Source organism: Lemur catta, chromosome 12, assembly GCF_020740605.2.
Source record: "Lemur catta isolate mLemCat1 chromosome 12, mLemCat1.pri, whole genome shotgun sequence".
Classification (NCBI taxonomy): domain Eukaryota; kingdom Metazoa; phylum Chordata; class Mammalia; order Primates; family Lemuridae; genus Lemur; species Lemur catta.
Genome location: NC_059139.1, coordinates 59,087,615 through 59,159,703, shown reverse-complemented (window position 1 = coordinate 59,159,703; position 72,089 = coordinate 59,087,615). Strand labels below are relative to the sequence as shown.

General features: G+C 37.7%; 1 long non-coding RNA gene across 1 annotated transcript; it reads right to left on the bottom strand.

Moving 5' to 3' along the window:
- Positions 1-50,418: 50,418 nt before the first annotated feature.
- On the bottom strand, positions 50,419-51,408 carry LOC123648397. Its single transcript, XR_006738610.1, has 3 exons — positions 51,394-51,408; positions 51,243-51,287; positions 50,419-50,459 (listed from the first exon to the last, which is right to left on the bottom strand). It is a non-coding gene; the product is annotated as an uncharacterized LOC123648397 (long non-coding RNA).
- Positions 51,409-72,089: the final 20,681 nt, after the last annotated feature.

Sequence of the window (72,089 nt, the reverse complement as noted above, 5' to 3'; positions counted from 1 at the left end):
GACTGAAAAACTAATGATGAACAGTATGGATTGTTCTTGTCCCCTTTCCCCTGTCCTCATCCCCAAATTTTCGCTAACTTCCAAGATCAACAATTAGGAACTGGGTACGTGGAAGATGGACCATCAAAACAATATTCTAACTGGAACTTGGGACTCTTAGCTACACTGATAATGACCCATAGGGTTCCTATAGGGTAACCACCCAACCATGATATGATCGATAAACCACTCAGTGTGTATTTATCAAAAACCACTGGATTGACATGCCTTTCTCACATTGCAAGCAAAACCTGCAAATAGGGACACAGCTGGTAAGTAGCTTGGTCACTGGAATTTCCATTCTGAAAAAAATAAATTCTCACTCATTTTCACTCCTTGCCTCCAACCAAATAGTTTTGGATTTTACCCTTAGACTATGACATCTTACTTCTAAAAACTAAAATGTAAATGTTTGGGTGACATTATTCATCCACTCATTTAAAAATGCATTTGAACTCATATTTATAGCATCATGCAAATATAAATATCATGAACCAAGAATAAACACTGTGCCTTAAAGCGTTTCATTCCAAGAGTCTGTGGAAACCTTTAGAAGTGGGCAATAGAAATATCACACTGCCTGATTTAATTTATGATCTACCCTTAAAGGAGTGGGCAGACCAGAAAATCTGTGTGTTTCTTCAGAGGTCAACTTCATCTAGGAACAGGACAAGGTGTAAAACTGAAAGTAAATTCTCAAAGTAATGTGTTTAACAGTGGAATGTGAATTAGTGCAATTTGGATTATTTTCCCCTCTGTTCACAGAGCCTTCAGAACTACCAAAAAAATTGTAATAGAATTACCTCCAAAAATAAAGGTGGTCTTCAATTAACGGCATTTCAGAATTTTGAGTCCCGTGATTCCAAGGCATTATATGGGTTGCAAATCCCAACAGTTTTACCATAATAGACTACGGGCCCAGTAGAGGTTGAACTAAGCTTCTAAAAGTTTAGACCCTGATGTGTTCAGCACTTCTGCCAAACTTAAAAAGAAGCATGTTCCTTGAGAGATTAATGTTGACTTTAACAACAACAATAACAAAACAACAAAAAAACACTGTAGCTGAATACAATTGAGCAAAACATTCAAAATATAGTATACTTTTTATAAAGCAGAGGAGTTAATATGTCTGGCTCATTTATCACTGGTTTTACTAAGTTTTTTTTTTTTTAATCTGACAAACAGTATGAGTATTTTCATAGTGAAAGAAAGTAGTTGGTAACTGTTTAAAGAGACTTACCTGTTGAAGGCTTATCTATCAATCTGCAAATAAATATAGTAAAAGGTCCAAAAAGTATATTCTTGCACCACTTAATCAGATTTATTTAAAATGAATTCCTTTAGATTCCCTATCAGTATTTTTAGCATTCCATATCGAAATGGCTTTTTAAAAATTAATTTTCTATTGGGTGAATTTCTTTAAATTCATAATTTTACTAAAGATAGAATTCTAGAATTTACTCTTCTAAATGTTTTTGGCAGTGTAAGTGAGGTGGTAGAATATGAATAGAAATATAGACTACTATATTTAGTAAATATCTTTGAAAATGTTACTTCTTTTTCAGAATAAACTTTCTTATTAAAGGGTCATTACATGAAATTGTAGGGGAGGAATTACAGTTGTATAGAGGGAGGAGTTGTAAAAGTTACAGAAGTTAGTAATAGGTATAGCTTTACTGGCCTAAAATGACTGCCTAGTTTTGAGAAACAATTAACTTGTATTTGATTTGAATGGAGTATCAGGGATGAGAAACAAATAAACCCATTTGGCTAGTAGGACAGACAGCAGTATAAATTAATATACCCAGAGACTGAGTAATGAAAACTATTTCTTCCATGACAGCACTTTTTTCCAAAGGATTTCAGAGTGCTTATAATGACCATCTTTACTTGGAAACCCCTTTATCTAGATGGCAGGAACTTAGCCCGAATAAGTATAACATTTATGGATCTTAATTTCTGTCAAATTATTAATATTTTAATATAGAATCATCATTTGTTGGTAAACAACAAAAGATAAGAAAGAAAGAAGTAAAATAAAATGTGTAATCATCATATAATCTCAAATAAGCAAATTTACTCTGGGAATTTTTTGAAATTTCCTAATTACTGCTATCAAATCCAAGAATAAAATATTCTTGAAACTTATTAAAGGCCATGCAAGTCATTCAGCCCAATAGACCAAGTATGAGAAAGATTAAGAATGCCCCATATTTTCCCCCTAACAAGTAAATATTTTAACATGGCTCTAAAACCTTCCCTGACTGATAAATATAGATAAGAATTGAGCTCCAAGTATTTTAATAACTTTATAAATATATTGAGGCTGGGGATATATTTACTACTCTATATTTGAGCCGGTCTCTCACATATTCCAATCACGGTTGTGACATTGGATGTATAGCAACACTCTCTAGTCTCAGCTGGAAGTATAAAAATGCAAGTGTTGGATTATATAGTCTCTAAATGCACTATACCACTTTGGTCTCAGATTATGTGCTCCTAGTCTTCCCACTATTTATAGAAGTAGTTCTCAAACTTGGCTGTACATTAAATCACCTGCTATACTGTTAGTTTCCATTTTCCGCCTCCCTCGCATTCTTCACCCTTCTCTACTCTGCTCTGTGCCCCCAGAGGGTGACTTCTACACACTGCACTCTCTGGGCTTCCCCTAGGCTTAGGCCAATGGGAGCTATGGACAAAAGACAAGTGGGAGGGAGGAGAGAGGTCAGAGTATTTATTTTTTTTCCTGAATTATTTCCTGTTTGGGAATCACATCTCTGGCAGTAGTTTTGTCCCACTGTGACTATAGCTCCTGCCAGGAGGCCTAATGGGCTCCAAATGTTACTAATTTCTGTCCACCTTCTCCTTAACAGTAGGTCTGTTGCATTAACCTTGCTCATGCTTTTGCATTTAGTCCCTTAAAGAAAGTTTTCGTTTGAATCACTTGCTAGTACTAAAAAATCTAAAGAGATTTTTAAAAAAAAATACCAGTGCTCAGATCTCACTCCCAATCAGTAGAACTAAAACCTTGGGTGTGAAGCCCTAAAAGCTCCTCCTGCTAAATTATAAAGTCCAAACACTTTATATTATCATTCAAGGCTAGGTGCAATCCAATACCACCCAATCATTTCAGCCAAACAGATATTGCAGGGACAAAAGTCTCTCACAACAAAATCCAGCTACTTAATTTTTTGGCCAATAGGTTAATTTAAAGAAACATGAACTATAAACACGTATCAATAAAAATTTGCCAGTCAGGTATTTGTCTCTTATGATTTGATCCATTACTAAGCGGTCACACATTTGACTGTTTCATATTCTCTCACTTGTGTTGATCACTATTGGTTTAAGTGCCAACACCCAGAGAAATGGGCCAGTAAGTCAGTGGCCAGATTGAAAGGAAGACTTGCCAGCGTTCTTCACCTACACGGGGCCTGGTGGGGTCTGCGGTGAACGCATGGGGGTTAATGGCTCCAGCTATAAACAGAGCTAGGCTTCTAGGCTTTTTCAAGTCTTGATTGTCTGGCAGATAACTTCTTCTCTGTGTCTGTCCTAAAGACCTGTTTTGACTTCTCTGATCTCAGCTGGGAACCTACTGTTAACTGCTATTGGGAAGCGGTTTTAAATCAGCAGGTCAACCAAAAGCTTTTGAAGAAAGAGCTATTTATTCAATAGCTAGAACACCAACCCCCAGCAACCAGAGCAGCATAAATTTCATATCTGGGGCTGTTCATTAAAACAGGCATTTACTGGATGTGGTCTTTAGTTGACTCAGTAGCATCACGGGTAAAATGAAATGATAAATGTGCATCTGTGGCCATTGTATAATTTATTTATTCCAAACCTATATAGGAACCTGCTTCAGGATTGAATGTTTGATTGCAATTTGTTCTGGCACCATTGTCTCTAACAGTGTTTGGTTTTGGGTGGGGGCAAAAGAATATGACGGCGATGACAGCTGTGAGTAATTTACCTGGAGCCCACCAATTAATATAACCTTTGGCTTTTATCACTCACAAATAGAACAAATCTTGGCTGAAGAGTTATTTTATTTTCATTTCAAAGCCTGAAAAGAGAAGTGAATGTATGTCAGTTTTAGTTGTAGTATTTTACCAGAATTAAATTATTCTATTTAATGGGATATTTTTCTAGGAAGGTCAGTTCTTGCATAGAGGAAAACAAGATGGTAATGTTTGATTAAATAGGCCTAAAATTCTTTGCCTTAGCCAATTTGGTCAAGTGTAAGAATGTAAAACACTTCTCAGGAAAAGAATTGTTTTGATTCATAAAAATCTTTCCTCCAACAGGAAACTTGTAGTTTTATATTTATTACAACATGACTTGTACTTTTTGATTTATGGAGACATAATTGACTTTTTATCATTAGTACCCAATGGTAAGTTGGCCAGTGATGCAGAAGTGACTAAAACATTCTTTGATGGCTGGTTTTTCTGGTTTTAGCCAGATGTGAAGAAAACTACATTCTCTAGCCAATCAGTTCCAAGGTCCAAACTATTTAGTGTTTATGTAAGGTTGTGTCCCGTGGAAAGAGACTTCTTCATGCTAGACCTACTGTTTAATACACATGAAGATTACAAAACCATGTAAATGAGCAGCGAAAAACTAAAAAAGCCCTTCTCAGTCAGTCAGAATGTATACTACAATCAAGAAACTAGAGCTGCCTTAGAATGAAACAAAATCTCGGCAGGTATTGTGGGTCTTGGAAGGGATTGCGTGACTATGTCATTGAAAACCATATAATTTTTTTTTTTCACTCTTTGAATCCTTTAACAAAAAAAATAACTTTTGGCAAAAAAAAAAAAAAAGTATGTCTTCTAAACACTAAAAAATTCTCTCAGAGGTCTTTCCAAGATGTTTTGGATGGCTCTCTGCCTCTCGCTCTCTGGCAGCCCGCTCTTCCATCAGTGTTTGCTGAAGGTCAATAAACCCCGTGCAGGCGGGTGCTGTGGAGTGCATGTGTGAGAAAACCTGCTGTTGTTGCGGTAAATGCAGTGTCCACAAATTCATTAGGAATGCATTTGTTCCTGGAAGTGCTCGCTATTCCGGTAACTGGCTGCCGCCAATGTTTTTAACCATATTCTCTACTTTTATGCAGACGTTACAGGGCAGAAAACCAGTCTTCTGTTCTCACTGCCTGCATCAATTTGTAGTTTGTTACTTGATCGGCTCATTTTACCTTTCGTCTGGTGTAAAAGGGCAGTCTGGGACACTGTAGTTATGTCTGGGGCCTCCTTATTAGACTTTATGATGAAAGGGGCTCTCTGCGTTCAGGGAAACTCTGAATCTACTTATTTGGCTCTAAAGAAAATAACAGGCATCAGGAAGAGCTGCAAAATTATAGGCAGTGTGAAAACTGGAGGAAAATAACTTCTACCTTCTAGATTTTCTCATACACAAAACAATAGAAAAACATTATATTTTGGGATTCTACTAAAACGTTAATAAGCATTTTATTGAGGATCCTCTGTTTCTTTTTCTCTTTGAGAAAATGAGAAAAATGTCCCCATTTTTTTCTGAGCAACACTTTTTGTAAGCCAGCCCTTCTGAATGTCAATAATACTAATATACTTGGAATTTATAAGGAGACATTGTAAAAGGCAAAATGAAGCTCTCTGCTAAAACAGCCAGGATTTAAGAGCATAGGCACCAAGCAAAACACTGCTACTTTTAACCTGATCTGACCACCAAGCTGAGAGGAGAAAACACTACACAAAAATGGAATCACTGCCTTTTTCTCTGAAGACAACTCTGGTCTGGTTTTCTTGAAGGAATGTCACCTTAAGGGGGTGACAGCATTGAGCTTCCTGTGATAACAGTAGCTGACACATATGGCTTCAGCTTACTTGTAACTGGCATGTTAGAACTTGTGAGAAGTGTGAGGCCCTTCCATCACGAATGGAACACATCTGTCCAGGAAATACACTTCACTGTGCCAAAATGCTTTTAGTGTATCTGCCCCCTGAGTGCCCTATCAAGCTACAATTCCCTGTCAGCAAGTACCTTGTAATTCCTTTCCTTTTATGTTGATGAAAGTCTTGATCTATTATGCCAATATTGCATACTTTCCAGTCTCCCAGAAACTATTACTCAGTAATGTGCATAGGAGATCACGCTCTGTTCTTTAGACAACCAACCTCAGCAAAGAGCATCAGCCCTTGCAGAAAAAAGTAGCTAGATAGTCAGACTTTTGATATGGCTCGAGTTCTACTTTGAGGGAGCAGGCAGTGGGCAGAAAAGGCCAATGGTGAGAGTAGACACTCAGAAAATAATGCACTACCTTTAGCAGGAGCCAAAGGAGTCAAGCTGGGATTTGACTTGCTTCATTCTCCAGCCTCACGGGTTCTGATCAGATCCAATGAGTTAGGGTTAGGATGAGTCATACCTGGAAGTCCCCCTAGTTCTACTTATAGTGGCAGTAGTGACAGAGCCTCAGAATGAAGCCTGGGAGCCTCCTGTCCAATTCTTGAGAAAATCACAGGAGCCCAGGTGGTCTCTCTGTTTGAAGTTACTCGGGCGTTCTGAAGTGTATCATATTTACAGTCTTTCTGAAGAGCAAACTGAATTCTTTTTTCTTTTTCTTTTTTTTTTTTTTTTTTTTGAGACAGAGTCTCACTCTGTTGCCCAGACTAGAGTGCCGTGGCGTCAGCCTAGCTCACAGCAACCTCAAACTCCTGGGCTCAAGTGATCCTCCTGCCTCAGCCTCCCAAGTAGCTGGGACTACAGGCATTTGCCACCATGCCTGGCTGATTTTTTTCTATATGTTTTTAGTTGTCCAGCTAATTTCTTTCTTTCTTTTTTTTTTTTTTTTTTTTTTTGTTAGTAGAGACGAGGTCTCTCTCTTACTCGGGCTGGTCTCGAACTCCTAAGCTCAAACAGTCCTCCCGCCTCGGCCTCCTGAATTCTTAAGTTCAGGAATGTTTCGTTTAGCACAATCAGTGAAGATTCACAGGAAAGGGACTCAGGTTAGAGTAACTCTAAGCTGCACTTGTGTTTACTCAGACCATAGAGTCAGACAAAATGAAGTAAATTCAGGAGTTTAGAAAGTTGAAAATCACTTGGTTCCTTTTGCTGGTTTCTAGATGAATCGAAATGTCATTAGCAATTTATTTAGAATATATGAATGCTTACCTCATGCCAGTCACTGTGTAAGGTGCTGAGGTTACAGAACAAGTAATAACAAACACACCTGATACTGCTTAATCTGTGCCAGGCAATAAGAATATTAACTCAATCCATCCTCACAGAAACCTAAAGAGGAAAGTATTACTATTATGCTAGATTTTCAGGTGAAGAATCTGATTCAGAGAGATTAAATAACTTGCTCCAAATGATAGAGCTCATAGGTGGCAGGGCAGTGACTCAAGCCAGGCAGCCTGGCTCCTAGTCCATAGCCCTAACCAGTGTGCTCTCACATTCCACCATCGTGAAACACAAACAGAGACGCTGTTGGCGAAGTGATTACTACGGTCACAGGCCATTGATGACAAAGCCAAGAAGACAGTCCATCCACTTCTGAATCCCTGACCACTTGTGGACAGGCCTCTGAGACTCTCCCAAGTGAGAGCTGAGAAATGTCCACCAGGCCTTCTACAGCCCAGGCTGTGCTGGACAAAATCCATGGCTTTGAATGTGGCTTGTTTAAGGTTAATTAGTTAATCATTTTTTCTTAAACTATTCATTGAAAACAAAATAAAGCCTCATATCCCAAATTCCCCAAATTGACATCTCTGCTCCTATATTTTGTATTCAAAACCTACCCCAATGGAAGATGATATCTTTGAAGGCAGCACTAATGTTTCATCAGCATAGCTTTTCTTTGCTGATGAGAAACCTGATTTACTATAAAAGTCCTCAACAGTTGCAAGAGTTTCAAGTCATGGTCCTCAGTGAATGTTTCTCAATGAATAATACAGGATTTGCAATAGACCTTTTAGCCTCCATATCCCAGGCATCTTGAGAGCAGGATAATAAATCTCAAGGCATAGGTATAATTCCGATTTTCAACTCCATATTCATATGATTGTTTAATATTTATTGACAAGCACTATTTGTTGGAGGCCCAAGTTGGCCAAACATTTAAAGTAATTTCCTCCAGCAGAAACTCCAGTTTATAAAAATAACTTGGCAAATAATTTGTAAGTGATGTTCTTAAGTAATCAGCATGCCTTCTAAGGAAATGTTGAAGCTGGTATGCTATTTTAGAGAAGGAGCATACAAAAGTTTCCAATACAATTTATCATGAGACAAAGTCGTAGGTGGAAAAATTCTGAATATTATTCTTCGGGTAGATATAAGAGATAGAAAAGCACTCCATTTAAAACATGTCACTGCAGGAGTGACTTAATTATCCATTTTGGCTTCTGAATTCTGTGTTCAAGCTTTGTAACCTTTTGGTTAAAAAAGAAAAACAACTGCCATTTACTTTATAGGTTTGGGGCTGTTTTTAATGGCTGTTTTAAAAGAAAGCCAAATGAAAAATTGTCACCATTTGTATCACAAAGAAAGATATGGTCCATTTTCTTTTTGATATGACTCCAATTCTTTCATCGATTTTATTCAATATGTATAAATAGATATTTATCTAGACACACAGTAATATAATCTGTAGCTATATTGATCAACTATTATATCCAAGGTACTATTTCAAGCATTGCAAGGTGAATAAAGCATAATTCCACAACTTAAGAAATTTATAGTTTAGTTAGAATATGAGATGTATAAGAGTAACTTTTATAAAAATGTAGGTAATAATTAACAGTTGATATGGTCAACTGTATATTTGAAGAGTTCAAAACAAGGAGTGGCCACATCTCTGTTGAGACACTGAAGTGCTTCATGGAGAGAGTGCTTCTGGGTGATGCATGGATAGCACTAGGCTTGGAAGGAGGTACCTGGATGGAGGAGAACAGACCAAGGCAGGTACACGAGAAAGAAGCAACCCAAAAACCAATAATTAATCATGTCATCAGTAGGAAAAACAGTGAAGAGATACCAATTTAACAGGAGTGCAGAGTGCCTTAAAAGGTCAAGGTGGAAAAGCAAAATGAGGAGTTAGTTTGTGTTTCATCTCATCAGGTAAAAGACCTTTTGAAGAGGGTAATGTGTCATCAGAATTGTCATTTATGCAAGTATGCCAGGTAGTGACTTGAAAAATAAGCCAGAGGAAACCCCAGAGATACCAATCAGGCTTCATGTGTATGGTAAACCAGACTAGGGTGATGAACCCACAGGTGCTAGAAGGACAACAGAAGGAATGGGAGGGAAGAGAGAGGATTTGAGAGTCACTGTTAATAAAGAATTTGTAGAATCTGTTATCTGATTAGATTTGAAACCTGGTTTCAGAAGTTTGAGTTCTTAAAACTGAGTTTTTCAAGCCTCAATGAGTAGGAGGAGCATCCCAAGGAAAAGAATTGATGCTAAAAAAAAAAAAAAAAAGATGAGCCTAACATTAAGCATCAGATAGTTTAATATGTATGAGGCTGTTGAGAGAACCTTTCAAACTCCCAAAGCATATTCACAAAAGTAGATTTGCAGGTTGAAATCATGAAAGCGGATGCATTTTCTATGACCAGAACCATTACTAAAAATATCCTCCAAGTTTTTTGTTCCAGATGAAAGTGCTACTTGGGTAAATATGAGCTTTCAAGTTGAAGGTGCTACTATTGTTACTTAGATGTGTTCTTCTTACGTGAGAGTGATATTTCCTGTGGTGTGAGTGTTCCCCTGATAACGCCAGCATGTTCTGATGGCCCCTCGCACAGACTGGAGAAAACAGTCTTATAGCTAAGGCTGACAAGGCTCGTGCTTTCCAAGTTAAGGTCAGAGAGAGATTACAGCATTTTGTTGTGCCACTCTCTCCAACAGCCTCAGTGGAGCCGACCACCACGGCCACTTACTGCTGTCACTTCTGAGTGATTGACAGTTACATTGCTCAGTTCTGTAGTCAGAGTCCAGTTTGGTGTAGTGGAAAAATGCAGGTGATTTTGTATCCTACAGACTTGGACTCTAATTCCGTTTTAGTCACGGTGGTTACAAATTCATTTACCCTAAGGTAAAAGGATAATTTTTACTTTAGAAATCTAGGCTTTACCAATTCTACCAGAGATAGTGATTATACTGTGCACTTTTAAACTGAATTTTTGTTTGTTTTTTTAAAAATTGTTTAATGAACAAAATTTTTTAATGAAAAAATAAAACTGGCATATATTTATGATGTAAAAACACGATGTTTTGATATATTTATACATTGTGGAATAGTTAAATCAAGCTATTTAACATATGTATTATCTCACATACTTTTTTATGGTGAGAACACTTAAAATCTCTCTTAGAAATTTTAAAATATACAATATATTGTTATTAACTATAGACACAATAGTGCAATAGATCCCTGGAACTGATTCCTCCTGTCTAACTGGAATTTTATTTGCTTTGACTGACATCTTCCCATCGCCTACCTCCACCCCCCAGCCTCTGGTAACTACCATTTTGCTCTCTATTTGTATGAAATCTTGTCATTTGCAACAGCATAGATGGAACTGGAGGACATTATGTTAAATGAAATAAGCCAGGCACAGAAAGACAAATATTGCATGATTCTACTTACATATGGAGCACAAAAAAGTTAAACTGAATTTTTGACAACTACTAAAATGGACATTCAGGGAGTTATTTAAAGTCAGAAGTAGAGCTATGTCCTAAATTCCTTTCCCTCTTGTTATCCATGTTAATTATTAATAACAGCTCATTTTCCCAACATACACACTTTGGTAATGTATTTCATGATTCCATTGATTGATTCAAAAATATATTTAGGTACCTATTGTGTTCCAAGCAATACAGCAGGCTGTGAGGATTCACAAGTAATATAAAGACACCTATATCCTCAAATGATTTATTGTCTTAGGGACAGGAACAGGAGCACACACCTTTTTCAAGAATATATTTTTCCCACCAATTTGAGAAGATATCTTATTTACTAGGTGCTCAATGAAACCTTAAGACAATATGGGTTACTTGTAACATAAACTCACAAATGAATTTTCTAAATATTACTTATCTGAACATTTTTGACAGCCTTTAGCAAAACCTTTAATGCTTCATTTATTTGCTCTCAGAAATCCCCACAAAATTGAGGCACCAGTTCTTAGACAGTTGTTTCTGGAGTTTTCATGTTCCCACTAAAACACAGAGAGAAAAAAACGGTAACAGAAGTAAGAGTCAAAACTGACGAGATATTATGTGCCTGAAGCAGATTTTTACTTTCTACGTGCAGTGAATAGCGTGGTCACAATCTCTTATTATTTCATTCTACTGCAAACACAGGGCTCCTTCGCAATTGAAATTGTTATGATAAGGGCTCAAGCTAGCTCAGGCAAAAGAGTGGTCATTATCTCCTCTATGAAACAAAAAATAAAATGGATCCGGACTTCTGCTCTTACAAAGAATCCGCTTTCTGGACCTTGTTTCTCTGGCACTTTTGTCCATACCTGGAGACCCTGAAGTTATTGCACCCAAAATGTGTATTTTTAATCTTTAATTATTTATCTTTAATTGATTATCTTCTAATTAATGGGTTTAATTTAAAGTAATTATAAAATACTCTTTCGTTTCCTGGTTCACAAACAATTAGAACTGAGGATATTAAATAGTTTGGGAGTATAGTCAGGAAGTGATTTTATTGTTCTCCATCCATTTCCTTTTAATAGACTATTATAGATTCACTTTCTGTGTTCCTTGATAATAATTTGGGCATATTTTATATTTCCAGCCACTTTCAGGTATAAGAACACACATGATGATGATCATGATGATGGAAAGAAAGGAAAGAAAGAAGGAGAAAGAAAGAAAGAAAGAAAGAAAGAGAGAGAGAGAGACAGAGAGAAAGAGAGAGAGAGAGAAAGAAAGAAGAGAAAGAAAAAGAGGGAGAGCAGAAGGGAGGGAGGGAGGAAAATATTGCACTTTTAAAAGTCCAATCTCTATTCAATACAAGCGTCAATCTCATATCTAATTCATGGTTCTTTTCCTCACTCCCATAAGAACTAGATTTCCTGCAAAGATAATGAACTTTAAGCTTCAGGGCCCTGAACTTTCCACGGCCCCTTACAAATCCTCTACCTAATGGCATATTTGTAATTTTGTGTTCTGCTTTTTAAAGAGCATTCTTCATATTGCATAAGGCCCCACAAAACCTGGATACACCTCTTTTGGCAATTTAGGCCTGATCAGTAGCCAGAAGGACATGTGGGAAGGAGTGGAGGACGGATCTACTCTAACTTTTCCTCCTTTCTCACTCATTTCTACCCATCACCACTCTAGAGTTAAAGCAGAAGAACAGGGCTTAGAAGAAAGGAACGATTGTTTCTTCACTTAACAATTATTTATAGTTAACTATTGACCAAAGATACCCTCTCTGAAACCAACATTTAAATGCTGTCTTTCTCTTGGGGTAGAGTTCCCTGACCTGGGCAATGGTGTCTCTAGATCAACTCAGATAACTACACACAAATCATCCCTCCCCTGGTTCCTGGTTACTGGTTCCTGAAGTTCACACCACAGCCCTTAGAAGGATGCACAAATAGTATATTACATTCAATCATTGAAAAAAATAGTTTGTTGAATATTTTTTTCTGTACCAGGTTCTATGCTAGATACTGCTCTCATATGATTCCCCAGTAGCACTTAAAACATTATTTGTGGTCAACACACACACACACACACACACACACACACACACACACACACATGCATACACAATCTTTCAAACAGATAGCAAACATCACACTTCATGTATCAAGTGTAGGTGCAAAGAACAGAACTAGACAAGTGTGTATCTATATTGTTTGGGGATTTCACAAAATATAGCTTTAGACAATCTGGACAATACAGTGAATCCCAAATATTCCAGACAATTCATTCTCTGTGATGATTATGATGGGAGATTCATCTGAAGTTCATCTATTGCCAAATAGTTTATCCAGAAATTTTGTTGAGAACCTACTCAGGTAAATTATGCATCAACTTTTGAAGTGTTATAACTCAATTCAAATAATATTCTCTATGGTTCACCACTCTACCTCCAGCTTTATACTGTCTGTGGCACATAGTAGGTGCTCATTAAATATTTATTGAAATGAAGGAGTGAAAGAATGAATGAACAAATGATATCTTCTCCCAAACTATTTATCACCCAAAGCAAACTTGAGATGGTATCATTAAAGTAGGCAGAGAGGAACCTTACCATAATCTGCCAAGTACACTTTTTATTTTTTGCTATGCCTGCCACACACAGGGATTACATATATATTTCATCTAATTCTCAGCTTCCTCCGAGGCTTGTGACTATGTGTGGCAACCATGTTTGTCTTCTCCCCAAATAGACTAGTAACATCCCTGGAAAAGGTGCCAGAGCAAAGAAAATTCTTTCTACTATCTCTTAAGGCATGAGTCTTTCAAGAATAAAGGAAGCTACTTGTAATTATATGTGTTTTCTATTCTTCTGTCATGTAGTTTGTCCTAACACAGGTAAATCAACAATAAATTCCTTAAAACTCCAAAAATTGAAATAGATATACCTTTCTCTGAAAATTAGCTATAGTCTTGAAATTTGCTTCTACCTTTTATTTAGAAATTAATTACCCATTTATTTTAAAAATATACTAAAATTATGCAAAATTTGTACTGATTTTCTTAAAGAATGTAATGAAACAAGACAAGAGAAAATTTTGATTAGATTAAAATGTTCAAGACTACGACGTGTCCTGGTTATTTTTGTAACTTGTTCTTTATTTTTTAACATATTGTGAGAATCATAGTTGTTTTAAATGGAACTTTTTGGAAATATATCTCTAGTACCATATATGTAATATTTGTGACATGATGCTTTACATTTTAAAATGAATTTTATGGTAGTATTATCACCGATATGTACATAGGATGTGGGAAAATAAGAAAATGAAGAGAATTTGCTTAAGGAGTCAGGTAATTTGCTTTTTCGTGAGTATAAGTAGTAAGTCTTCAACCCTTTATAGACTTGTCTTCTCTCCCCATGAGTTGATGAATATGTTAAAAATGAGTCACAGTATTAACATGGTGATTCTCTGGCAGTGACTTTCCAGAGTCACTGCTCAGGCTTCGCTGCCCGAATTGATGATAGAAAGCTCTGGATCTGTCTCCTCTTCTCATGATGACATTCCAAACTTCACCCCCCCACAGAACTGCAGATGAGGATCCCAGATGCTAGCCATTTGGGTATATCCCATTGTTTTTAATTTTATGAGCATTTGGGCTAGTGGCAATTTTCTTTAAAATTATACTAGCAGCCAAAAATGAAAAAGAACCACTATTTTTTTTTTTTTTTTGCTTTTTACTTCATTGAGGTTGCCCTCAAGCTATTACTGATTTAATTTGAGTACAAAAACAAAACCCATTGAACATCCAAGATGAAAGTCTGGAGTGTGTTTTAGGATTTTATTTAACCTCAATTAAATTGCCACCTGTCTTAATCGTCAATTTCACTCAGCATTTGCCAACCTAAGGGAGAGCGGGGCATCCTAAGAGAGTTTTACAGTGATGAATGCAAGATAAACTTATTGACAAGGAGAGGTCTTCTTCCATGTGATGAAATTTGCTCTCTTCAGTAAATACAGCGATAACATCATAGGCTTCAGTATTTAAAACATTTTAGAAACTACACAGTAATATACTTTTTTTGTAAAAACACAAGAGTGATGTAAATTGTGTTATTCGTAAAGCACTTGAGGTTGGGTTTTTAAGGCTTCCCATATTTAAATCGACAAGTAGTTTGCCAAGGGACAGTGCTCCTAGTCACTCTCTGTAGCTAAGCAAACACGTTAAGTCGACTTTCTAAAGGCATGAGCAGGATTTCCCTCACCATGACCAGTATGATATTGAAACCAAGAAACCTTAGTTCTCCCTTCAGGAAAAGTGATTCATAAGAGATGGTTGTGCAGGGGGTGAGGTGGAAGGAACCCTACTTTACCGAAAAAGGAGACAAGAGCCTTGCCCGAGGCAGCATTGTGACATTGCCAGGGCAAGAGGGTTGTGAAACACTGAGTGCATGTTTTTGTGGTGATGTCTGAAAGTACCAATCACTGCACTTACGTGTTGCTATCCTGCATCTCTGGTTCAGGATCTACTTCCTTATACTTGCTCATGAAACAGGGCAGTGAGCAGGGCGGCGGGGAGGGCCCCACTTCCATACTTCCATTCTTCTGTTTTTTTGCATTAATAGGTGGTTTCTTCTGAAAGTGTCTAAATAATTATCTTCAGCTTTTAAGAAAGAAAATATAATTCTGTCTTTTCCTAGTTAAATAAATATGCTCTATTTTTAAAGGCTATTTAAACTTTTGTCCTATAAGCTAGCTGGCTGTGTCTTATTTTTTTCTTTTACCCTAGGCATCCATTAAAAACAATCTCTGACTATTAATGTGCATTTTGCAAATAATCAACTGACTATATCACAGTAACTGAGGAAAATCAGGACAAGCCTAATAGTAGCCAAGCTCTAAATAGCACGTTAAAATAAAAATAGAACATGTGACTCAGAATACAGTACTAGTTCTTCATCTTACAGATGTTCCCAGCCATCAGAGTCAGCGTGGGCTATGACACTGCTAAGTGTGGGCTAAATGGGTACAAATTTGGAGAGAATGATATGCTTTTTTTCCCCAAGACTATCTTCTGGACGATTACCTCACATTACTTTATGTTTTAGGGAACATACAGAAAACTTTGCCTATTCATTTTTTATTTGCCTTAGTAGCAAGCTTTCAGTGAGGCTTAAATTAATAATAGAATTGCCTCCCTCTTCTAATAGCATTTTAGGTTTACAAAACACATCTTAGGAAAACAAGCGTCTAGGTTTAGTTACTTTATTAGCTGAGTGGTCACCTCATTAAACGAAATTCACCAACAATTTCTGTCATGCCACACCATTCATTGGGCCAACTGGACAGAAAAGACGGCATCTCTGACCACGAAAGGGACATGACAGAAATGCTGCCATGGTATTTATATCCCACCTACTCGAAAGACCAATTGAGAAACTCCATATGGACTCCAGTTTGCCACTAGCCCACAGAATTAAAGTTTCTGAGCTGGCTTAAATTAAGAATTTTGGGGAAGTGTAAAACTTTGCAGATATTTATTTTCATATTTCTAGGCAGTTTATTTTCATATAGTTCTTCTTATCCTACCTAATTCTTTTTTAGTTGACACATTCAGCTAAGGAAATGGCTTCTTAGAAAGCTTGTAAGAAGACATCGCCAGGTATAACAGGAAAGCACAAAAGAACATTGTCAAATGGCTTGAAGGTGCATTAATGAGAGGAGGTATCTACACCCAGTTTAAGACAACAAGAAAAAGAAGCTGGCCTCCGTAGAGGTGGAGTGGCTGATTTGAATTATCTGAAACCCCTTCCTCTCACTTCTCAACATTGGCCAAATGACAGGTGGTACAAGTCCAGTTCCCCAGTAAGTTCCTGTAAACAAAACTACTTATTTATAGACAGTTTCTCAGTACTGTTTTCAGGAGCTCAGTCAGAATGCAACTCAGAGCCACCTATCAACTACAAAGAAAAATAAAGATAAAAGATCTCGTTTTCAAAAATGTGCTTTACAATTGGAACCAGGTAATCTGATAGTCTATGTATTTGGAGGACTCTCAGAATCGTGACTGAGAACTTGTTTAAAAAATCTAGACAAGCCCATGAGCTCCTGCATTGGAACAAAAGGAAAATTAGGCTGACATCATGGAAATCTGCCAGCAGACCTAAGCAAAATTTGACGCACCTACTTCTCCTTTCTATTCTTTCTGCTTTCTGTATGGCGTTTGTGGGAATCAGTCTTGACGGAGGAATTACTGAGGCTTAGTGTACGTAGATATAAAGTGGAGAACTGAGCTATTGAAATATTGAAGATTTTCCCCCAAATTGCTCTTACTTATTTATATAAGTTAAGCAAAATAAAATAACAATAATGCTAATAATAATGTCTTCCTTTAAAAAATATATTTCAATGTACTTTTATTTATTTTCATAATTCTCCTTATGATATTTGCAGATATGTGCAGATTAACTCAGTGTATATTTTAGAAGATAAATTCTTCAATTGTTTTAATCTAGACTTTTGTTACATATAGAAAACAGTAGAAAGATGTATAGCTGCTTAGAAGGATAAACAGTAAGGCAGTTTTTAATGTAATCACTCCATACATTTGAAATTACTGTATACACATTTGCCAATGGCTAAATGAAATCACTTTCATAAGTTCACCAGTTTTTATCCAGTTACTGTCAAATTCCAGGCATATTGTTTTTCTGAAGTGAATATAATTACAAAAGTACATAAACATAATCTTACTCTTTGGGAACTAAATGGCACCAAAGAGATAAAATGTAAGCTTCATGAAAGCAGAGATATATTTGCTCCCTGCACTCACAATAGACACCTATTACAAATTTATTGAATGAGAGTATAAATTATGAAATCAGGTGATTCTAAAATAATGTAGGATATAAGTCCCAAACATGATTAAATATTATGGGATTTCAGAGGAAAGAGGAACCACTTCTTCAGGGAAGAATTTATGGAGTGGTTGTGTGAACTGATAATGATTTCGATTAGGCAATAGTTTAAAATGGGGCATTGTTTGGTGGGCAGAAATAAAAGAGGAAGTCCCAGGCAGAAAGAACAACAACAACAAAAAAACAAAAACCCAAGACCATAAAGACTATATAGGGGTAGGTTAAAATGCAGTGTACAAAAAAGTGGAATCCAGGAGATCAATTGAGTTTGAGTAAGTGGAATAGAGATGGGAGAAAATGGATTGGAGTCAGATTACAAAGATCTTGGTTGTTAAACTGAGAACTTCAGACATTATTCTGTAGTCTAGTGGTCTCCAGGTCTTCTAGAGTACTCCTTTATTGCTAATTTTTTTTGAGCAATCACATTATATGTATATTTATGTATTAGGGTTTTATAAATTATACACACAATATTATCTATATATGTATATAAATGCATATTACAAGTAGACATTTTTAAGTGTCATATAGCTACTATACTTTTTAAATACACATTATAAATATAATTAGTTACTATTTGTACATATTTGCTTACTATATGTCATCTGTATTTCCTGCTGAATTGTAATCTCCATGACAGCAAGAAACTTTTTCTTGTTCTCTCTGTACTGCAACTGTCTAGTGCAGTACTGGGCACAGTGTAGGTGCTCATTAAATATTTGTTTCATGAAGGAATAAAATTAACAGTTGAATGACTGATAAAATTTATTTTGAGCTGATCATACACAAATCTTGAGCTATCAAACATCCTTCATATTTCCCACTAGAGATTGACCATGTATTTATCACTTTCTAATAAATATTAATCTTTAGTCCTGAAACTATTAATGACAGACTCTATAGTAAAGAAAAGATGGACAAAACAAGATTGCCCCATCTTGAAGTGTAACACTAGAACATTTTTCTTTTCTTAACAGCTCTATTGAGGTGTAGTTGACATACAATAAACTGCACAGATTTAATGTGTACAATTTGATGAGTTTGGACATATGTATGCACTGGTAAAAACATCACCAAAATATCAAGGTAATAGACATATTCATCACTCCCAAAAGTTTTCTTGTGTCCCTTTGTTTCTTATTTTTGGGTTTTTCTTGTGTGTGTATGTGTTGCAAAGAATATTTAATGAAACTTTCCTAATGTATTCTACATTTCTACAAACTAAAGAAACAACTGGTCTACCTTAGGCATTTTTTTTCCTACAGAAGATTTAAAAAGAAACACGAATTCCATTTATAATTTAATCCTATAAAATAGACTATCTCAAGGTGGGTTTCTTGAAGCCCAAGGCTTCTCAGTAGGATCTTTACTGGCTTTTCTAGGGTGAGGGATCAAAAAGGAAGTTTGAATGGAGGGTCCATACACTGCTGCTTCAACCAGCCATCTCTAATTTTCTCCTGTGATATAGGTACATTTTTATAAGATGCTGTTTAGGGAAAAAAAAGTGTTAAGGCAATTACAACAATAAAATAAAAAACACTGATTTGAAGTTGTTTAAATACTGTAGACATCCAATAAAGCTAATTAATAACTGTTTAAAATCCTCAGTTTTAATAGTTTTGTCATATCGGTTTGTTTATATTATAGCTCACTTACTCCTCAATCTCTTGTATTCCTGCTGAAACTAGAGTAAAAAGAAATAAAAGTAACACTATAATCAAAGACTGATTTTACCCTTAAAAGTTTTTGGTGGTTATTCTTTATTTGCTTTCCCAGGTCCATCTCCTCTCTTCTATTTTCTACTTAATCCCTGGAATCCCTTGTTGGGTGGCACCTGGTCAGGGCCAACCATTGGGAGGCACTGGAGGGAGATGGGAATGTGGGAGCAGAAAGAGGTCATGGTTTATTTTCCAGTCCCATACCTGCTGTAGCACTGCATGTCTGACAGTAACTGCATCCCTCCTTGGCTCCCACTGGCAGGCCCTCTTCCACAGTTCCAGCACCCACCGGGCTTAGTAACACACTTTCCTTCTTTTCAACCCTAGAGAGTAGCAACTTTCCACTGTTGCTAGTCTCTGGATCTCACCATTCCTTGGTCTGTTCTTTGCCCCTTTTCATGTCTCCAATTCCTTGTCTCTTTATTGGAGCCATCTGGGGAATTATGTTTCCTCCCATGATCCTGACTGTTACAAAGTTTAAGCCTCTTAAAACAGTAAGAACGACAAAACAGAAAATAAAGATGCTGGTCATTAAAATGTTTTAATTCTACCTTATTGCCTATGTTTCCAAAATATCATACCACATAATTTCTTTTTGTCAAAAACAATAACTACCCTATTCTAATAGACTATAAGCAAATAAGGATATAAATAGTTAATTTAATGTCCTGTCAATGAATGTCAAGAAAAATTCTTAGTTAATTGCAAATGAGGATTCAGAACTCCCCACTCTACACTTGCATGCAAGCCAGAAGGTGACAAGGCCAGACAACTCACTTCATGAAGCCAGGGAAGACTCGGGAAATATCCTTGAAAAAGCTCAAAGAATAACATTTATACCTGCGCACATGTGTTCACTTTCTACAGAAAAGCAGAATATGTTACTATTGGAGGCCTAAGAAACTAGTCAGTGACCAATAGAAAAATATTTTCACTCAAGTATAAGTGTCGGTTACTGCCCGTATTTCAGTGAAAAGTATAGCTGGCAAGCACCTTGATAACCATAACTAGCACTTACTCGAAAAAATGTTGTCTCAAGAAACTCTGAGCAAAAAAAAAAAAAAAAAAAACTTACGACATGAACATGAAGAAACTTTAATAAGACTAAATAAATAAAGAACATTACTGTATGTTTTGAACATATTCTTGAAAAGAGATCATAGAAAGTTTCCATAGAGCTTTTTTGAAAACATTGACTGGTTATTTTTACATAGCTGTAAAAAAATAGCATGCTTTTTTACAAAGGACTAAAGAGAAATTTCTTGCAATGAGTTTTTAAGAAAATCTTGTTTTGAGAGAAACGTTCAACAATTCATTCTATTACTTTAGGCATCTTAAAGGAATACCCACAAAAATAAATAGATATTAAAAACAAAGTCAATCCTTGCACATGTACAGGGAGGTTAATTACAGCACAACCATCTCTAAAAATAAGAAGGAAGTCTCATGTAGGTCCACCATTAGTGAATATGCAGGACAAGTCTTCAGGTTAAACAACTGAAGTTAATTAGATTAGTGGCTTCTGTCTACCTTGAATTTATAGACTATACTCAAAGCATGCACAACAAAACAAAAAGAACCAGTTTAGGGCAATTGTTTTCTCTGTCAAGTAGAATCAACGTGTGACAGAATGGCCACAATCACCAGGCACTATGGGTACAAAAGATGGGAGATTGCTTACCCAGAGACATCACCAAATACAGAGAAAAAGCAGTGGGTGATCAAATTACATCGTAAGTCACATTTGCAATCTAGGGCACTCAGAATACTGATCAAATGGAGATAAAGAATTACTATATGAGCAAGAAAATATTAATTCAAACAGAATTATGAATAGAAACAAACCTCATGAGATATTGAAACCATGGTGCCATTTTGCAATTTGATGTAGCTATGTTCTTCTAATCCTGCAGTAATTATTTTTTAATTCATACATATGATAAATTCATTAAGGTCATCACTTTATGATCCCTTGGTACTTACAATCTGGCTTCTACTATCACCAATCTGAGAATCCTCATAAAAGCCTCCAAATTCTCTTATTCAACATGATTTACCACCACTTCCACTTATAATTCTTCCTCCTTTGGAATTGATGATTCAGTATACCCTTGCTATTCCTCCTCTCTCTCCAACTATGCTTTCTCTGACACCTTTCCTCTGCTCATCCCCCAGATGTCAGGATGCCTACAGAAAAGATTTTTTGATCAGAGTCTTGAGACATGAGGGAAAGCAGTTTGCTTTACATCCTAAGGACTCTGTCATCTGCCAATTCCTCATGTTATCATTGAGACGGTTCTTAGGTTTTTTAAGATCAGGAAAAATAAAACTTTACTTATAACATTCTTACTTTGGAGCAGTCTTGTTTGTTTTGCTGTGCAGTGTGTGTGTGTGTGTGTGTGTGTGTGTGTGTGTTAACAATTCATAAGCATATCAATGAGTTTTCAACTCAGAATACTTCTATGATGCATAAACTCATTGTGAAATTATATATTATACACTAATACGGGAATGTGTTAACTTTTACAGGGATAATATTTATTTTCTGAGAGTTTTCAATTTCTTATGTAGAAAATGATTAAGTTACAGTGCAAAATTAATGAAAGATTGTGATTATCAAAAGAAAATTGACAGTATAGCAAATAAATTATCATTAATGAGAAACCTTTTTTCTCAGCATATAGGCTTGCCTTGAAAGATTTGGTCGCATAGCTTTTCACGAGAGACGTAGCTATTGGTTCATACAGTTTCCTTTTTGTACACTTAGAGCAAAAATATTGTCCTAAATTACTTTTCCTACCAAGTCTAGCAGGCATCAGCTATTAATACAAACTTGTTTATATGCTTCAAGAGGTACCACAAACCCCTGTCCTCTTTCTCCTACTCTTCACCTTGTAAGCTCCTTGGGAGCTCTCCTATTTCTTTGGCATCCTGAGTTCTAATTCCTTAGTGACCACACTGAGTATGTGCTATTATATGAAATGCTATGTTATTATTGGAGGGGACCAATTGATCATGAAGACATGAGTCCCTGAGAGGTTTGGAGGTATGCTCAGCTCAGAGAATGAGAAAGGGGACTGGAGTATGCCTTCTGATACACTGGGTGTAGAGAAGCTCTAAGCCATCCTAGTGTATTAAGCTAAAAATGTCTAAAACTAAAGGTTTATGCTAAATCACATAGCATTGTATTTTATTTTTATATAGATAGGTAGTAGCAGCTACTGATATTTTAAGAAAAATTATGAAAACAACATTGAATTGGGAAAAAAATTCATATCTACTTTTTCCAATGAATTGGGAAAATATTAATATTAGCACTGAAACAATATAGCTTAAGGAAAACTGTGTAGAAAAGAGCTTGCAAACTTCCATACTGTATCACAGAACAATAAAGTCATAGAATATAAGAAATTAAACAGGAATTACACATTATTTATTCTAACCTTTTAATTTCACAGATGTGAAAAAGGAGGCTCAGATAATTTGGGTGAATTTCCAGGTTAAATAAACAAACATAACAGACCCAGGACTCCAGAACATGGATATTCTGAATCTTCATTCAGCACAATTTTCTCTACTCAATAGTCTCTTCTGCTTTCTTCTTTAAAGGAAAGTTTTTGTTTTTTTTTTTCCTGAAAACATCCAAGAAGTATGAAAGGGTTTTCAGGTTTCATGATTAAAATGTTGAAGTTCTGAATTGTCTCCAATAGGTACTTGATTCACTACATTTTTTTATGGCCCTCACCCAGCTATTTCAATATTTTACTGAAAGAAAATGAAAACTTTTGCTCAGTAATAATCTTTAAAATTCAGTGGCTTGAAATGCATTAGGATTTCACTTAAAATTACTTAAATAAAACTCTTTTAATAGCTTTTGAAATCAACATTTGAACAAATAATTATTGAGCTATTATATGACCTACATGCTAAGAGGTAAATATTTGGTATTCAAAAAGCAATAATTTAAGTTGGAATTATAAACGTATTTTAGAAAAATCTGATTTCTTGAGATTTTTGTATCCACTAATTTTCGCCATTTTTGTGTATTTCAAATACCCCAGAGTTTAATGGTAGTATTCACAAACTTATTTACTTGCAGTTCTGCCTTTCCTTGAGGCATTTCTAAGTGCCCAAAACTATTAATAAGGATGAATAAATAGACACAAATGAGCTTCTTTTCAGTCATTCACAATTTAGTCTACTATGTGCTAATCCTGTGTCCTCCGTTAATCAACCCCAAAACACAAGTCTTCCATTGTGCTCCACAGAGATGAGGCATATGTGGTGGAATTCAGTCAAAATATTAATTTAGACATTTGGGAACCATCACCTTCTTGAGAAAACTATCAGGTAAAAAACATTCATTTTCAGCCAACCTAAATTCCCATGTCCATAGATTGCACAACCCTGTTAAAGTCAGTAAGTGTCAAAGTCTTGAGCTATGGACTAGACAACATTGCCCAATAACCACAATTAGGGTTTCCAGCATCTGCTGTTCCTCTTTTACGAATCTGAATTCTTCTTCCTATGCTATCTCTCATATACATTATTCATGCTGATGTTGAAATAGTGACAATTTATGAGGAGAGCTCAGTAGTTTCATGTAGCACTGGAAATCACTGCCCAAATAACAGAAGGAAAACTTACCCCAGGAAATTGTCTCATAAACGTTCTTAAAACCCCATTTTATTATGATGTGCTTTAAATATACAGAGTGAATAGTATCTTGTTAAATCTTTGGTTTGTCCTGAACACTAAAACTAAGATTTTTAACCCTAAGTTTCAAGTTCCCTCACTGACTTGCCCTGATTTTACTTCTCTTTTTTCCTCCACTCCCATATTTGTCCTTTTATCAGTCAAGTCTACACAACTTGCAATCATCTCTCTTGCTCCTGGCCTCCACTTACGCTTAAAATCCCTTACCAGTATAATACAAAATCCTCTCTTCCCCCTAATTCATAGAGCTCTCAAGATATAACAGTTTAGTGTAATTGCTAATTAAATGCAGTGATTCAAGTCTATAGTCTACAAAAAATTTTCCCCTTTCCTCTTTGTAATGCTGAGAAAGAGAGAGAGTGAGAGAGAGAAAGAGAGAGAAAGATAAAAGCTCACAAAACATGTAAATCAACCATAAAAATAGATATTAGCTCTCAAACCCTAGGCCTGAGAGAAATAAAAGAAGACTTAGTGAGAATCAAAAAGTGGAACTGAAACAAAAAATTTAACATATTTCTCTTCATTGAAAACATTTGATTTTTTGAAAATCTAAGTTTTTATGAAACTCTAAATATTATTATTTTCTGGAAAATTTTATCTTCTTTGATATAGAAATGGATCAAATTTGTGGATTACCAAGAAGAAAATTAAACGTGGGAAGGGTCAGTTTTGTAGCCAAATCCACTTGAAAATAAGAAAACAGGATATAATTATTTGTTTATATTATGCATTAATTAATGTTTCCAAATGTGAAAAATTCTTTATAGGGGACATGAGAAGTCCAGGCATAGATTATCATTTTTATATTAAGTACTGTGAATACATCTTCCATCACTCTTAATGAATGACAAATTGTTCAATGTGTGACCCAAGATCTATGGCTGAACCAAAAACTCTCCATGATGAATTTCCTTGAGGTTTGTAATAAATAAATTTTCAGCTTGAGGGAGAAGTTGACTTGTTGATTTACTGATTTATTACTAGAGCCAACTCCCAGGAAATCTCTAAAAATATTTTTCACATAAAGTTAGCAGAGTTTAGAAGGCATTCTAACGTTTTCATCCACTCCTTCTATGCAGACCACATTTGTTTTCTGTGTAATCCTTTTCCCCTCCTAACAACAGCTGTAGCACTACTTAGCGCCCATTAGTCTAATGCTATTCTTAACTAAAACTACTAAATTGCCTCTAGGGGAAGCACTAGAGGGGGCCAAAGAGTAACTCAATGTGGGGTGTTCCATTGTCCTATCCAATGTCTTATCCATTCTGCGCTTGTTGCATCACCTACTTCATCAATCAGATGATCAACCAACCTAAAACTCATTGACAATGTACTACATGTAAGTCATTACAGTTGGCAATTTTTGAGAATACAAAGAAATGTGTTACTGACAGAGGATTTAACATTGCTACTTTGACTACTGTCAAGAAATAGTCAAGGGTTCACGACATGTAGCAATTTGTAATTTTGCTGAGGCATGAAATTGAATTACATGTGGCAAGAGGCTGGTCTCTAGCAGGAATCCCTTAGCTACAGTGTGCCCAGATGACTGGCCAACATATCTTCTCATAGTGGTTTAGATATTCTCTCTTTGTGGTCAAGTTACTATGTAGTTATTCCCATGACATGATTAAAAAAAAAAAAAAAAGCTATTTTCCTTGAGAATACTTTTCCTGCAAATAATGTTAGCTGCTAGTTCTGGTGATAAAAGTAAAATAGAGGCAAACCTATCCAAGAAAGTGATGGTTCTAATCTAGGAAATAGAAGCTTGATGAAGACTATTACATGCTTAACTGATATTCATGAATTTGGGACTGTGGTATCCCTCATGAATATTGAGGGTCTGCCATATATAATGAAGTCCTTATCTTTAGGAAACATTTAGAAAAACACAAAATTGCTCCATCAAAGTTGTCTTCTTACAACCCGCATTGTCTTTAGATCATTGCAGACCTGAATGTCATTTTAATTACATTTTTAGATCAGGATATTCATGTTATTTGTATTTTGCTAAATATCATGCACAAAATCACCACAGTATCTACTCTTCCACCACACAAGAATTAGGATAATGACAAAAAATACAGGATTTTTATTTATTCATTTAGTTTTAGGTTTAGGTGCTTGCTAATACAGCTTAGGTTAAAATGAAGCTAAAAATCAGGAAATCTTACTTCAATTAATTGTGACAATATGTACTATAGACCCAGGTTAAAACAACTCCATAAGCAAGTGGGACTTGATGTGTTTTCTGAAGTTGGCTTAAACATTTTTTTTCTAGGCAGAATAAGCTTGGGAACAGTTTTTGAAGCCCAGAACATTGTGACAATACACATGATGTTACACAACGAGAAGTATATGGCATATCTTGGCCACCTGTCCCTTGTGGAGACCAAGGCCCATCATTTCAGCTTATGGCAGCTGTTGTTTTCCATCCTCCTTTCTTCCTGCTGATGGTTATATATCCAGCCACCCAGAGTCCCCTAACCTCAGGCTGCTACTGTTTGTGGTGCTTGCCCCTGCTGTTTTCACTGTATGTGGGCTGCCCTATCCTCTTTCAAACCCATAAAAACACTGTTCTTAATAAAGATTGAAAATTCAATGCTTGACTTCATGAATATAAGCATTTCTCTTTTCCTGGACAAGCACACAACAAAATAGAGGGGGGGAAATGGGGATAACGGAAGCAGGAAAGAAACAAGTCACTTAGCTCTTAGAGTTTGCAAAGTACTTTTGGAAAATGAAAAATCTTTGTATTTTTAAAATCCTCCCCACCCATTAGCCTCAACACTACATTGCTGCTATACTTACACCTCGCTCATTATGTATTTACTTTTTATATAACTAAGCAGCACCCTGTCATAAATGAAATATTCATGCAAAAAAAAACCTGCTCAAAATGAATTTATAAAAAGAACATATAAAAACTACCATCTGCTCCCACTCCTAACAAGCCCTTAGATACCCAAGTGTAAGCCCTCTGATTCCACACAGAGGTATAGCAACATGTCCATGATGTATTCCTGAAAGACAAAACCTTAGACTTTGTATTAAGATGGATATATGAGCTCTGGCCATCAAAATGCTTAGATCAACATTGATGGGCTTAGATATTGCACATAATGAATTCACGTGCTAGCATATCATAATGGGTAGTCATACCCGGTCATATTGTGCTGAAATGAACTGAAACTCTTCTGGGAAGTTGTGAAAGCATTTTGTAGTCAATTGATACCGTACTACTTTATAACATGCCTTCCTTTAAAGAAAGTTGTCCAGACATCCGAGGACTCCAAGCTGAAGTGCAGGCACTTGGAGACTTTATTGTTTTTATAATAACTCAGCTAAGAAAGCTAAGGGTACATCTAACATACTCAATGCATTTTACTGCTCACACTTGGAATATCACCACCGCTACACATAATAAGATACATCTGATTTTCTCAGCAGTTGAATTTCTCCCAAGTGACAAGTTGCCCCTTTAAAAGTTTGATGAACACTTTAAAGAAACTCTCCCGTTTCTGTACCCTTCCCTTCCTATCCAACACATCCCTACTTTCCTCAGTGACCTGTACTGAACTTTGCATATGGAATTTTCATGTTTTCTTCCTGACTCAATAAGAATTATTTGCCTACAAGCAACCAAAAAACAAAATAATAGTGATATAAATAAGAAACTAGTTTATTTTCTCTCATAGGAAAGCTATCTAGAGGCAGGCAGTCTAGAACTAATATACTGGTTCCAGGATCCTCAGGAATCCTGGTTCCTTTTCTCTTACTGCCCCACCATCCTCAGTGCACTGACTTATGGTTGAAGATGGCCTCTTCAGTTCTAGCCATTCTACTGTATTCCAGGTAGCAAGAAGAAGAAAGTTCTGTTCCCTTCCTTTTTAAGAAAACTTCCAAGAAGTATCACATACTTCTGAATACATTTCTTTGACCAGAACTAAGTCACATTTCTAATCTTGCTGCAAATCACTCTGGGAAATGTAGTCTTTAGACAGACACATTGCCACTCCAAATGAATTCAGAGTTCTTATACCGAGAAAGAGGAGGAGACTGGATGATTGGATGTTAGGATAGACCATTCACAACCTTTGTTTCACTTCACTAGATCATATCATAGCTTGCTGGTACATATCATTTGTTCAGGTTTAAATTTCTAATTGCCTTAATTAAATAATCTAAGTGTTCACTCAATAATAAAATTATAGATAGAGTGATAATAAAAAATGGGAATAGGTAGAGAAGAGATTTGGGGTGTTGTAATGAAGCCTTTAGATCTTGTTACACTTTATTTATGTGTAAGGTAAGCTCAGAGACTGCCTTCAAATAACTGGTCACACTTAATTACCTGAATAAATACAGAATCGAAGCTCTAAATCTATGGACTAATATATTATTGACACTTTCCTAATCAATAGAGTGACCATATGGTTTATGAACCAAACAAGAACACTTTTGGAACTGTGAGAGGGAAGTTATTAACAATAACATTGGAACATCAGCGGTAAATCAGGGTTATCCAGGGAAAAATTGGAGCATATGATCACCTGACTCATCCTCCTTACTGAATTCTTTCACCTGCTGGACTTTGTGGAGATATCAGCTTACTGTTATTATTTTACCAATAATTTGTCAGTGGAAATGTGGTAGGACATGAAGAAAAAATGGCAGAATTGGATTGTTATCATATACATTTGTCTTAGTCCATTCAGGCTGTTATAACAAAAGAGCTTAGCCTGGGTAATTTATAAATAACAGACACTTATTGCTTACAGTTTTAGAAACTAGAAAGTCCAATATCAAGGCACCAGCAAGATTCAGTGTCTAGTGAGGGCTGGTTCCTCACATATGGCACTTTCTATGTGTCCTCACATGGCTGAGGGGCAAAGAACTTTCTCAAGCTTCTTTCATAAGGGCACTAATCCCATTCACAAGGGCTCTGCCTTTATGGCCTACACACCTGCCAAAGGCCCCACCGCTTAATACCAACATATTGGGGATTAGATTTCAACATACAAATTTTTGAGGAACACAAACATTCAGACCATAGCAACATTATATCTCTGAGTTATAGAAGGGAAGAAACTCCAGATAAAGGGTCCAGATGAACTGAAAAGTGACATTAATGAACTATTTCCAGTTGCTCATGTTACCGCAAAGACAAAATTGTTTCAGTAGATGGGTATGGGAAATGGGAATCTACTCTTAGGGGTCAGAATCTAGTTACAAAGGATTCTGCTTAGAATCTCTCAGTTTGTAGTATTTTTATCTACCATTCTGAGTAGTTTGTCACTTTAATCTGTAACCTGTGACAGTTGACAGCTGTCAGTTGAGAGGATTTGCTCTGGCTAAAGGCCAGCTGTAAAGAACAAGGCTGGGTGTGAGCACCCAGGCTGACAAACTATTTTGGCTTTCTTCATGGGATACTAACACATTATTATGTTTGAAAATCTCCTCTGTCTATGACAGAGCCTAATACCAGATCCCACCTTTTCCCCTCATTCTGAAACATATTCCTGTCTGAAAAAGATTACTATCTGTTAAATCATATCTGATTGGTATGGAAGCTTCCAAAGATGCAGAATGCTCAATTAGGGAGAAACAAAAGCACTGGAATAATTTGGATTTGTAATAATTAGTAGAAATAGTCCTAAATGTCCATAATCTACCATATACTTTCTTTGTTGGTTTCTAAAGTTTTATAAACCTAAATGAGTTTATAAGAAGCAGGATACCATGCAAGTTCAAAACATGCATTTCTGAGTCTGACTTCCTAACCATGTAACTTCAAGCAGATCAACTATCTGTAAAATGAAGATAATATTATTAATTACTTAATGGTTGCTTGAGTATTTCTTGAGCTAACATATTTAAATTGCTTAGTGTAGTACCAGGAATATAGTAAGAACTTTTTAAATGTTTGCTATTCACAACCTAAAGATAGACACAAGATATAAAACTTACATCTGTATATAGAACCAATTAAAACTCAAGGATTCAAAACTGAACTTATCTTCCACAAAAACTTATTCCTTTTCATGGCATACCAATCTTTCTTAAGAATATCGCTTTCCTCTATGCACCCAAACTCTAAATCTTAATCTTAATTCTTTTTATTCCTTTTCTTCCCTCACATCTGAAAGTATTTAAGTCTTGATCCAAAATCCATTTCCTTCTCTCTCTTCCCACTATCATTGCCTTAACTCAGATTCTCTCCACTCCTTGCTCAAATAATTCCAATAGCTCTTCTGACTTGTCTTTGTACCTCCCGGCTATACCCTTCAGAACAATTCTCATACCATTTATAGAATAACTCTGTTAGATTCCTACTGTGGATATTTTTCCAAAATAATATCTAAACTGCTCAAAATGGCATTTAACAATTTCATGATAAGGTTCCAATCTATCTTTCAATTCACATCTTTCTCCCTCCTCATGTCCTAAGTAAACCAGATAATTAGCTGTGCATTTTGGCACCTTAATATTTTTTTGCTCTCACCCATCCATCTACATGGAATATTCTTATGCTCTCCCTTTTCTGAATATCAAAGCCTTCCTAGCCCATCTTCTGCTTGCCAAACTATGTAAAGCTGGCTATGTCAACACAGAGGGAGAGTCTTTTTCTAATCAATCCACCCAGAGTCTGCCAAGAGGCACTGCCTCATTCTTTCATTCCTTTCAACTGGACAGCCCTGAACCCTTAAGGAGAAAGAGCTTAAAAAAAAAAAAAAAAACTCATAGAAAGATGAAGTTTCAATTATTAGTGACCCTGGACACTTCTAATAGGTTCTTTAGTTTAATTAAATAAAACAATATTGTCACAGACTTGGGACAGAAAGATGTTAATGAGGCTATGGTAGAAAACTCAAACCTCAAAGATCCTGGCTCCTCTGCCACAGACAGCCTCCTTCACCAAGTAGATCACATCGGATAGTGATGATTAACAAGAATGTGACGGGATCATACAAACAACTGCATCTCATGGCTGTAAAGTGCCTAATTTAGTTAGGACGGGACAGGATAGCACATAGATTCAAGACTATATAACTGCTCAAATATGAACAAAGTGTATCTCTTGCTCAGACAATGAGCTAAAGAGGTTGTCCTTGGTTGGCAGGAAGCTCTCCTCCACACAGTAATTCAGGGACCTAGGATTCTTTTGTCTCATTTATGTACCACTCTTTAAAGTTCCATAATCACCTGCAGCTAGATGGAAAAATGAGGGAAAAAAGAATGAAGGGAGTGTATTTTCTTTTTAAAAGCTTTGGCCCAGAAATGACACACATCACTTCCACTCATAATTTAGTAGTGAACTATTATTCAGATGGTGCTACTCATTGAAAGGGAAGCAAAACATACAGTCTAGTTATATGAAAAAGAAAAAATATGGATTTTTGGTGAACATGTATGATCATACTGCCAAACATTCTAGAAGCTGTCTTTATAAATATTCTCTCTACCTAGAACGTAGAGATAATTCCCCTCTTTTGTTTTTGACAGATGATATTCAGGGACTGTAAATGACATACTGAGAATAACAGAGCTAGTTGGTGAAGGAGAAGAGTCACAAACCCAAATCTTCTAACTTCAACTTCTGACTTTTAACTGTTTCACTTAAGCATCTTAGAAGAGAATTTAATGGAGAATTCTCAAGTACTTTTCAATGACTTAGCTTGAAAGCTACATAAATTCTCCCAGGAATAAATTCCTAATTACTAAATAGCACTTCAATATTTGGCTAGAAATGGCTATTTTTTTCCTGTTTTGCAGTGAGGGGAGGAATGAACTTGGAGCAGGCAAGGGCCACATTACTCACGGTGGTTTTCAGACTTTTTTTGGAAGTAGAAACTTCTTCACATAAAGTTTTATGTCAACCCCTAAGATATGATGCAAGTAACAGAGGAGGTACTCTGCCCAAGGCAGGGTTGGGAACCCAGAATCTCTGTCTCTGAGCCTACCTACCTCATTTCCTGCACCCTAGAACACCCTAAACAACTTTTGTAGAACACTAGGAACTTTAAGAACTCATTTGAAAACATCTATATTAGAAAAATGTCCAGTTATAACTGGAAAACAAATTCAGTATGTAAGGATGTCCATGTATCCATTAATTCTATAAATACTTCTTGAGAGCAGTAGCAGGCATTATGCCAGTTGCTGATGATGCAAATAGGAAAGAGGCAGGGACCATGGCCCCTCCACACACAGTGATGTAGAACGGGGTATAGGTATGAAATGCAAAGTGAGAAAATGATGTCATAGAAATGTGCAATGTGCTTGGAACACACAGAGAAAGGACATTATCTGGAAGGTAAGGGCTTTCTAGAAGAAAAGCTTTATTGAAATATGACTTCTAAGCAAAACATTGAAGGATGAATTTGCAAGGTGGATAAGGGAGAAGGCATAGAGAATCCATGGCCAGCGCAGAGAACTGCAAATAGTTCTGTCTGGCTAGCGTGCTGGAAGCATGGGAGAGTGTGGTAAAAGATGAACCTAGTAAGATAGGTACGGCCCAAAATGTGAATGCACTGAAAGTTTTTTGCAGAATCAGACTTTGCCCTTCGAGTGATAGGAAGCCATTGGAGTTTTGGATTTTGGTTTGTTGTTGTTGTCATTATTGCTTATTTGTTTGCTTTTAATCAGGGTGGCTAATGTCACCTGATAGGAATGTTAGAAAAATAGCACCCCCAGTAATATCTAAGCTGGTTTGGACTGCCGTGAACAGAGAGTCAGGGTCACCAACAAGAAGGCAAATATAGTGTTCCAGAAAAGACAGTGAGAGCTTAAAATAAGACAATGGCAGTGATGATGAAGAGGAGGGGAGAAGAAAAAGAGCAATTTACGAAGCAGAGTAGAGGAGGTTTGGTGATTATTTAAATTTAGAGGATTAGAAAGAAGAAGTTGAGCATGCCCCAGCTTTCTGGCTGAATCTGTGTCAGTGCCAACAAAAATAAAACGATATTCATTTCTACTTTGCCACTGAATTGAATTGGGCTACCTAATAAGCTTATTTTGCTCACTAGTGAACAAACTGAGGGAAATAAGTAGCACTTCCTACTACTAATCCTCCAGAGACCATGTGGATAAGGCCTTTCAAGGTAGACTACAAGAGTCTATCATGTTGTCATAATACAGTTTCCAGGGTCCCTGTTGTTTAAGTAGGCAAGTGGCTGGCAAGAACTGACTGTGACTTTTCAATGATGGTTACCTGACCTAAACATCACCAAAAAACACCTACTGGAGCCACAAAATAGAATTAGCTCTGGCTCTTCTGAAGTTTCTATTCATTACTGATTGTCTTAACTTTGTTTTAAAAAGCATTTGTGTCTGAGTATTTGTAGCCCTCAATAAAAATGAGCATATATTAGAATATTACTGGCTCTGTATGGCTGTATGGCTGCTCCGTATGGGAGCACCATAAAGTTAGAAGCAATCAGGGAAACTTGTGCTTGTTGCTCTATTTCCCCGGCAGTGTGAAAAAAAAAAAGGCAGACTGGCCTCTTGAATCTATTTCCCAGGGATTAAAGGAAACTGGAAGTGGTTTTGACTCTTTATTAACTTGCTACATGAGGCTGGCTGAAGATGGCACTCTGAATGACTTGGCACAGCCCTGCATCATCACTGGAATGGTATTTCTTGACAGGGTTGGATGGCATATGTAGTTTTGTGTATTGTTCTGGTGCTTCTTAAATCAAGTTGCCCAGTTTAAGCCAAACAAATGTTCTATTCTCTACTCTCCTTTCAAATCACATCAATCCTCTGCACGGTCAGGTCATATTCCCCAACTGCGCTCTGCAAATTTCTCATAGAGCTTAGAAAAGGATTTTGTTGTAATAGGCATTAATAAAATATCTTTAAATTAGTAAATATTTTTTACTTATTTTAGTTATGCTCCCTCTATAGAACTGTTCTAATTATTTAGTAAATAAGTTTGTAAATCTGTACAAAATAAGGAACTATTGAAAACAAATTGAAAACAGAAATGATCCCCAGATCTTAATCAGTCTCTAAATTATACTATATCTTGAACACAATTTACCTGCACTAAGTTGTGCCCAACATTTAATCAAAGAATGCTTACTGCACCACTGTGACTTTTGTGCAAGAGAAAAGAAACCAACTCAAAAGTAACATAGGGTGTTGGACATTTCCTCCAACATGATGAGCAAGTAGGTCGTCAGACTACTGCTGGTTTGTATTTTATTGGAGTCATATTTAACAAATTTGAGGATGATTACAGATAGGTCTGTCTTATAATTTTTAATCTTCTATTTTAATTCACAAAGGCATTCCAACATTATCACTACCTTTCTAGATAATTTCTAAGTCTTGTCCATTCAGTGCAGGTCCACGTTCCTGCTTTATATCTGCTGCATTCCTGGATCTCAGCCCCAAAAGTCTACTTGGCAAACCACTGGAAAAACTGGGCTCATGAATGGTAATTCCCAGGGAGTGGCACCACAAGGAAAAGAGCCGCACTTTAGTAGTGACATGGAGTGGCTTATGTGTCAAGGACATCTCCCAGATCATATCAGTTGTGGGGCATTCGAGAGTCCCTGAGGTCATGCAGGAAGGCAAGAAACACATGATGTAAAGAAAACTGGGCCTATAACAAAATTCTCACTGACAATCTAGATGTCTATACAGCTTCAAAGTGGGAAAGAATAAAGATCAAATGAAAGAATTAAAACTTAATGAAATGGCTGAAGTTGGTGTTAAAACAAGACAACTCTAAAGAATTACTCTAGCTGGATTCTCATAGTCTGTTTACCTTCCCATGACACTTTGTGAGGTTTCTCTCACAAAACCTACATCCCAGACTGCAAGGTCTTCCCTTTATTTACATTTCCTGATGGGGACCTACCCAGGCTGCACTGTCCCACTCCTGCACATTTGGAATCTCTCCTATAGCAATTGCCCAGCAGGTCTTTAGCTTATGCAGGCTATGATATGCCTAAGGGCTGTTTACATTGACACAGGCTCCATCTTCTTGTATCTTAATGCTTGCTAATGCTTTTTAGCCTTCAGCAGTTTGCTTCAGGTAATTCTTGATAGCACTTTTTATTCCAGATCTCTCTCTGAGCCAGGACGGGGGATGTTTAGAGAACAGTAGTCTTCTTCCATCTTGCTTTATTATGAGAACACCTTCTAGCCGCTTAGGTCACTAAGAGAAGTAGATGGGAAAAGGAAGTGGCTTGGGTTTTTTTCCCTTGCAGGCCCCAGGTCTGGCCTCTTTGGAAATATGAAAATTCTTCACAGTCACTGGATCTGCCAGCTTTGCCTCAAGTAAACCTTCTTGGGTCTGGGAAATAAAAGAAAGTTTTCTTTTCTGTGGCCAGTGTTATTTAGCTTCATTTTCTTCTCCTTCTTCCTCTCTGCTTTTATTTTTTCTCTATAGCACTGCTGTCAGCCCCTGCCAAGTTTCTTTATCAGCTGTCTCTATAGCCAGCTTAACTCTCTGAGCCAATGGTGTCAAATCAGAATACATATGGGTACTGTCAATCTCACATGGTGAAACTTGGAACTAACTTCTGATGCCTACCAGATATTTTACTCATAAGTAGAGTAAAGCTTGTGTGGCCACTGCTTCCTCCCTAATCCTCCATTCTCTCTCCTGCTATTTTAGCACAAACAGAAAGCCTCAGGGTCTGCCTTGAGGCAGGGAGGACCTTCGGCCTTTTCTGAGACTCACACCTAGGTTTCCTCTACAGCTTGGGCTTATCCCCACATCCCAAACTCACTTGTTCATGGCCCTGCCTAGCTCTTGCTAATCTCCTGCTTCCTGTCCCTTGTCTGTCTAGTTCAGCTCTAAATGAGAAGGGACCTTCAAACTCATAAGCGGCTGTGTCAGAAAAATCTCTAACTAACCCTGTACACAATTCTGAACCTCATCACCACCACTGGCCCTCATATTTGCCGGGACCCGACAGGAGTTTGGAAAGTTTCCTCCAGCCACTTTATCTTTACCCTAGCCAGTTACACAAGCAACCTGGCCTTACCTAGTGAATGAGATCTGTGTTTCAAGCTCACTCTTCCTCTTTTTAAAAAATTTATTTCAAAGTAATATGAGGGTACAAATGTTTTTGGTTACATGGATTGCTTTTGTAAGGTTTCAGTCAGGGTTTTAAGTGTGCCCGACACCCAGATAGTGTTCTTTGTACCCGTTAGGTAGGTTTTTGCTTATCCTCTCCTCCCTCCCTCCCCTGTTTGACTTCCAGTGAGTTATAGATACTTCCCTCTATGCACCTGTGTGCTCATCAGTTACTTCCAGTTTAATAGTGAGTATATGTGGCATTTGTTTTTCCATTCTTTAGCTATTTCACTTGGGATAGTCATCTCCAGTTCCATCCACAGTGTTGCAAAAGACATTAAGTCATCATTCTTCGTGGCTGAATAGTATTTCATGATATACGTATACCACATTTTGTGAATCCACTAATAAATTGATGGGCATTTGGGTTGATTCTACATTTTTGCAATTGTGAATTTTATTGCAATAAACATTCAAGTACAGGTATATTTTTGATAAAATGACTTCTTTTCCTTTGGGTAAACACCCAGTAGTGGGATTGCTGGATTGAATGATAGGTCTACTTTTAATTCATTCAGGAATCTCCATACTGTTTTCCATAGAGATTATAAACTACGTATAGAAGGAACATATCTCATTAAAAGCTGTATATGACAAACCCACAGCCAGCATCATACTAAATGGGGAAAAGTTGAAAGCATTCCCACTACAAACTGGAACAAGACAAGGATGTCCACTGTCACCACTTCTATTCAACATAGTACTGAAAGCCCTAGCCAGCACAATCAGGCAAGAGAAAGAAATTAAGGGTATCCAAATCAGGAAAGAGGAGGTCAAACCTAGAAAACCCTCAAGCAAACCAGCAAGAAAAAAATCAAACAGTCCCATTAAAAAGTGGGCAGAAGACATGAACAGAAGCTTTTCAAGAGAAGATAGACAAATGTCCAATAAACATTCTCCCTTTTAGATGACCCTGTTTTAATCTCTTAAGCCAAAGCCCATGTCAGCTCATAGTATCCAATCTGGATTCTGTGTATTCTCTCTGTCCAATTTACTTTTCTATAGATAGTGGCTGGCAACTTGTCTATTTCTTCTTGACTCTTAATATCCCTTTTCAAATACATCCTCGCCAGCTCCCCTTACCATACAACACAATCTAGCTCAATAGGGAATTTATTTAAAAAAAAATCTATTTCTTTTTTTTTAATAACTCGTTAGCTAGCTCTTCAACAGAACATACCTGCCTCCACTCCGACTTTGGGAGAAGTTCTCCCCATGCCCATTTGTGTTGTGTTTCCAGAGCTCAAACCTGACCTAAGTACAATTAATATCTATTAACTATTCACTATTTGCTAGTCATTGTGCTAATAATACAATACTGGTTTAAATCTCACTATATCCATATTAGGGAGATACAATTCTAATCCCGCTTTCTCTGTAAGAGCATTAGACTTGGAGAGATTAAGTAATTTGCCTATGGTCAGCAAGATATTATGTGATACAGTGAAAATTAGAACACAGAGTTCTTGCTTTCATCCATTGTTACCATCAGTATGCATGCTCTAAAAGGACTTTTCCTCAAGTGCCATTTAGGTATCCATCTCCCTGGAGATAATTATTTTACTCATTCACCAAAGATTTTCTGAGCACTTAGTAAGTGCCAATGATTGTTCTCAGCCCTGGAGACACAGCTGTTAACTGAAGAGGTAGGGGCCCCTCAGAACAAGCTGCTGAGATCAGGTACGAACTCAGTTGTTCCAGTATGAGAAGAAGGGCCTTGCCCCAAGGGAGATGTTTCGTGCCCCGAGGGAGGTGAGGGTCCTCCACAGCACAGACAGGCTTGCTATCGTCCTCTGTGGCTGGGGCATTCACCACAATTTCTACCTTTGGTCATGAATGGGTCATTTTAAGTTAAACTACTGAGCATGTAGAATGTCAGAACCAGATAGAACAATTGAGGTCATGTGGTTTCACTGTCCCACTTTATAAAAGAAAAATAATAACAACAATACACAGAGAATTTAACTTTTTCAAGATCACATAGATTTGTAGTGAGAGGCTCACTTAAATACAGTTGCCCCAACTCCCCATCCAGTATTTTCACTAATATATCACACTCTCTTCTGGAGAAAGACATGGTACACGTGGAAACCAAAGTTTTCCATGGCTGGAGACAAACGTCTCATGACCTTAGATCACTTTCTCAGAAAAAAATATCTTTCTTTTAAGCCATTGTCCATGAAGCATTTCCTCTAGAGTTTTTCAAAATGGTATCTAAGCATTAAGCAATGGGAACTATATAGAGTAATAGGACTTGCACATACTATACTACTAATTCCCGTATCTGATGGTGTATGGTCTTAATACTTTCTTCTGCTAGAAGTGTAGAAAAAAACTAGAAAACTTAGCCCCATCTTTCCTGTTGAACCTGCTTATTAACCAACAATCAACATCATTGCAGGTTTCTGTCGCTTTTCCAGACCCTCTCACCCACACCCATCTAGGCAACAAAACTTGGGTTTTCTTTGCCGCTAAGGATATTAGGTTAGCATGACTGAGTTCCATGTTCTCGCCACATTCTCCTCTTATCAGGTTACCACTTTTGCAGTTTATCCTGGTGCTTATGGGTATAATCATCTCCTTGCCTCCCCCACCCCATCTCTTGCAGCGTGAAGTTAGTTGCTTTGTTTTTTCCTTCTAACACGCTAGCTCTGTGCTATATTTAACTTCTGTACATTAGCATTAATATCCAGCCGCACAAGGGAAGTTGCCGCTGTGCATTACTTCCACCAGGTACGGTAGGGGTTTGTTCCGCTAATGCCTTTTGGGGATAGGGAAACAGATGCACATACAATAAGAAAAGGGCTGAACATTCTCTCCACAGTAAATTGAATACAAATCTTTATAAGGTTTTGACATGCATGATTTCATTCTTTTGCTTTTTGCCTACTTTTGGTTTTGGGTGGCATACAAAGCAACTTCCAAAAAGGGAGGCTGACAAAATAAAAGAATATTCCCCTGAAAAGAAGGTGCTTTAAACATGCAAAGAAACACAGGTGATCACCAACATGAATGATTCTTGTAAGAGTCTCTATTGCCTAGAACAAGACCTAGTATGTAGTGAGGCCTCAAAATCTGTTCAATGAATAAAATCAAAGTGATTCTTCTTTTCTGGCTGATCTTCCTTTAACTAGAGAGGAATGCCACCTATGTCTAGGAGGGAATAACCCTGAACCAGAAAGAAGCTGTAGTCGTTACAAGCTACTTATTTATTTTTCCAGTTTGTCTTTAACGTTTTATTTTTTTTCTTTTTAACTTTTGATCTGTGAAATTTCCTCTTCCACTCTCTCTCCTTCCCCTTCCTCGCCTCTCATTCTCCTCCCTTTTCTTAATACCAGCCTCTTCTTTCATTTGCCTTTGTTATTTATTTAAGCACTGAGACCACAGTAGGATTTTTTTTTTTTAGTTGTAATAGATCAGTGCCCTATTGGAACAAAAAATAGACAAGTTTTTTAACCAAGAAAGAAGCAACAGATTTTGTCATGGTTTAACTTTGTTTTCTGAGTAAAGGAACCACAAAATCAGTATTATTTGATTCTTAGGTGGTAAAATTTATTCAATGAATATGCTACATATGCAAGAAAGGTTACAATTTTACTCAATTAAGGAGATGGGGATGACTTATAAGGGAAGAGAAAGAGAGGAAGAAGGTAAAAAGCTTTGGAAAGGGTAAAAATACTCGAAAGTAACAGAGGAAAGTGAGAGAGAGAGAGAGAAGTAGAATGGGAAAAAAGTGGTCATGGGACTGAAAAATTCATGGAAAGCCAACAGCTCAAAAGCAGAGGTACTATCCATGTACTCTCAAAGGTCTTTCCACAGGACTTTTGAAGGGGGAGCTAGGCAGATGTGGAAGGTGGTATTCTTCCCTAAGTCTTATCCACCAGAAATGGCAAGTTGTTCTGTCTTTAAAGCCCTGGGCCTCATCTGCAAATCTTATTTCCATCCCCTTGGTTCTTTAGCTGCTTCAGACAGGAAGCCTGCTGGGCCAGAGGAAGCTTCTAGGATGATATCCAAAGTTAGAACACTCTGTGCAGAAGCAGTTCTGCCTGGGGTAAATTAGAGTGCATTCAACTTAGGGGCCTTTTAGCTAATGTAAAACCTGCCAACTACAGAAAAGTCCAGCCTACATTGATAGTGTACATGCATGGTGACTCACAGCCGTGCCCACTCTCACTGTTCAGTGCTGATACTTTGTCTATAAATATTTTGAGTATCACCAGCTACCTTTAGGTAGCTTCACTGAAAATTAAAAATGAAGACATTATTTTAGACTGAATATACCTCTTATTATTTTAAATACATTAGTGTAAGCAAGTTAGTTTTATTCATTCATTCACTTACCCAACAGGTGTTTATTGAGTTTATTGCAAGTGATATGCCAAACATATGCAAATAAGATTTGAGATCAAAGTGGTGGCCCAATTTTAGGGGTACTTGTAGACCTTTCTTGGAAAATTATATTTTGTTCTATTTTTAATAAGGAGTCAATGAAAAGTTTTAAACAGGGGAGTAGTGTAGTCAGATTTCTGCTCAGAAACATCAATCTGATAACCAAAGGTGAAACTAGTCAATTGCTGTTACAATAGTATAAGCAAGAAGCAATGATCACTTTAACCAGACCTGTAATAAAGAGACCTGTCGAGAGATACTTGAAAATGGAAACAACAGGACATAGAGACACTCAGCCTGTCACAAGTTAGAGGAGTCAAAGGGGTAGGGTTCCTCCTGAGTGGGTCATGTGGAATGGATGGGATTACTTCAGGAGAGGTTTTGTCAGGGAGAAATGGGCATGACCGGAAGGAGAAGGAGGAGAGGAGTGCCCAGGAGAGAACTCTGAGAACCAGGAACAGTTGAGAGGAAGGTTGAAGAAGACATGTGGCAAGGAGGCATGGTGTCAGAGGGTTAGAAGAGAATCTGGGCAGCACAGTGAAGTTCTGAGTGATTCCAAGTGGAGACAAAGAGACTTTTTAAAAAAACATTGAAAATAAGAGACAGCATGATATAGTAGGAAGTGGGCAGGGTTGGAGTCTGACTGATATGAAATTAAAACAGCTGTCACTTACTTGCTATAAGATCTTGGGCAAGCTACTCAACAATTTTCAATTTTGTTTGGTTTTGTTTAATCTATAAAATGGAGATAATATCTTGTACGCAGAATTGTTCTGAGTAGTCAGGGTATAATGTTTAGTGTCTATCATATCACTATGCCAGAATATTCCTTCACTGGTTTTTTTCCCTTTAGTTTTACCCTCCTTCATGCCTTCAATTTCTGAGCTCATTTTCAAAAACAGAGGTCTGATGAGCCCAGAACTCTGCTTCTCGTACCTCATGGTTTGCCTTTACCTACGAATAGAGGACACAGGTGGTCCTCCATGGTCTGATCCCTGCTCATTCCTCTAGCCCCATCTCTCATCACTTAGATATCTCATTCCAGCTACACCACATTCACAGCATCGTGCTCTTGCATACCTTCAATTCTTTGAGCAAACTGCTTCCTCTCCATAGATTGTCCACCCTTGGTTCTCTGGCTGCATAACTCTTCATCAACTTTTCAAGACTTAAGTTCAAGAACCTGTTTCTCCATGTAGATGTCCTTAGCCCAACTCATACTCTGCACTAACCTCCTCCATCCACACACCAAAACTCAAAAGCTTCTTCCTTGCTGCCATGATATTTTGTAAAGCCTGGCCTGGTGGCACGGGCCTGTAGTCCCAGCTACTCAGGAGGCTGAGGCAGGAGGATTACTTGAGCCTCCAAGGTCAAGTCCAGCCTCAGCAACATAGCAAGACCCCATCTCTAAGAAAAAATTTAAAAAAATTATTTTGCAGATTGCACCAGTCACACTGAAGCAATGTTTTAACTATTTATGTGTTAACAGTCAACTAGACTGATACAACCACAAAAGCAAAATGATTTCTCATTGTATCCTCAGTAACTTTACATGTATGCAAGAATGAATGCCTTTAGTGAATTCCATATGTTTTACAGGTTAAGTATGCCCTGTGTTAAAAATTGCAAAGCCACATAAACAGAGAATATGTTAGAGTAATACTTTCTTCGGAGTTTTGTGGTTAGTTGCCTATCCCAAGGCTAGATTAGATTTGAGATTCAGCCAGTTATTATTGTACTGGTATGATCTAGGCCCCCAAATTATATTACCCTTAAGGTTTATTCCCAGCTCTGATTTCTGATCCAGTATGGAATTGATCAGTAATTTAAGAAACAGGCAGCACAGTGTGGTAGTTAAGAGCATGGGTGCTGGAGTGGGACTGCCTGGGTTCAAATCCCTTTCACTGATCATCACTGTGATCCTGAGCTAATTAACCTCTCCATCATCCAGCTTCTTCATTTATAAAGCAGTTCTGATAAGAATGGGACGTAACCCCTAGAGATGTTATGAGAATTAAGTGAGTTAATACATATAGGGGATTGTAACTGTCTGGCACATAATAGCTTCTTCACTTTCATAACTTGTGACTCCTTTTAAGAATATTAGTAGGTGCAGTTATACATATTCACGTAACACTTTGTGCATGTACATGGTTAGCTAGATAAGTACCATATGTCAATAGGAAACATACTTTCAAGAAAGCCTCAAGGGAGATCCAGATTCTACACTGGCCCTGAAATCTACCTGTGCTCCCTATCATTCTCTTTCTGCTAGGGCTTCCCCACCATGTACTCCTTTCAGAACAGAGCTCTGTTGGGAAGAATGAGGTATGGTAGAGCACTCCGGGATGAGGTTTTGTTTTTAAGGAAGGAATTTGACAAGAATGGATACTAGTGATGCCAATCAACAAATATTCCTTAAATACCTACTGTGGTTGAGGCACTGTTCTAGGTACAATGGAGCCAATCTGTTTTATTGGTTTGGGGATGTAGAGGAATCTTGTGCTTGGATGAGGAATAATCTTTTTTTTCCCCTAGCTTTGTGCTTTTTTTCCTTTTTTTCTTTGTTGCTAAAATAGCATTCTTATCAACGTGTGTAGGTACTATGGTGATAGCTGCTATATAAATACAAGAAGAGAGAACAAGAGAAGAGGGGGAGGTAATTAACTCAATTGTATAAGGCTTTCTTGAAGAAGTGGAAGAAAGGTTCTCCATAATTTCATTCCTATCTCCAAAGAGGCAGGAAAAGGTGTTAAAAGGGACCCCCTTACAATCAGCCCTAGTGCACAATGCTGACTCTAAGACAGAGTCCATTTGCTTTTTTCACCTGAATGTGCAAAGCCATCCACTTTCCATACTGCTTTTCCCCCTTTAAGTAAATAATCTCTTTATAAATGGGAAAATGAAGAGCAAGCCTTTCAAACAGTTGTCATAAATTAGAATACATTGCATTAATTCAAAATGTAAAACTAGGAGAGCCAGGAGAACATGCAGCATATTTTCCCCAAATAACACTGTGAACAAGCACAAGTGTATACTTTGGGCATATGTATATCTTTCTTCTGACTGACAGCCTGAAGGATCGTCCATGTGATTTTTGTGTTGCTGAGGTGAAAACAATCTTTATTTGGATTGAATAGCAGAGTAAACAGGAATGAATAAGAGACACAAAAGTTTACAGTACAGATGGTTTTTCAATTCTTTTTAAAAATTGTCTGTCTTATCAATTAAAGGTGCATTTGCCTTTTGTTCTCGTCAACTGTCGTAAGGTCTTTTCATGGTTATGCAACAGAAAAATTAGAGATGATCAGTAAATTAGGCCCTGAGTTTAATAATGCCATGCATTTTAAATATAGCAATGAAAGTTTATCTTTCTTACCTTTTAACTGTAAAAATAAAGACCTATCTTGTAGTGTGGCTATGTAAATCACCAAAGAAACCAAAAACCTTAGTGATAATAAGCCAAGATGAAGAAATAGAACAAGAAAGCAATGTGTGTGTGTCTGTGTGTGTGTATGTGTGTACTTACAGGGGGAACTGGGTAAAAGATTTTGATGATTCAAGAAAAACATTAAAAGGTGTGCCAAAAGTGGTCTCCGGAGACACACAAGGATTTGATTAAACCCTAATTACGCCTACCCGTCAGCAGCTACACCTGTGCACCTGAGCGCCTCCTTCCTAGAACTGGAAGAACGTTTTCCATCCCACACAGTCACCTGGCTCTGTCATCTGAATGAACTGCCTCGGGTAGCACAAAGAACGGATAACATCCCCATCCATCTTCTGTCAACAAGGCCCCTTCCCTATTCACGGAAGCAAAAGGCTATTCTGATTGCATTATCTACAACTTTACTGCAGTGATGTCAAAATTTAAAATAAAACACCACTGCCAAAATATTTACTGAGGATTTTTTGTTTCATGTGATTTTGGCACTGAACCATGCTATATCTTTTAATCCGTGACAAATAGTGCCTTTATCCCCAACATTTTTTGACCACAGACTCTATCGCAGTTAAAAGGTCTAATTTAGGGGCACTTGAGGGATCCAACAGGCAGTCAACAAACATGCAGGTCTGACTTCTACCCTTGTCCTTGATTCTGCAGGCTCTTCTGCCTGCCTTGAAAAGACCAGTTATGGCTCTCGAGGGTGCGCTAATCTGGAACAATTCCCACAGAACAATCAATGGCATATCATCATGTCTTTCCTTTTCCAAAAGAACAGGATACACAGAAAATAGTGCACATGCAGTAAAGACTTGAAAGCCTAATGCACGTAGGAAATGGACCCCTTCAAATCAGCACATCAGGTCACCAGATACCAGTCTCGGGCAGGAGTTAGTCATCATTTTCTTACATAAGCCACGCTCTTCTCCCAGGATTTATGTGTCTTCTTCCCCCTCCACATAGAAAATTAGCTGAATAAAGTAAAAATAAGAGGACTCTGGGGCTGCAGATGGCTGACCAGCTGTTTCTGGGTGACACCCCATGAATCAGTGCCTCATCCAGCTTTAGTGCTTCCATGTTTTGGGGGCAAAATATTCTGCATTTTGGAAAACTAGTTCATGGAAAATAATACAGCAAACTAACATTTATAGAAAACCACAGTAATCTTGTAACAAATGTCCTAAATTATGTACTCAAAAGCAGATCCAATTTTACCCAAGGTTCTCATCTACAGAGCCTGCAGGACCCTTTTTAGTTGTTTATTATTGCGGCTACTCCCAACCCCCAACCCAAGTGCCACTTGTTTTTTAGATGATATCCCACTTTCTATAATACACCACACAGAAGACAAAATTTCAGCCTGGAGAAGAGGCTCGGCTGGGGACCTGGGAAAGATGGCGTATTTAAAGGACTTCACTTTTATGTACCCTTTAGAGATTCCTCTTGTATATTTTCATTTAGCTTGATGTTAAGATTAATGCTGCTTTTAAAAGCCTCCTAGTTTCCCTTCGAACAATAGTCATCCCTCAGTGCTTCAGTGCAATGCTGGGGGTGTGGACAAAATAAACGTAGAAAAGAACTTTATATTCTAACCTCTCCCACTCTCCTCCAAGGCAGAAGTTTCTGGCAAGGCAAGAGTTGCACCCAAGTCTTTTCCTGGTCGTCCTCCTCAATTTTAGAGGATTGTTTGTTGTGACTGTCATTCAGAGGGTATATTTTAATACATAGAGGAGTAGAGCTAGCTCCGAATGCCTATTATCAGGAAAAAAGGCATTTGTGTGATGGGAGAATAAGAAACCTCTGTGATCATTTTTATTCAATGAAAGCCATTCCTTTGGGTGGGAGAGCCACACATGCTGCCTTGCATACCAGCACAAGCCGGAGGAATGCAGATTTCTGTATCTGAGAGCAGCTGCTAAGTGAAATGGAACGTCCAACAGATGGCTGCATCGTCATTATTGGGGGAGGAGGAGAGGGGAGCTATTTTGGTTTTTCTGTTGAGTGTGTGTGTGCATGCACACACATGTGTATTTAATAGTACGTGTTCTGCACTACCTGGATCTCTCTGGTGCTGTCAGGGACTTTTGTTCATTTTGAATCGTAGTACAAAAACAGGCACTAGGACTCATTTGGTCTTTTGACATTTAATGGAGAAGGAGAGAGAAGACCAAGGACACATAGCTTGTTAGAGGGAAAAACAGACCTCTTTCATTAGGCCATCCTGCATAGAAGTCCTACATGCTATTTCCTTGGGTATGGGTACTGAGCACCAATAATCCAGCCCGAGAAATGGAAACACTACAGCAGTTGCAGTTTCATGGTCTGAAAAGTACACGTGTGATTTCTTTTAAAGTCTTTTGGTAGAGTTACTTTGCAATTCTCATGCTGGAAGAAAGAACTAAGATACTTTATAAGCTAACTTACATCTTGTCTTTATTATATATTATGTTAGATGTTTGGAGCATTTTGACCCATGGCCTTACAAATTTAAATAACATACTACATATTATTATAATAAGATTCTCCTCCAGTTTCATATTCCAGAACACAAGGAGTTACAATTTTGAAGTCAAAGCTACCAAAAGCCATGCTTAAGAGGCAAACAGAAAAGTGTTGTGGTCCCATCTGACCTGTCTGCAAAGGTCTCCATCCCCCTGTGATGGCAGCTTTGGGTCAGTTGTACAGTCACATGGTTCACCCATTGGTTCGTGTTTTTTTTCCAGAAATAGAATCAATAGAGAACAGACAAACCCACAGTTGCCAGTTTGTACAGTCTTGTGGTTTCTGTCAGGGGCTACAGACTTGAGCAGGTCTACCAGATAATGAAGGCAAACTATTTCAGTTCCTGTGGGTCCAGAGCGCCTCGGCAGAGTTCTGGTTTTAAACAAATGAATAACAAATTAAAAGGTACAGTAACATAAGGGGGTGGTTAAAATATATGAACTAAAATCAATGTAGGAGAAACGTAGTTAAAAACCCTGCATTCTCAGCAATAGCCTGTGATGTATTTTGTTAATCTCTTAAAATTTATGTTAAAAGCCTTTTAACAGAAAGTCAATATATTTGGGTGGTAGAACAAGTACATCATCCTGTACTGGTGGTTGCATTAAACACTGTGCATAGGCTCCACTGTCTGTAGGAAATGAACAGTCTCCGTCCAACGGAAGCCCCATCTCAAGGAGACCAGACGCTTGTCCCAAAACGGACCGTGGAGCCAAGCTGAGTGTCAGCTCCCCTCTGCCTAGGTTCCCCACTGACGTCAATGACAGTCCTGGAACTGAAGGGGAATCAGAATACCAGAAGTATAGACTAATAATAGAGCAAAAATGGAGAGCAGATGGAAAACAAAGCTTCTCGGATAAAGTGTGACCTAATGTAATAAATTTGTGGGGGGAAAGAAAACAACAACAGCAAAGCGAAAAAGGCCTGTAAGCAGACTTCCTGGTGTTAAAATTCTGGAATATGGCTGACTAGAAAAACACCTAGAAATCTTCCAGAAAAGCACTGAAAAATAAACAGGAAAACAAGCACGATCAAGTTTGAGATGAGTTTGAAATAGCACTACTAATTGTGCCTGGGAGCAAAAAAGACACAAAATAGAGGTAGAAAACACCAGAAACAGATTATTAGCAGTTTCCTTTACACATGACTTTGCATGCTGTTATTCATTGTATCTTCATCTCACCTGGAGCAATCTGCTGCCCTCCCCCCCCAGATTGGGGAACGCAGGCACGAACTGGGAACATGGTGGGGAAAATGAGTTGAAATACTGAGCCCAAAGTAGAAGTTTCTGCAAAGGGTCCCTGCCGCACCGAAAGCTCCTAGAAATGCTCTCACCATTTACCCCTGCATCCCCATTGTGTGTGTCTGTGTGTGTAGCTGAAGCCACCAAGGGCCATAGTCTCTTACTACGATTATGACATATTCAAACACTCCACTTACTTTTCTGGGAAGAGCAGCAAAGCCTTGATACAAACCTCCCAGAAATCTTTACTAACTGTATATACATTTTAACAGAAGACAGATTTTTACATCTACTTAATAACTGGACTTACAAACATATTTTATTTTTGATACGGACAAATCAGCCCAAAGATGTTGAGCGTGAGAGAGAAAGAATGGTCTCAATTTCGATCTCTAAATAGTTGTTCTTCTATCTGGCAATAATCAAGATGCTCTTCTACTAAAACACCCTGTGTTTTCTTAAACGGGTAAGCTATTGGTTGGGAAAACTAAAAGAGGTGAAGTTTTGCAGTAAGGCTACATTTTCCTTTTATTTTCATTGTTTAACTGCTGATGGGATTAAGAAAAAAAGAAGCCAATTTTTTAAAAATGATTTTATTCTTTTGGCTTATCACTCTATTGGTTCCTGGGATCTGCCTCTATCACCCCATAAAAAGAAATTTAGTTTCTCTGGGGTAGACATCTAGGTTATACCTCCTCAACCTCTTTACTCTGGCCAACATTTTGCTTCGAGTCTGATTCTTGCTCCAACTGATACTTTCAACTTGGCAGTTCAGACCCTCACTCCCAGGGGAGCTCCTTTGCTTCAGACTTGGACTTCACTTTCCCTCTGCTCCTCATGACTGAGGGTGAGCCACGCCCATCCATCCCTTGCCAAGATTCTAGATGCCCAAGGCCCTCTGCCAGCACTGAACACCCCCAGGAGAAGATCCCTCTCTGCTAGGATGGTCTTCAGTCGGATAAATCACAGGGAACTCTTCTAAAGTAATGAACTCATGATACAGTGTGGGTGCATGGGCTTAGGGACATAAAAATCACAGAATTCCAGACCTGTAAGACTCCTAGAGATCATTTATTTTACAATAGAGAAAGCTGGTTCTCAAACTTGGTTGATAATCTAGGGTTGCTGTGAAAAGAGAATGATATAATGTATATAAAATTGTTTTATAAACGCTATAGTACTGTGCTGTATGCATAAAAAATCAGTGTTTGTCTTCTGAGTAGTATGTTTGAGAGTTATTCCAGAGATGCTGCCATTACTCAAAATGTTTTAAATCTCTTCTTTAAAATTGTCATTTGAGGCAGTTAAGATTGTCACTGTATAGTCACATCTTGTTCTTATCAGTAAAGGTATTATCCAGGGCTCAGACATTCATCTCAGATTTGATCTTAAACGTCTTTGAAGGCAGAAACCATGTCTGTCTTGCTCCTTGCTCCTGGTATACTGCCTGCCACTTACTAAGCACCTAATAATTATTTGTTCAATGAATTTTTTTAAAAGCTCAAACCCACCCTCAGACAATGATGATTTGCTTTGATTGATAGGTAAAGGCTCTAAAATCATTTTCCAAAGAGAATTTCCCCAATAAAATTATTTCTGAGCTATAACGTTGTTGGAATAAGTTCAGCATAATTATATCAGAAGGGGACAATATTCATTGTATTTACACTTCTGTGTTCTGGCTGTCCTGTTTACATTATTGAATTTATTTGTATCTCACCTTTAAAAAAACAACTACAACAAAAAGAAACCCATAATAACAATAATGTTAATAAAAAGCACATTACTATAATCATGTGTCAGATATGCACAGCACAATGCAGCCCACAGGGTGGGTTCCTTATGTGTGGTTAGCTGAAGAGTGACAGTAAGTAACAAGAAATAGAGAACAAATGAGACTCACCCAGTCTCAAGCACATGTCTGCATGCCATCTGGCCCTTGTTCCCTGTTGAGTAAAAGAGTTACTTACAGCTAGTAAGAATGTAGTCATAAGGAAATATTCTGGGGTGACTGGGGTGACAAAATTCCCAAACTGATAATAAGTGCACAGGAAAAAAAGACATTTGCAGGTGTCATGATAACCACATCATTCCTATTGTTAGCACTAACAGGTAACAAGAGGGTTCCACGTGACACACAAAAGGGAGAACAGTTCCTTTCCAGTGGACTGTTGTTTTGTTTGAAAAGGAAGGAATGAGCAGATCACTCAGAGGGGGAGGCATATGAATCACAAAACAAAATTGTCCACCTTTTTCACAAGTGAGTTACTTTCAGGAGGATCTAAGAGCAGTGATTTTACCATAGTTTTAAAATGCATTAGGCACATGCACAAAAATCCAGTTTACACCACAAAAACCTGAACTTTCTCCCATATTTCAACTACTTCCAATCTGAAGCACCCTGACCAGGCAAGGAGGAGTTTATATATTTTATGAATCCTGTTGGGCTCAGGGCTTGCATTAGTAATTGCTCAGGGAACATGTTTACTTGTTCTTTTTACTGCTCCCTGAAATACTGGACTAAGAAAATTCAAGTAGGTCCAGCTAAAAGCATAGCAAAATGTGGTACCTCATAAAAATGAAACTTAAGAGTGTTCAGGAAAAGAAGTAGAGGATACTGGATTTCACAGCAGGCCACCAGCAGCTCACTCATTTGGGGTTACTCTGGTTTTGATGAGGTCCAGAGCCTGGGTGTCATCCGTGATGTGTGGCATCCACAGGAACAAAAGTCATTTATTTTTCTAGAAATACAATAAGAGCTATTCAAGGGCCATAATTAAAAGAAGGAAGTGTTACTTGAATTCTGAAATGGTTGAAAATTTGAGTTGAGTTCCTTAGCTAAGAAGGCAACATCGAAGGCAACGTCAAAGGCAGTGTTCATGACTGCTTTTCTGTAACCATTCAGAGAATTTATGGTCCAACTTTATTCCCTGAAATTCCATTCCAAATCCTAGCCTGAGACTGGGTTCCAGCACAATCTCCACAGGGCATCGAGAGAAAAATTCTAAACAGCAAGCCTGATTTTATAACTATATAGATTAAAATTCTTTTATATCATCCATATTACTTACAGACTAAAGTCCAATTTCTGAACTTAACATACAAAGATTTTAAAAGAACTTGCTCTTATCTTCCCAACTTCCTCTTCTACACCTCCTCTACATACATTCGGAGCTATAGCTATACCAAATTAGTTAGAGTCTCCAGAAACTGGGATTCTAGCATGTTTGCTTAGACCATTGTTCTCTCTGAGGAACATGCATTGTCTTCGACCTTGTTTGCTGGAAAAATACTATTCATTCTTCAAGACACAGACTCATCTTTTTGAAGTCCTTTTTCCCATTATTCTCACTTTTTCCTCAGAACCAGGCATACTCAGGTACTACTCTATGCAATTCTATATAGAATGTTTTGAACCATTTTGACTGTCCTTTTGACTTTGAGGGTATTTTGACTCCACTGGTATGATAACCTTGATATTTAATCCTGAAAGAACAAAACACATGAGTATATACCCAACTCACCTGTGTCTCCGGGGAGGTTTTCCATCTGCTCCACAGGATATTGAGCTGCTTGAATGAGATTTGACTTTAATCACTGTATTAGTCTGTGTGGGCTGCCATAACAAAATGTCACAGACTGGGTGTCTTCAACAACAGAAATTTATTTACTCACAGTTCTGGAGGCAAAAAGTCCATGTCCAAGGTGCCAGATGATTCAGTTTCTGGTGACAGCCTGCTTTTTGGTTTGTAGAAGTCCGTCTTCTATGTTTTCATGTGGCTTTTTCCTGTGTAGGGGAGGGAGATATCATGCTCTGGTGTCTCCTCTTATAAGAACACTAATCCTATCAGATCAGGACCCACTCTTATGATCTCACTTAGCCTTAATTGCTGCCTTAGAGGTCCCATTTCCAAATACAGCCACACTGGGTGTTATTCAAAAGCATATGAATTTTTGAGGGGATATAAACATTAAGTTCATAACAATCACCTATGCTCTCTGTAGCCAACATAAGACCTTGTAATGACTGTAAACATTTGTGATATGATGAAATGCTACACCACATAATGGAAGAATGAGAAAAACCGGTTAACCCATTAATCAATCCAAAGTACTCATTTAGTGTGCACCATGTGTAAAGCCCTGTTGTCAAACATGTCAGTGTTATTAAGTAATTCATAATAAATAATCTAATTTGGAATTTAAATGCAAATAAGTGTCAAATAAGTGGTTCTAGTAATAGGCAACCAGAGGGTAGATCAAAAACTACTAGGTTTGGAGTCAGAAAACTTGGGCTGAAAATCCAGCTCTGCCAGGTACCATCTCTATGACTGTAAGGCAAGTTGTTTAACATGCGTAGTCAGCTCCTGTGACATAGCAGCACAATACCTAACTTGAGGAATCAAGTGAGGGAATGTAAATCCACTTTGGGAATGCCGTTACCACACAGACAAAGAAAAGGTGTGACCAAGCCTTGACGAAAGGCTCCTTTGATGGATCTTTGATGCCTTCCCTCTTCCCGAGTGGAAAGGGCAGCTTTTCTGCAGGGCATTACCTCCCTAGAAGGCAGCATTAACCATATTTGTACATGCCTAGTTACCCTCATTCTCAAAACAGTATTTTATGCTGGTGCCCTACCAGGAAAAGAAGAGTTCTTGCTTATTTTCTATATTTGCTGTCTTGCGTGGAAGAGAACCAGCATACTTCAATTCTGAATCACAGAAAATTTGTGGTAAAAGTAGAACGAGAAATTCTGTTCAAGCAAATACCACATGGGTTACTTTAAATCTCCATGTCTCTCACTGAAACACTCAAGCATTAAAAATGTTAAGGTGAGGGCTGAAATGGCCAAGACTGATTTAAACATGGAGGCCACCATACAGTGGAAGTTCTTATTAAAGATCCACGAAATAGGTCATCATGTGCTATCAGCAAATAGAGGACTGTCTGCCAGTGAATGAAATATTCACTTTGCAGTCAGCACCACGAGGGGAATCTGACCTTGACCAACTGCTAATTATTGCTTCACCTTCTGATCGGTAACTATCAGATCACATTCCTAAATCTTAAAAACAAAAAAAGTGTGTGATATTTGCAGAGTTTGTGGCAGCAAATGGAGTCCAGGTGGAGCTGCATAGGAAAAACAAGAAAAATGGCTCCTCACCAGAAACAAGAGAGGAGCATAGGAGGACAGATTCAGACACCCCAGGCTCCCAAACCCCCTGTTGTGAAGTAGCCTGTGTGTGTGTGCATGCGTGTGTGTGTGTGTGTGTGTGTGCGTGCACACGTGCACCACATAAGCACACATTATTTATTTTTTAATGGGCTCACTTCATACTGAATTGACAGTACTCTTCATTTTCATTCTATGTTGGAGAAAAGAATTCAGGGGTAGAAAGAAAAGACTTGTGAGACACATTGCTCTGATTCATTCAAAGCTAGGCTCCAGAATTGGCTTTGTATTTATTTAATGCATCAAAAAGCAACAAAACATCACAGCTAAGGAAATATACGTGGAAAACTGAAATTAAAAATGTAACTCTGAAGCATCGTGGCCTGACAAATATAGCATTTAATACATTAGTTATTTTCTGTCGGTTCCTTGCAAAATGCAAAAGTGGCAATGCGTACAAAAACTATTTGCTTGATTTACTAGCAAAATACTACAGTGAAAGCATGCAGGGGCACTCCCGGCTGCAGAAAAAGTAAGGTGCTTGTCCAGTCACTGAGCGGTCGGGACACGCTTTACAAATCTCTTCAACATCTGGCTCCACACTCTTCACACATAGGAGTTAGCACGCACAGAGACACATTTTTTTCTTCTTAATTACGTACCTTTTAAGATTCATAATTTGGGATGAGCAAAAGGCTCGGCAGGAGGTGGGGATGAATTAAAAACCATAAAATTGATGCTATCACTCTGATTGACATACCAGTAGTGCAGCATACATTTCCTGTTTGTCAGGAATGAAAGGTGTTCACATTCTGTAATAATACCTAATATTGTTTGGGAAAGACAAACGGCTGTCTGACTATATTTTACCAGGATGGATTTTTTTTCCCTTTCTGTCAGCACTGAAATCAGAAGCTGGAGTATATATTCCAACCCTATATAAAGGATGACCTAGATATTTAATAGCTGCAGCTATTCCAGTCCACTACCTGGACCTCCCCAGGTCTCTGATGCTATATTCTAGCATACCCGAAATCACCATTATACCTTCCGACTAATTCAAGAGAGCATCCAGGGAGCTTGATGTCCAGGAATGCCATAATAAACTTAAGAGAATGAGCATCCTTTGCTCCCTGTAGCTGTCTCATCACAGAATTGGTCAACGCTCTACTTAGAGGTTTGTTTAATCTGACAATTAACGTTCTGTGCAGGGTAGTAAAGAGAATCTTGTACACAGGGATCAGGAGACCTGAATCCCTCTAGTTGCCATGCCACTGACTACATAACCAAGCCAGCCATTTAACCTCTTTCACCTCGATGTCATCACATTTAAAATAGGGATTCTTCCACTTGCCTTGACTTCTTGAGGGGCTATTGAAAAATAAAAGCAAAATGATAGTTTTGTAATTTGCATGTATCCTCTGTCATATAGATCCTATATATGATTATATGTTAAACAAAGGATTTGGGGAATATTTAAAATCATCTATTCTGGGGCAATAATTTGGCAAAAGGATGAAGAATAAATGAAGTACTGGATTTTATGTAACAGGGCAACATCAGAAAAAAATCAAATGTAGTTATAGCCATTCAAAACTATTCTTATGGTGATGTTTGAGCCAAAGATGTATTCCTCAACTTACTGCCCTGTTATTACCATTTATATTCCTATTGAGTACTGACTGTAGATACTAAGTATGGTTTTAAAACATTAAGATATTATTTGGGGGAAAGGGAAAAGCTTAAATAAATCTGAAAATTTCAGGAGAAAGAACAGGAATGTTTGTGTTAAATATTTTAATGACATATTTTTGCATTTTAATCTCAGGGATTCTGTTATTTCCACAGAGAATTTCAAGAAAATAAAAATGTAAGATCAGTACTGCAATCATTGTCTAACAATACCAAGTTCCAAGTGTCAGGCACCAGCACCTGAACAATCCTTTGTCTCTGGAATTATAAACACTGACTTGGATGATTTGGGAAGCCTATGAAAAGTTGACCCAAATGAAAAAGGGGTGGTATTTTGTAGACTCTGCTCTTGTAGTAATACTGTTGCAAGGGGATCAAAGTGCTTTTGAATACAATTTATTGCTGTTGTTTTTGCTAAATCAAATAAAGGCTTTAAGCAAAAACAGGTTTCAAGCCTTCTGCTTATGATTGCACTTCGTGTGACTTGACAATGCTGATTTCTGTGTAATTTTTTAAATCCATGTTTGGTAAAAAGAAAAAGCTTTGCTATCAAGTCTCTAAAGTTACTTCTAATAAAATCTGCTTGTGGATGCACATGCTAACAGATACTGTGTAAATGAAGCTGTAGAAAAGCTCACCAAAGATCAATTCACTACACCCAATTGGCCCCTTACTAAAACCAGCAGGGGTGTGAAGCAACCCTTTCAGGATCTGAGGGCATTAAATCATGGCCTGACTTAATTTTATACTCCCTAGAAATGATGTTATAAACAGGATGCATGGATCATGTCCTCATAAACCTCAAGTGGCAGCCCATAGACTGCTACTGTCTGTTCCTGGAGTTAGATTGACAAGAACTGGAAAGAAAGCATTAGCAAAAGGGATCTTGAATGCTACCAGCTGAAATCTACCTAAATCCCCCAGAAAAATATAATCTGAAAGAAACAGGAGATTCACCTCTTGGTTCTAGTCAATGATAAATTGAAGGTTAGGTTAAGCAGTATCCATCCCTCTACTTGCTAAGTTCCCCAAAGGCGGCTATAAAAAATAATGTTAAATATTCAGGCCAGAGGTATTTATTAGAAGGATATGATTTACATGGCTATGTACCTCATGGCGAGCCCCACAGGAAAATATAGGTACAAATATGCATAAATCATATTTATATACTTTCTATAAAAGTAGACTGGCATTAATTAAATGGCAGAAAAGGCAATGAGAGCATTGTTTGGAGGGTAGCTTGTTCCAAGTTCTGATTATAACTTGCTTCCCAAAGAAGGAGCCGCCTACAGCTTAGAAGACAGATGAGAAGATCATCATCGCAGATTTGCTGTGAACAGCTCTGCTCAGCTCTGTCCCTGCCAGACTTGGGGCCACACACACCCTCCCGAGATGGCTAGAGAAGATTCACAAAGAGAGTACCCCTGTCTTGCTTTGGATTTGGTAAGGGCAGACTGTGGTCTTATCTTGGGGTAACATGAAAACTGTCTGTGGAGCTGAGAACTGTTCTCAACAGCAAAGTTGTCATCATCCTCATCATCACACCTCAAATTTACTGAGCACTTACTATGTATGTACTAGACACAAAATGCTTTGCATTATCTCTTCCCATCTTCACAATAACCCTATGAAGCAAATGCTATAATTGCCTACATTTCATGGAAGAAGAAACTGACACCAAAACTTGCCCATGATTACAGAGATGGTGAGTGCCAGAGTTGACATTTAAATTCAGACAACCAAATGCTTCTAGAAACTTCACTTCTTATAACCACCAGACAACCTTCCATCAGCTGCAAATAGTCCATGGATTAGGCTTTTAGAAAAAACTCCACTCCTACTGATAAAGCCCTTCCTATTTATTCATTAACTTTGTACATATATTGTTTTACCCCCTAGGGAATTCGAAGCACTGGCTTAAGCACTGGGAAATCAGCAACAAACAGACAAATTCTGTACCTATGTGGAGCATACATTCTATAAACCACACACATAGCCTCATTTATTCCTCAAAATGACCCTCTAAGTCTGGGACTACTAGTGTCTCCCAATTTTGAGATAAGGTAGCCAGAGCTCAGAGAAATGAAGATCCTTACCCAAGGCCACAACACTGGTAGATGGGAGAGCTCAGATTGTCCCCTGGGAGTTAGATCACTAATACCATGTTCTTTTATGTTCCTATCACCCAATAGCTTTGGTTCCAGGATGGTTTTTAGCAGCTGGGCAAAATGTTAGCACTGCTAGGACTTCCTACAATGTTGGGAAATAAGAACAAGTTGGCTCTCTCCCTCCTAATTTCTGCTTCTCTTCCCAATTTCTTAGTCATCATTTCTATCATCATTCAGTTGCCCGCTGGCTTTTGGTTGTCCATGGACTCCCACTTCTCTATCCCCCACCACCACCCGGGCCACACCCATCCTGCCCCCAGCTTTACTGGAATTTTATATATATATATATCTCCTTGTTTCCATTCTTCACTTCTCCCACATCCAACCCTCTGGGTTAATCTTAATTCTTGGTCTTCACTTTAGAGAACAGCCTGACATGCTGTGGGAAATGACCCAATGGGAATCCCTTACGTCATGACAACAGGAAAGACCTGTTTCTGGTAAATCACACATTTTATTTTCTCAGAATCTCTCCAGTGGGTTTTCCCTTAGAAGCATTCTCTCATGTGGTAGTTATATTCAACAGTATTTATTGCAGGTGCATATGGGCTAAATATGTTTCTAAGGGCTGGCTAGCAACATTTAACAGTGGGTAATATGCTTTGAATTCCAACCAATCAAACTACAAATGACCTTCTGGCAAAGATGTCCTTAGTAACACATTCCTGTCTTCACTATTACTGACATTAAAGAGTGGAAAGGACTGAAAAAGAAGTTTAAAAAATATATTATTCTGTAGCATTTGAGAGAGGGAGCCAAATAGTAAATAAACACAAGATACAAAAGAAATAATTTAAATTTTGAGATGACAGCCATGGAAGTTGGGGGAGACAAAAGACAAATCTTTCTGACTTGAAGCATTTTTCAGGTTGATGGAGTAACTCTGAATGCAAATGACATTCAAGAACCTCCTCAACTTAACCTGAATTTTTCCATTAGCTTGTAAGTATCATGAAGGTAAAGAATACATCTGAATTTGCTCAACATTATACTAGCAGCACTTAGCACAGGGCCTGAGACATAGCCAGCACTTAATAAATGGTTACTGAATGAAAGGATGTCATCCTATACTTACCTCCACCCACCTCCCAATCAGCAGAGCCCTCCATTGGCCAGAAATCCCTACATGAGACTGGATTTTCACATTTGTGTTTTTCCCTCAGGCAGTAATCTCTACCTGTATTGCCTTTTGTTCCCCTCTAGAAGTGTTAAAATGAGATTCTTTAAGGCCAAAGTCAAAAATCATTTCTGTTATGATTCCCCTGGACTGGGGCCAGAGTATGGGTGCAGATGACAATGCCTGTGGCATCTCAGGGTGAGGCAGGTGGATGACTGTCTCTTCCCCTGCCTGGCAGAGCCCTGGGCATTGGGCAGGAACTGGAAAGGGGCTTCTTGCACACCCCAGATCCAGATACTGAGCATGTCCCAACTCAGAGGTTATCATTTCTTGGGGGTTACCCATGCACCAAGGGTGGAGTGGTGGCCAGGGGAAGGGGAGATTGACCTATCCACCATGCTAGGCTCTACATCATGATTTTACACTGGACCCCTGAAAATTACATAGCTGGTCCTGGACCGGAAGAGAGAACCATTGTGTTTTCCTTTGGGCATACATTACAACTCCCCTAATAGTTGTGGAAGAACTCTCTAAGAGCAAAGGGTCCAGCACTCATCATCTTAGCCACTGGCTTAGCACAGTACCCTCCTCTCAGGAGACGTTGCATAAAAATGTGTTGAACTGACATGAGAAAGGGGAACATCATTTTGTTTCACACAAAAATATAGATAATCCCAATTTTAAATTTACTTGAACAGATCAGAAAATGGACTAAATAGCACCAATTCTGTTTTTTTTTTTCTGAGATTAACATTCATCTTGTTCGAGAGGAAAATTTTACAAATTGACTATGCAACTCATAAATGCTTTTCTTCAAGGTAAACAGGAAAGATTTAGAACCTATACTTGTAAGCACATTTGGAATATGGTCTTCTGCAAAGGATCAAATGTAATAATGATTAAATTATTCATTCATAGCCATCATTTTCCAACTACCTACTATGTACAAAGTATCACAGTAGGTACTGTTAAAAGCTGATCCTTGCATTTAGTCCTCAATTTGGTCCTGCCCAAAACCACTGCAGACAGCTGCCTACCAGAAAGGGCAAATGGGAGCTGAAATCCAATTTTTGCTGTTTGCCAAACCATATCCCACAGCATGGGGTTGGCTGTTGTCCACCCAAGGGAAGTGGTACCTTTCTTTAATTCTCACAAAGTACCTTATGGGTTAAAGGCTGCCTTAACCCTGCTCCTCCTTCCACACACACCTCCTGAGCTGTACTTGACCCATCTGTGATTTCTTTTCCTTTTCCAGAATCATTGCTGTTCAGTTGAACATCCTTTCCAGTGCATGAAAATGCCAAAGTAGAGGGAAAAGAGCACAACATGTGATTTCCTCAGGGCCAACATTTCCCCAGGGTTGGTTCTGACTGAGAGGACACAAAAACAAACAGTCTAACACCAACAGATATCCTGTCCAAATTCTCTTTTTATAGCACAATGTAACTATGTTAAATACAAAACAAGTAGAAGGAGAATTGAATGTGAATTATAGAACAGCATTCCCATCATGATGCAAGAGCTAAACATGAAAAGAATCAGGACTTCTTTTTATATTTTATTGGGAGCAGCTTTACCAAATAGGTGGTTTATTTGGAAAGGTGGCATCTTTTTGAAATTAACTCTCAGCTCCTTGCAGAAGTTCAGATTGGCCCCATACTCCTTGGTCAACTAATAGTGATTATTTTTATTGCTACAAGCCATGTATGTTAGTTTTTGAAAACGTGGTATTAATCATGATTAAATTGTGTACGCTGAAAAATGTATATTACTTGCAAGAAAAACACAATACCTCATACAGCTGTAAAAATGTTTGGCAACCTGTAAAAAATTGTATGGATTTTCTAGAAAACTAGCAATGGAAAATTATAAAATGTATATCTCTATTCTTATGAGAATTTTTATAAGTTTATCTAAAAGGGAGGAATAAGATCCATTAGTTTACTATTTCAATAGATATTGCTTTACCAGTATACAAATCGTATTGAAATTGTACATTTGAGCTTTTTAATTGTGACAACTCTGAGGCCTTATTTGTTAATCCAAATTATTCTGCTCCTGCTACCTCTCCCAGCTGTCCTCTTACGGAATCATACTCACGTTTCGAAAGCAGAGAGAGCACCCAGGGGATGAACTTCCATTAGCCCCTGCTGTGGACTGAATTATGCCCACCCATCCACCTTCAAATTCATTTGCTGAAGCCGTAAGTCTGTATGCGACTATATTCGGAGATAGGGCCTTTAAGGAGGTGATTAAGGTTGAATGAGGTCACAAGGGAAGAACCCTGATCCCATAGGACTGGTGCCCTTTACTAAAAGAGGAAGAGAAACCAGAGCCCTCTACTTGCCACGTAAAAACACAGTGAGAAGGTGGCCATCTGCAAACCAAGAAAAGAGCCCTCACCAGATCCTGACCATGCTGGCACCCTGATCTCAGACATCTATCTTCCACAACTGTGAGAAAATAGATTTCCATTGTTTAAACCACTCAGCCTATAGCACTTTGCTATGGCAGCCCAAGCTGACTAATATACCCCCTCAAGCCAACTAACTAAAAATAACAGTATTAACATTTCAGTAAATAGGTGTAAAGAAATAAGAAATGATTAATAAGAATTTTTTAAATTTTTGTGATTTTATGAGTGTGAATAAAAGCATCTTTAAAAATTGAGTTCTTTATATTGATTTGTAATAAACATTCTAAGAAAACTGGTGTTCATGCTATGCAAACACAGCTTCAAAAGAAAATATCCTTGCCTCCTGCCAATCAGACTGTTGCTTTGAAATTCCTCCTATAACAGAAAATCCCAGAACCACCACTGCTCAAATTCCAACACAAGAGCTGCCTATTCTCTTAAACTTTTCACATTCTCTGTCCTAGTCTCCCTCTTCTGCACTACCACAGTTCCTAATTTAAATATTTCACTTATGTTCCACCTTGTAATTTCCTTGACTTTTGCATTCGCCTGTCTCCTGCACTAGGGGACACAGATCCTGAGAGTGGGTGTCATACTATCCATTTTGTATTTCCCTAAAGTTCACTACAATGTTTTGCCAGTACAGAGTATATATTTGGTGAATGTATGAATTATTGAATCAATGGACGGCTGAAGGAATTAAGAAATTGACTAATAATTTATCAATCTATTCATTAATTAATTTACTATTTTTGTCTTATAGATCTTCCATAACATCCAGGAGAATTATCTTGCCACCATCACGCCTCCCCTTGATGGCACATTTATAAAAGAAACAATATCAATAAAAAGAAAAGTAGAGTAGCCTTTAGTTGCAGTGCCTCCTATTTGTTACTTATAGTACTGGTGTAAATTTTTAAATTGTCACTACTTTGGGAGCTAAGTTTCACTACCTTCATTTCACTGACGAGAAAACTGAGGTTCTGTAAGTTTAAGAACGCATCCTTACCCACAGAGCTGCTAAAAAGCAAAGCTACAAGTTAAGCACAATGCTAGAATCCAGGATCAATCTTGCCTTTCCTCCTCACTGGCCTTCCCCTGACTTTTTCTTCTGGTGAAAAAGACATGTAAAGATATTTTCTGAGGCCATTTAACATGGCCATTTTCCTATGTCCAACTTGGAGGAGGAGGTGTTCACTATTTCCCAATGTTTTTCACTTCCCTGCAACTATGAGACAATATCAACCTCAAGGTTTCCTCTGTAACCTCAGGAGAAATACCCCTAACTACCCTTAATTATAGTACAAACTGAACCCAAACTTTGATGCCACTGAAGGTCTGATGTCTCAAAAAGCTCCAGGGGTGCACAGGAATCTGGTTCCTTCCAATCTAATCTCATTCCTGATGCCACTCCCCAAAGTATAAAATATGCAGGGAGAACATAACTTGAGATTCAGGCAAATTAGAATTACATTTCAATTCCATCAGTTCTTAGTTATGTATATTTAAATAATCTGTCTCAGTTTCCACATTAAATAATGTTCATGAACTCAGACATATCTGAGCATACGAAAAAGGCTGGGAAGACAGACCCACTGAGGGTTAATTTGCATTAAGGTTGGAAAATCCCCTTAGTGAATGTGCCTGAGACTGGCTAAATACTCACCAATCACACTCTTTCTTCCTGAATACTCAGGAACACTACATTTCCCAGCATCCTTTTCAGTTAAGGCTGGGGCCATGACATGGGAGTAATGTTCACCATATCCAGTCATGGCCATGAAGTACATCATGTGATCATCCTCATTCTTTGCCAGCCAGCCAGCTAAACATAGATAATACAGCAGAGGATTCTCCAGAGGCCCTGAAAGATGATCCCACCACAAGATGGAAGAATTGGGATTCCAGCATCATGGAATAGAAAACTGCCCACCACGCAGAAGGTGACATTAGCCAGAAAAAACAAACAAACAAACAAACAAAAAAACCTTTGGTAGGTAAAGTCACTAAGCTTCTGGGGATGTTTTGTTATAGCACCTGGCACTTATTACCCTGACCAAAAGAATTTCTCAAGAGTCAGAGAATCTTAGCCTAGGGCAAAAATAATGGGTCCTCAGAGGAGATAAGGTATAATTTGTTATTCCAGAACCGATGAGCTTTGCTCAGAGTATTCTTTGGACCACTTTCTTCGCTTGTCTACCACCAGTCTCTCCCACGCCTGGCTGGTACTAATGCCACAGCTATCAGAGGCGAGGCTGTCATAAAGATTCTTCTCATTAGAGTCTCCACAGGACACTGACAATGCAAACCAGTGTTCCTTTGTGGTCCACATAACAGAAGGGAAGGTGGAGAATATTTCCCCACTTTAACAAGAAACTGGGTGGACAGCAGAACAGAGGAGCAGTCACATGTCAGAAGCAGAGAGTGTCACACTAGTTACCCATGATGCAGGTAGCACCGTCAGAAGCGAGAGGAGAAACACAGCAAACTCAAACCTCCAGAGAGTTCAGACCCCCAGCCACCCCCATAGTCAGTAGGGCAGAATTAAGCTAAAGAGCTCAGGTTTTAGTACCCATTTTCTTCCTTCCTTATTTCCCTTTTATGTTGAACTTCCCTCATTAAAAGCATCCCAACTTTCCGACTAATGCTTTTGAGTAGCACAATGATTTTACACTTCCCTGTAAAGGAGAATATTGGAATTACACACTGAGTGCGTGACATGCTGAGAGCCGCTGTCCATCCGCCAGTGAACTGTGTGATAATCCTGTTAACCTTCCTATCAGGAGGTCATTAAACAATCTTGAAAGCTGTTTCCTCTCACATCATAACTGCATGCAAAATCTGATCTAGTCTTTTTAATATAAGCCGTTTGACTGCAGAGACTTAAATAACAGCCAACCTCTCATACGTTTTATATGGTCTTTTCTTATACTTCCCTCAGCTACTGAGTGTTTTTGTAGCCTTTCTCTCGGTTTAGGTATTGACCTATGTTTTTTCTTTTTTTCTTATTTCAACATTTCTTTCAACAGCATAGCTTCCTTCTCTAGTTCCTTTTGATGCCTTGTTCATCACTTGTACCAACCTATTTTTCATTCATTTCAACACATCACCTTCCTGTGCATGAATCTTTTTGAATTTGTTGTAATTGGTGTTTTTGTTCTTATTGCTGCTTGGCTATTTTCAGGAAACTATCTATTCCTGTTAAACATTATTTATTTCTGCATTTTTCTCACAATCTCTTTCTGACTCCAAAGACACATTACTACCCATTTTCTCCCTTCCTTTTCTGCCTTCTTTCTTTCTTTCCTTCCTTTCTTCATTTTCCTTTTCTTTAAAAAGTATGCTAACAGCCACGTGATGTCAGAACTTCTGCCTGAATACATTTACAACAAACAAGTTTTCCATTTTTATATTCTGATCATTTAGTCCTTTCATTCAGCTTAAAACTCGATTTCCTTTTAGCTCCTTAGAAGCATTAATTTTTACCTCCAGGACAGAAAGAACTTACATTTTTAACCACACTTGAAAATCTGGGTAAAATTGAAATGTGCTTCTGGTGGCTTAACTAACACAAAATGGATTCCTGATCTCTGGGGAAAACTCCATAATAAGACCCTATCATTGAATTAGCAATTCAAACATCAAAATAGTCAGTTTTCAGGAGTGTCAGGTTTGGGACTTGACATTTTTAAGAAATGTCTTTGCAAAACAGGGACCCAGTTATCATTGGATTAAGGATACTGATTTAATCTCCAGGGGTGGCTGAACCTGATGTCTGGGGTTCTTCCAAACATTTAAAGTCATTTTCCAAATGTTTTTGATGCAGCACAACCCAAAAAGGATTTTGGCAAGTGTGTTTTCCCTTCATTTTAAAACCCATGCGTATTTCAAGGGAAATGCAATCCATATGTCTTTGATTCATTTACACTTAAATCATCTAAATGCCATTGTGTAAGAGCTATTTGATGTACAAGAAGCCTGTGAGCCTGTTTTATAAGCCTTTTTAAGCCTTATTTCTTTGAATCAGAAAGTCATGTTTTGCCGGCCCTAAACAGAACTTGAACTGGGAAAGGCTCAAGTTCACTTCTAAACTGAAAACCCGCAAAGTTTTGCGTGGCTTCTGTACTTAGCAATATGTTTCCCCTTGCCTAAAGCTCACAAACACCCAGCATTTCTCTTCTCTGTCTCACATGTAGTGAGAACAGGGTAAATCAATTTTTGAATCACATTTTACTTGTAAAATTCACATTTTGAACCTCAGTTATCTCCCAGGCATTGCCAGAAGTTAAAATAGCAACACTTGAAAATTAGGCTTTTGCTCTAAAAGGGCAAAACAGTCTATAAAGTACATAAATTACTGCTTCTGTACATTTATTTGTTTGACAGGTTTAAGATATAAGTGTGGCTTACATATGGATTTTCAGGATGCCAGATTGGATGCTCCACGAGCTACAGTCACAAATGTAACCTCTTTTTTTAAGACTTATGTTTGGGAGAATAGAATTGGAACAATCTTGCTGTTCTGCACAAATCTAATTGCTGTGTCAAAACAGCAATGGAATATGATGAACATTTGCATTTTTCTCATTTACTGGCCTTTTCTATGGCTTTAATCATACTTGCATTAGTGGTCAAGAAGAAAGTATGTTGGGCTGTTTGTTTCCTTGTTCCCTGATACTTTAAAAAATTTTAATGAATTATGAACTAATACTTTTGGGGACAAAATGTGCACCTCTAATCAAGTGCTTGGAGACACCCAAATGATTAGCACTGATTGCTATGGACATAGAAACATGTCTTGAAAATGGTAAATCTTTCTCAAGCAAAAGCACTAATTATCTTCAAATGTGTGATTTCTTTGTTTTTATTTAGACACATTTTAGAGGTTGCATTTCAGTGAGAAGGAAGAAATAGTGACGGTGTAATTGTGGAGAAGCAATATTTCAAATTTGCATGTGAAGCTTGGAGGGTGGAGATGAAGTTTAAAAGAAAGAAAAATCCAGGTGAATCTAATTATTCCTTATGCACTCTCTCTAGTTCATGTATATGATAGAGTATCATATTTGTGTAATCAAAAGGACTATGAAATTTAAGTTTGGAAAAAAGAATTTGGGCATTAAATCTAGCAAACAGTTAATTATGCTGAGATAATTAGATAGCAGAAAGTGTTGGATTCAGTTCTTTCTCATAGTTAGTTTTCATTAACTACCAAGTATTCATGATTCTCTGCAGGCAGAAATTATTAGTATTCTATTCTTAGGAAGAATGGTGCATGACTGACAAAGAATTAAACTTTCAAAAAGTGTGACAGAATTCTTTACATTGACCTATCCACATATTTGCTTTAAAAATTTTTTTTCTATTAAAAATTTGATCTAACACAGTTTTAAAATTTAAATTTATCAGACAACCATAACATGACCATATTTTCTAGTACTAATTTAAAATACAAAGCCAAGAACTTGATTTATAATTTTGCTGCTGTTTCATTAAATTGAACCAGAGGGTATTGATTAGGATTGCACAATAGGATAATGACTGATTTTAGTTAAAACGACCAGTGTTATATTGTAGAATTCCACAGCAAGAATTTATGAGATTTAACTTGCATACAGGTGGTCATTGAAAAACTTAAAGCAATGAAGCTGAGCAACACTTCCTGACCCTGAACTGCTGCTCTCCATCTTCGCCCCTTCTTGCCCTCTCTCAATTCACCTCCACCTGGTAAACACAAAAGCTTTGTCAGCCCTCATCTCTCATCTCAGAATATCTTGCTGACTATCTTGAGAATCCACCTGATTCAAGGCCTTATTTACCCCAGCTATTGAGTCAGATTGGCTTGCTCTCTGCTGATGCCATAGAAGTTCCAAACCCAAAGGAAACCTAGCCATCACAGAGTGGAATATAACTAGAACTCTTGCAGTATGAGAGGACATTAATCAGGCTGCAAGTCTCTTAACAGTAAATTGCAGCCCTAAGAACTCTAGCTCTTCCTCTTTTAAGCGGAAATATCTTTATAATGTCCCCCTGACACACACATTTACCCACCACAAACACACTCAGACGTTGACATAAACACAATACACACACGTACACATACACATACATGCAAGCACGTACACAAACTCCAACCCCTATTCCTTAATAAACATAATTTTGGAGATTCTATTTCTAAATGCAATCTTGAGTTCCATATATACACAACTATACATGTTGAAAGTTTGGGGGATGGAAATCCTTTCAAAGATAATCATGATTTTAAAAATGTTTTTGCACAAAGGATCAAATTGTTTATTTTATCTAAATCCATGTATCAATGCACATTTACTATCTCTTTCTTAGCACTTGATTTCCAGTATTATTTTACAATTTCCATACGTGCCTTGCTTTAAACAAATAAAATGTACAAGCTCCCTTTTACAAAAAGATACTACGTAGGATTCCCAAAACTATACTGCTTTCCCCAATGCATACAAAAAGTCTACATAAATTGATTGTTCACAAAATATGATACATTGCAATACATAAATTTATATGAAAAATTTTAGGAACATATCAATTTAGTTGAAAATGTGGTGTTAATTACAATCTTTTCCTCTATGATTATCTTCCACTTCTCTAAGGAGTAGAGTTAAAACATCCCTACTTCTCAGTTAGCATTATTTTCTTTGTTGTTGAATTGATTTGGTCCTCATAGTTTATAAAACTTACTATCAGAAAGAAGATTTCCATTCATTTGCATCTAAAGGTTTCAGCTATTTCTAGCATGAGAATAATGGGCCCTCAAGTTTGGAAACTTAGGGTCAGTTAATTACATTCATGTCATCCATTCTTGTAATTGAAGACCATTACCCATGTAAAAATTTACAGGATTTGTAAAGTAAGAAAGTTCTCAATGGCTAAAAATAGGCTTATTGGGGCTATATTTAAAGCACTTAGGTGTGTAAGAATTTGAATTTGGTACCAGCAGGCTTTGGGTTAACAGTCCCAACCTGCTGTACAGAAGGAAACAGAATGAGCTACACAGAAGCCACCTTTGGCCATTTACATAACATCTTCTCTGTTCTTTTGTCTCCCTCTTGATCCTCTCCTTTTTGAACTAATCTCAGGACATAAACATTCCATCCTCAATCCTCTTCACAGAACACAAAATGTCCCCTCCATCTGCCTGCTCCAATCCAAATTTGGCTTTTCCCCATTGGCAGGGCTTTCTTTGCAGCATTCTTGAGTAAAGATCTTTCCTTCTCTTACATCTCACAGTACCATGTGAATGGGAGAGTAATGAACTACCCCCACCTCACCCTTTCTGCATTTTGACCCTGTGTTCAAGGAAGTTCAGGTTTCTCCTAAGAAAACATTTTATACTTATACTCCAGTCTTAAAAAAAAAAAAAAAAAATCCTTCTCCTACGCAAAAGATCAGTTTACTTGTTCACAAAACATGCCCTCCTTGTAAGTATCATCTGCTGAGGAGGTCACCTGGATCACAGCCTCCTTCTGCCTGAATGCCTATTATTATCCAGAACAATTTCAGTGTCCAGATGGAAGAACTCTCCGATACCCTTTCACATCTATCAGTAATCCCTTCAATTCCAGAGGGCTTGACCTCCACTCTTCTCCCTTAGCCCCTTTTCATGTTTCATCCTGGGCCTTCTCAGGAACCAAAACTTCTCCCTACTATCAGAAATCTGCTCTCCTGCTCGCTGGCCACACCTCACCTTTCACCTCCCTTTTGGAACCACTTTCTGTACCCACGCCCTTCTTCATTGCAGTCATTAGAACCCTTCCTGAGTCAGACTATTCCTTAATTGCTTTGTTTCCTTCCGTACAGACTCACAAATACCCTCAACTCCTCTGCAGCTACCTTCTTCTGTCACATCTCTTTAACCCCTGGATCAATCATACAAATTGTCCATCTCTGCACTCTGGCTCTGAGTCTGGTTGAAGAAAATAATACAACTCTGTAGGCTGAGGCTGATAAATGTTTATATCCTTCAACTTCAGCTTGCCTGTCTTCATTGCTCATAAAGGTTTTCCTTGTCTTCTGTCAGTTCCCACTCCATTTCTCTCAGTAGTCATTCAAAGCACATGTTACTCCACTCAGAACCCCTAAGCAATTCCTAGGCTTTTATTCTCCACAGTCAATGTCAATCCCTTCTTTTTTTTTTTTTTCCATCCCCACTTTATCCTCCCCTCCCAATACCCTTCCAGCCCCTGGTAACCATCACTCTACTCTCTGTCTCCATGAGATTAATTGTTTTAAATATTTAGCTCCCACATATGAGTGAGAACATGTGAAATGTGTCTTTCTGTGCTTGGCTTATTTCACTTAACGAAACATTCTCCAGGTCCACCCATGTTGTTGCAAATGGCAGGATTTCGTTTTTGTGGCTATATAATAGTCCATTGTGTATACGTACCACAATTTCTTTATCCATTCATCTGTTAATGTTCATTTAGGTCAGTTCCAAATCTTACCTATTGTGAATGGTGCTGCAATAAACGGGAGTGCAGATATCTTTTTGACATATTGATTTCCCTCTTTTGGATGTATACCCAGCAGTGGCATTGCTGGGTCATATGGTAGTTCTATTTCTAGTCTTTTGGGAACCACCATACCATTCTCCATAGTGGTTGCACTAATTTACATTCCCACAACAGTGTGCAAGTGTTCCCCTTTCTCCACATCCTCACTAGCATTTGTTATTGCCTGTCTTTTTGATAAAAAGCCATTTTAAGTGGAGTGACATGATACTTCATTGTAGTTTTGTCAATCCCTTTTTAAGAGATAAAAATGAGGTCCCCAATTTAACTAATTCAACCTCAAAACCAGGTCTTTCTCCTATAATCGCCCCACTTGTGATTTTTAGCCATTCAGTCATTCCCATCAGAAAACATAATAACATTTTCAATTTTTTATTCTCTTTGCCAGCTACAAGCAGGCCATCACCATAAATTTTCCATTTTTTTCTGTTTTCTTTCTCTGAACCCCCTTCCATCATGTTACTTTGCAATCTGTCTCTTACTCTTCTAATAGTTCTCTTGCCTTCAAGTTTATTCTACATACTTCAACAAGAGTGTAATTTCTAAAAAGTAAATCTAGCCCAGGTGTGGTGACTCACACCTGTAATCAATCCTGCCACTTTGGGAGGCCACGGTGGGAGGATCGCTTGAGGTCAGGAGTTCCAGACCAGCCTGAGCAAGAGGGAGACTCTGTCTCTACTAAAAATAGAAAAAATTAGCCAGGAGACTAAAAATAGAAAAAAAAAAAAATAGGTGGGCATGGTGGTATGCGTCTGTAGTCCCAGCTATTCAGGAGGCTGAAGCAGGAGGATCATTTGAGCCCAGGAGTTTGAGGTTGCTGTGAGCTACGCTGATGCCTGGCACTCTAGCCAGGGCAATAGAGTGAGATGCTGTCTCAAAAAAAAAAAAAAAAAAAGGGAGGGAGATAAAAATCTGATTTTCACTTCTTGAAATCCTTTAGAGGTTCTTCATTTCTTCATAGCATGGCACAAAAGTTGTTCAGAATTGAGTTCCTGCACACCTCCCAATTTCTTTTCACATAACAATTCTTTATAATTTAATCTTCAGTAATACTAATCTACTCATAGATTCCTATGCTCAACATATCATTGCCACCTTTGAATGAGGACAATTTCCTTCATTCTTGCTTTTCTTGGTGAATACCTCCCATTGATTTTTCGGACTTTAATCATCCTCTCCGTAAAAACTCCCCTCATCTCTTTCCTCAAAAATGATTAATTACCCCTTCCAAAAGTGCTAGACTGAACTTGGTAAATCAAGGAAAGCTTTCCAAAAGACACAACACCTAAGCTGAGATTTACAACTTAAGTGGGCATTGGCCAGGTGTATAGTTGGGAAAATAGTGATTTTTAAGTCCAAGTATTGGACAGAGGTTGTTTGTGTCATTCCTCCTTCTGGACTGTAAGACTCCCTCAAGGCAGAATGGGTGCCTAACTCAACATTGTGTCTTATCATAGTACTATATACAGAACAAGTGTTCAATAAGTCTTTGGCAAAGAACGAAGAATGTTAGAAGGACAGAAGGACAGGGTTTCACTACTTTAAATTTATCTTATCAGTTGAATTTTCTTTTATTAATATTCTTTGAAATATTTTATGTACAAAATTTCCCTAGACAATCTAGCTTATTGCTACAAAGGGCAATGGTCAAATAAACTATTTATCAAAAAAGAAGAGTGAAGAGTTATAATTGCAGTGCCAGCAATTTCAGAGTGAGAAGAGTGAGACTAAGGCAGATTCATAATTAATTTACTCTATATTTATACCATAGTAGCTAGGAGCTGCTAACTATATGTATATATACATAAGATATATAAATATACATATATCATACATGTAGATATACAATTATTTATATATGTGACTATGTACTTATGTGTGTATGTAGTATCCAATCTTATATATAATGAGGAATAAAACATGTCTCCCATAATATAAATAGGTAAGAGAAGAAGCCAGACCCTCTAAAAAATATATCTCCAAGTAGTCAGAATATACTGATTTAATTTGTTGAATTTATGATTTATGTATTCAATGAAAAATATGATGTGTTTGGGGGTGAATAACATGCATCTTGACCTCCAGGATCTAAATGTACAAGCATAGATAACAATTATTATCCCAAAGATAAAGGACTATGGGAAATTAGAGCAGAGACAGAATATACCTGTCTGGGAAGATTAGGAAACAATTCATTCAAGAGGTGATAGTTATGCTGGGAATTAAGGGTAGGCAGGATCTGAACAAGGAATGAAGAGAATGAAAAACTATTTTAAGTTTTATGAGCAATGGTCTACAGGACAAAAATGATGAAAATATGTATTGGGAACTATGGTGGTCATTAGTGTTGTTCATCAAAATCTGGTTTTTGTCTCCTTGGTTTCACATAGTAGGTTTGTATTTCCTACTTCCTCTAATGAGTTAGGGCTGTGTGACTAATTCTGGCCAGTGATTTGTGAGTTGAAGTGACACTTGATAATTCTGTGCCATAACATTTAGGTAGGTACTGGTGCAAAATTCTCTAAAACTCTTTCCCATGCAATGGAGACCAGCAACATTCAAGATGATGGTTGCTTCCTTAGCCTGGGTCTTTGATTGATTACAATGAACAGAGAACATCCTTGCAGACCTGAAATAACCACATAGATTGTGTGAGAAATAAACTTTTGTTATTTTAAGACACAGATTTTAGACTAGTTTGTTACTACAATTTAACCTAAACCATACATGCAGGTATAGAAATAGCAAGATGTCCCACTTGATAGGCATATGAAGCATACTAAATAGAGAAGTATTACAATAAATAAGTTTGGAGGAGTAAACAAATCAATTTGCGGAGAAGCACGAATTCCAGCTTAAAGAGTTTGGGCTTTATTTTATAGGCAATGGAGAGCTGTTAAAAGCTTTCAAACAGGGAAATATTATGAACAGAATTGTGCTTTAAGAAAATTAATCAAGCAGGATAGAGGATGCCTAGGAAGCAGAAAGACACTTAAATGCATGAAAACAAGTTATGCTATTGTGAAAAGCCTAGAAGTCATGGGGTTTAAACTAGGGTAGTGGCAGTGGGAACCAATTTGGCAGAATGAATGGAACAGTAATTTGCAGGTCCTGGCAACTGATGAGGCCCAAGGGACTTATAAATCATTCCAAGCTTTTGAGCCTGAATGACTGCTAAGAAGGTGCCCCTGCCACTTACTCAAATAGGAAGCAGAGAAAGAGGAACAAACTTGAGAGGAAAAGTGCAAATTTAGGTCAAGTA